The sequence below is a fragment of the Papaver somniferum genome, chromosome 5 (genome assembly GCF_003573695.1).
Source record: "Papaver somniferum cultivar HN1 chromosome 5, ASM357369v1, whole genome shotgun sequence".
Taxonomy (NCBI): domain Eukaryota; kingdom Viridiplantae; phylum Streptophyta; class Magnoliopsida; order Ranunculales; family Papaveraceae; genus Papaver; species Papaver somniferum.
This window is the reverse complement of record NC_039362.1, coordinates 177834770-177895954: the sequence shown is the minus strand read 5'-3', so window position 1 is coordinate 177895954 and position 61185 is coordinate 177834770. Positions and strand designations below refer to the sequence as shown.

Here is a 61185-nt window from a genome sequence, read left to right as displayed (position 1 = left end):
CACTGCTTAGTTACTTTCCTTTACTGTTTTGCTTAGTTCTTGCATTTTGAAGCTGTGTGCACTGAAGTCAGTGCACAATCTCACCCCTGCCCTTGGCTTACAGCCTTGGTTCCTTGCTGTTGTTATTTTATATCATCTGCCATCTAATCCTTGCTGTGCTGCCATCTTGTGTTAACTGTTTTAGTTCTTTGTATCTGCCTTCATCCATCACTGCTCACTGCCATAGTGCTTTGCACCCATTGATAGCTTAGGAAAATTCTTGTATGCTCCCGCTCCCTGTGGACTAACTCTTTCTTATCCCTATATTATAAAGCTTGACCTTGTATACTTGCAAGTTTTGTGTGTTTTCCAATTCCACACCAGTAACACCTATCTCAAGAAATACTACCCATGAAGCAACAAGATATGCAATGTACTCATGTACTCGACATCTGTTCCCGGAAGATATGAAACAAGATCTTTTGAAAAGCAAGCGAGCAGGCCAAAGGCGAAATCAAAAGCGACACAGCGAAGCTGCAAAGATTACTTGTAATACCTCAATAGGGGGTTGCGAGATACTATTAAAACCTCTAACTAGGGAGGCTGGGACTACAGTTATGGCATGTCAACTTAATTCGCACAAAACTGTGCGACCGGAGGACTGCACAGTGTGTCAGAGGCGACCCTTAATCCCTAACGCGCGTCATACCTGTTGATCCCAGAAAAGTTACTAATATTGGGGAGAAATGCTTATCCATCGGAGGCAACTGAGAACGAACAACTCAGCGAATAAGTTCTCCGATATGGGGTGTAAAATCATGTCAGTGGAGATAGAAGATGTCATGGAACTTGTGATACACTCGGTCCAAAGAAACCCCACCTAGGGTGTGATCTTGTGCCTAATAAGCCACATAGTCTAAAAGCATGAGGTTGTGACAACACTGGTCGTTGTATCACCGGATGGGTGGAGCCCAACTGATATGGTTAGGGGTGACCTCCTTGAATGGGCGATTCATGGGGAATATAAATGGACGGCACCCTCCATTAGGGAGTTGATTGTGTCAAAGACGGCAATTTATTGGGGCTTTCTACTCACGGGAGTACCTAGGCATGGTACATTGTCGCGGAATAACCTGAGGAGGTAAGAATACTAGCACCGATAAGGCGAGAACGATGGCCAATGACTCGCAAGATCACATGGAACTGAGATCTCGTTGCCCAACAGGTGGAAGACCCTACCCAAGGTGAACATAAGTCCTTTAAAGTTCTATGTGGGGAAGGCAGTAAGACCTTACCTAGGAGGCGATTAAGACCAATAAATATCACACGAAAACAAGCAATCTAAGGAGCGCGAGTGGACATTGAGGCACAAAAAGGATACACTGAGGCAGGAAAGAAGCACACTTCTCTCGAGCTAAGCTAAGTATACCCAACTCTCAGATTTAAATATTATAATAACCAAAGCATGACTTAAGAGCACGACCACAGTTCACGCACACAGGGTTCGCATTCTAAAAACTTATTTTATACATATGTCAATATAGAAAGTCGCAGAGTTTATATAATCTTCGCATTCGCATGCTCGCATGTCTATTCCTGATCATCTTAAAAGCATAGGCTGATGAACAAAAATTACATTCGCATACTAAATTTAAGAATCTTCCTCGGAGATAGAAAGTGAGGGCAGATAGGTGAGAGGTGTTGCACACCTCCTTGGAAGATACCTAAACCATATTTTCGCACAAGCATGAAAAACAGAACTTAAAAATTCAATCAAAATACTAATTTATTATTTAGATTATTCAGATACATTCTCGTTTATAAGGTTAGAATACAGAAAGCAACCACAACATATAAACAAAGACACATAAAAGCACGCGATTAAGATCTCCATCCGCGAAGTCACATCACCAGCCGCGCATCAAGCCTGCTGGAGCAACTGGGATTAGTATCACCGGAGTAATTAGGATCAGCACCACAAGGCGACTCCAAATTAAGACGCGAGCAACAAAATAAGTCCTCCCAATAGACCCGGCGGTTCAACCATTCCGAAGAGTGACCAGAGATGACACCAAGCTCAGGGCGAGAACCACAGTGAAGTAGATCCTTACAACGGGATCGGTGGATAGCCCTTTTCGAAGAGTGATCCTACTGACATGCTCGTTAAACAACTCTTTCCGAATAATGACCCGAGGATGAAATTGGGTAACTTACAGCTGAGAAGAAATACCGTCATGCTTAAAGAACAAAAACACATCTGCAAAAGCCCCCCAGTCATGATGAAAAAAAGATCTAGACCTGCAAAAGAAGAAAAGCACCAAAATGAGATAAAAAACTTCATAAGGAAAGAAAAAATTACAAAGCATGGAGGACTGAGGCAAAGATTTACCGTAAAAGTGATACAACAACAGGAGGAAGAAGCATTCCACAATTTACCATCAAAACACATGAAGTATTGAAAAGCACATAAAACCCTAAAGCTAAAGAGAAAGAGAAAATGAGAAAATGTTCCTCACAAATCCTAGTATCTATATAGGGAAAGCAATAAAGACGCACCGCCGGAAAAGAAGGAAGTTGACAACACATGTAATAAATATGCGGAAATCACGGAGATACATTGAATAAAGAAGATTTACCAAGAATTCTCGCATTATTCCACTTACAGAAGAATAACACGAGAATAGGCAAAATGTAGGGGCGAAATATCGCACAAAACTAACCCACAACCTCGCCCTCACTAAGACGATTATAAGCATAAGCGAGGGGAGAAATTAGGCGAAGGTATACAATGCGACAAAAGAAACAAACATGAAAACACCCACACGACGAGCACAACACAAAGAACACGAAGCTGCAACGCGAGAGATAGCGACATCTTCCCAAAGCCTTGCGAATAAGACTGAATGAACAGGAATCAGCTAACAGAGATTTGCACGTGAACCCAATTGTCTTCTACCATGATGACCGGGTATATAAGGATTCAAATAATGAAGAGAGAGGCAGGTTAAAAAGAATTCAGTCAAGAACAAGAGTAGTAAACCACCACTAGAGAAGAGAAAAACATTCGAGTTATCTTATCATCATCATCTTCTTTATATGTATAAATCTTTGTGATATCAATAAGAACATCATTTTTTCTCCATACAAAGCTTGTGTAAAGATCATATCTAGTACCAAGGGGTGTATAATATCATTAATGTTTGAGTTTATTTTCATGACTTAGACTTAGTGTTCTTATCGCTTATTTGGGTGCAGTTGTGGGATTTTCCGCAACTACAATATCCATGTTACTACAGGATTACTTTGTTTCTACACCTGTCTTTGTTGGTTCCTCTTCCTCTACAAACTTTTTGATGGTTTCCGAAATATTTAGCGGAGGAGAAGGATTCTCCAAGGATACCCATTTGACCTGGTAATCAAGAGGAAATGAAAATACATCACATAAATTCAGAAGACATAACAGCAGATGACAAAAAGATAAGTAATAAGTCAATACACGTTTTTTTCTTTACCGAGTCGTAATAGAATTCAAGAAAGGAAAGCAATAAGAAACTTCCCCCATAAGACACTGACATAATCTATTTAAACATATATATATATATATATATATATAATTTTGAAGAATTATTTAAATTGTTAAAGTCTGCGGACATCCAACTTAAAGCCGATGGCAATGAATGGCACGATCCTTTCATATTACATTTAAGTTAGCTAAGCGGATTGTAGCGATGTTAGATTATTGTCCTTTCACATGTCCCCTCACATGTAAGGCCAGTCACTCGACCTACCACGTGCTCCTACGTACGAGTAACCAGTCAATCAGTAACAGGTGATCGGTAAAAACAGGTGTACAAGTGAGTGACTAAATTTGGGGTAACATCTCGGCCAGTAATATTTAAGTTAGCTAAGAGGATTCTAGAGATATTCGACTATTGTCCTTTCAAACGCCCCCTCACGTGTAAGGCCACTTACTCGTCCTACAGCGTGGACCTACGTACGAGTAACCAGTCAATCGGTAACAAGTGATCGGTAAAAACAGGTGTACATGTGAGTGACTAAATTGGGGGTAACACCTCGGCCAGTAACTCGGCCTACACACATCATACGTAGGTCTGGGTCTGAGACTTAGCTTTGATACCATGTTAAAATCTACGGGCATCCAACTCAAAACCAATTGGCAATTAGTGGAGCGACCCTTCCATATAATATTTAAGTTAACCAAGCGGATTCTAGCGATGTGTGACTATTGTCCTTTCACATAAATATATATATGGCTGACTAGTTTTAGCTATTAGTTTTATCGATCTAATCAAATTTAATATCATCAACCAACATCAATCAAGCAAACAATTCTATCGTTGTAATCTCACCTCAAAACTGCATGCCGAATCAAGTAGAGCTTTATACAGTAGAAACTCCATTAATTAATACTCGATTATTTAATAAACTCTCTTAAATAATACTTTTAGACGGTCCCGAGTTGGGGACAACGTGCCAAATTAATAATTCGTTAAAATTATAAATTAATACATTTTCGATTATCTATGTAGACCCCATATGAAATATAAATTAATAATTCGCTATATATATTTATGAAGAGTTTTTGAAAAATGAATCAATTCCCTTTAGTTTTTTGTTAAAAGCAACACCAAATTGAATTTCATCTCTAACTTTTCTTATTATCGTAAGAATTCCTAGTGTTATTTATTATAGCCCAACGAGAAATTATTTAATGTGATTGCCTCTTTAACAACCTCGTCTTGTAAAGGGATCTATTTTAGAGCTTTCATCATCTTCTTTCCCTTCTTTTTCGGTTCCCATAACGCTCTCAATTATTTTTTCATCAGTCAACAATTGTGTAACTTCATTTTCTCCCAGATATTACATCTTGATATTCACTAAATTGTGATAACCCAATTTTTCGATCAAATTTTACAAGTCTTGAGTGATGTCACTGTCTAACTGTTCATCTGAACTGTCTAAACTTATGTTATATGTTGATTGAAGTTAAATTTATCTACTCCCTCCGTCCCCTTTATATAGGAGGAGAGTGCATTTCTCTTAGAAAAAGATTTTTTTTTGATTTTACAAATATTCAATCACTTTCTTGTTTTACCCTTTGTCCAATTTCCAATGCTAGAGATATAAACTTGATTGTGATAATACCCATGCTATTTAATTAAGGATATATGTGGAAAAAACCTTCTTGAATTTAGATCTCCACCTATCTAATGGGACAAAAAATTTTTAAAACGACGCCTATATAATAGAGACGGAGGGAGTATAAGTTAATATATAAATTAATAACCATTAATTTATCGGTTAATTAATATCTCGCTTAATTAATAAATTCTCATGGCCCCAACAACATTCATTTATAAAGTTTCTACTTGCTAAGAAAGTCGAAAATATACACAAAATTGGTTAAAAAGACCAAAATCAACCATTCCTGGGTGAAATGGACAGTTAGATTTTGATATTGTTTAAATGGACAAAAATGTAAAAATAGGCAGGATGTAACCAGTTTAATCGTGCACATTTTCAAATATTTTTGCTTATTTTTAATTTACACAGGATGTATCCAGTTTCATCCTTGCTATTTTTTAAATTTAAGCTAGGATGAACCGTGAAAAATATTTGGACCGTCCATTTGGCCATTTCACCCAAACTATTTTTTACTCGTCCATTTGAACCGTGATTTAAAAATATTTGGACAAATGACCCATTTTCCGGAAAATATAACAGAAGGTAAGTACTTAGGACTTTTTGATATCAACCGAAGCAACATCTTCAAAGTTAAATCTAATGTTCATTTAAGCAGTCGTCTTATCCTTGTCCATGCTGTCGGAGTTCCTGGCGTATCTCTAAAACCAGTGGTCAGCAATCAATTCCACATATATGTTGGTGTAGATGCATAAACGGAAAATGGGTCATTTGTCCAAATATTTTTAAAACACGGTTCAAATGGACGAGTAAAAATTAGTTTGGGTGAAATGGACACAAAAAAAATAGCAAGGATGATACTGGATTCATCCTGACTTAAACTTAAAAAATAACAAATATGAAACTGGATGCATCCTGTGTAAATTAAAAATAAGAAAAATATTTGAAAATGGGCAGGATGAAACTGTTTACATCCTGGCTATTTTTAAATTTTTGTCCATTTAAACAGTATCAGAATCTAACGATCCTTTTCACCCAGAAATTGTTGATTTTGGTCTTTTTAACCAATTTTGTGATGCATAAAAGCTAGGCTGTTCGAGATAAAGTTCGCGGGAAGGACACTCTCTCGGTCATTGTTTACCCGTATATTGATTGGCTGCGGTTCTTAATGAGATTTATGTACCTCGTACCTCAAGAATGCATATGGGTCTTGGCGATGGGGGTGATGGTGGTGGAGGAGGGGGTGATTGTGGAGGCGGGGGTGATTCTGGAGGTGGATGTGGAGGAAGTGGCGCATGTGATGGAGGTGGATGCGGGGGTGGGGGTGGCGTCGGAGGTGGATGCTAACTCTATTTGATACTATGTTGGACAATAAATTAAATTCCTAACATTTGATATAAACTTTATGCATTTATTTTTGACAAGAATATATTTTCTTTATTGTACGATGGTAATGTATTTTTTTCATTTTTTTTCACAACAAGAAACTTAACCTATTGCAGCACCCATGGTTATGGCATAAACCCCTACAAGTACCACGATAACTGATGTAGCGAGAAGTCTATTGCTGCACCCATTCTTTATTGCTGCAACAAGAGATGATATTTTTTTGCCACACTCTTTTCATATTGTTGCTAAATAATTGTGTGGCAAAATTTCATTTTGCAGCAGTAAATTATAGTTTTTAGCTGCAGCTAAAAAGTATTGTAACTAGAAATTTACTTTTACAGCACCTATGTTGAAGGTGTGACAATATATAGCGTAGCAATAGGTAGGTTTTTTTGTAGTGTTTTTTCATCATAAAGCACTTCAAATTGTACATGAACACAAAACACTTCAAATTGTACATGAACACAAAACACTTCAAATTGCATGTAAATATAAAGTTTGTTCCATTCGGAATGTGATACTTATTAATACACAAAATTGGTTAAAAAGACCAAAATCAACAATTCTTGGGTGAAAAGGACATTTAGATTTTGATACTGTTTAAATGGACAGAAATGTAAAAATAGTCAGGATGTAAACAGTTTTATCCTACCCATTTTCAAATACTTTTTCTTATTTTTAATTTACATCAGGATGCATCCAGTTTCATCCTTGCTATTTTTTAAGTTTAAGTCAGGATGAATCCAGTTTCATCCTTACTATTTTTTTGGTGTCCATTTCACCCAAACAAATTTTTACTCGCTTATTTGAACCATGTTTTAAATATATTTGGACAAATGACCCATTTTCCGTTATTAATAAAAATCAATCTGAAATTTTACCGAATCAATTGTCTGATAGAAAGAAGTTTTAAGCTACCCAATAATATCTGGTGGGATTTCTCAGCTACGACGTTAATTCTTCAAAGAGGTTTTCAGCTAAGCCAATAAAATCTGGTGGGATTTGTCAGCTATGACATTAACTCATTTTAACTCATGGGATAAAAATATTTCCAATGGCCAGTGCAAAGAGGTTTGAAATAAAATGATATTCGGTGTTGTTTGGAATTTTCGGAAAGAGAAGAACAATAGAGTTTTCGATGCTCGTCATAAAGGAGTTGATGAGCTAATAATTTTTATTAAGCAGATTATTATTGTTTGGTTTGCGTAAACGGCACTTTTAAGCATATCCACTCTAACTTTGTTTTGCACATTTGGAAGAATGTTCTTGATCATATGTCATTTGTTCTATCAAAAGTCCAAAGGGTGGTCCGTTTTTTCACGTATCGGATATATTCTCGTGGAATGAAATACACTAGGAACAAACCAAACAAAAACCGTCAACGGAAAAAGTCACTCCAGATTCAACAAACTGATGACAACAGATAAGTCAACAAGAAAAATTAAGACGCGTTTCCTTCTTTACCAAGTAGTACACTTTGAACGAAAGTCTATCAATATGATACTGGTCCATATTCAACAAACACAGATCATGTTTATATATGGATTGCAAGCTTAAGAATTGTATCTTTCAAGTCACATTGAATATTTTCCACCACCATCAATGGCAGCAAGCAATCAAGCAAAGAATTCTACCGTTGTAATCTCACCTCAATACTGCACACCATACCAAATAGATCTCTATATTGCTAAGAGAGTTAAGAAAATAACAGAAGGTAGACATTTAGGAGTCTTTGATATTAATGGCAATAACATCTTCAAAGTTATAACTAGTGGTCATTTTAGTAGTCGCCTTATCCTTGTTGATGCTGCCGGAGTTCCAGTTGTATCTCTAAAACCAATGGTCAGCAGTCGATTTCATATTTTAGTTTCCTTTATCCCAATTCTTTGGTTTTTACAGTTTTTCATGTTTTTCTTAATATTGATATGGTTTTCTTTTATTGTGTTTTAGAAATGGTCTCCACATCAGAGATGGAAAGTATACAATGGAGATAGCTCAGACTCGAAAGATTTGTTGTTTACCGTAAAGAAATCTCACTATCTACAATTCAAGATTGAATTGGATGTGTTTGTATCATCTAACAAAGACGAAGATATATGTGACTTTAAGGTTAAACAAAACCTTAGTGAGAAATCTTGTGTTATTTATCAAGGGAATTCAGATAACATCATTGCTGAGGTATCATATATAATTCGCTCATTCTATAAATACATCTTAGCTAAACCATATACCTTTAGTCTCTCGTAATAATGATTTGCTGGCTTATGTTGTTATAGATGCACAAAAACAAGGATGTCCGAGATAAAGTTCACGGGAAGGACGCATTCTTAGTCACTGTCAACCAGAATGTTGATTGTGCATTTGTTATCGCTATAAGTGCGGTTCTTAATGAGGTTAATAAGCCCAGTAGCATGAGCAGGGGCGCGGCCGGTGGCTGATGTGGATATTGGGAAGATATCGGAGGATGTTAGCTCAATTAAGGATATTTATTTATTTTTTGTCAATCATTTGGAATTTTGGTTTTCATGAATTCTAAATCCAGTCTTCCACATCAATGCACTGTTGTATTATAGCCACATTCACCTTTTATTTTCAGAAGTTGTATATTGTAAATACTCTTGTAAATTGATCCCAAATTGAGAAAATAATTATGCACAATGCTGTGAGCAGGATGTATTATTTTTCTTAATGCCTAAAAGTTATTTGTGTGTACTATCTATATATTTCAGATCGTTTGTACACTAAACCGTCTAGTTGTTCCGACCAGAGATTGTTCCGTTTTAAATACTGATCAAAAAAATGTTAAGTTTTAAAAAGTAACTTTGCATGGGAAGCGTAAATAATAGAAAAGCATGAAAGCCCATAGTGCAAGAGAAACAACATTACATACATTACACTGGTTCTCATCATAAAACTCTTGTTTTATCAAAATTCTTTATTCCATTCACCGATAAATTGGGGAGCCTAAAAATATTAGCCTTACCTCGAGATTTTTCATGCAAAATCCAGACGGGTAAACTAGGACGTACTTCACGAGTTACTTATCGTTAACCTATCGGTCTCGTTCTATTCCAAATTTTAAGCTTGGGTTCGCGTTAGGTTTCGTTTTCCTAAGGCGGGCAAGAAGGGAACGATGATGAAATCCGAACCCTTATCTTGTTTAGGCCAGGCCTTGCCCTTTACTAGGAAAATAAAGACAGTCTGGTTCGTCCTCAAACAATTATCACCTTAAGGCAGACAGTAACCCGCTTGCAGGAGATTCGCGGGTGTTTCGATTGGACTTACCTCCCGTACCAGACGGGGGATGAACCGTTGTTGTCGACTCGGGCCATGACTCCTATTCCGTGTGCGAACCCGAGGGGCCGAGACGATATAGTAATCGTCGTCCTTCCCTGCACACAGTTTATATAATATTTTTTTTATTTTTTTTAATAATACCCTTCCATAGGGTTAAAAAAATAAATAATGTCCAATTGTTTAAAGTCCAAAGTACAAAATAAATAATAAAAAAAAAAATTAAAGTTTTCCTCACACACTCTAAAAAAATTAAAAATTAGATATTAAATCCTAAAATTGTCCTTTTTTTCTTCTCTTTTCGCTTTTCGCTTTAAGATTTTTCCTCTCCAAGTCCTTAGTTTTCACTTTGAACCTGCAAAATAAATACAAAAAGAAACGTAAAAAGGAACAAACAATTCTAAAAAAAAAATAATAAACCTAAAAAAAAATAAATCAATCTATATACCAGTCCGCGTCGGCGGCGCCATTTTGTTATAATTTTGAAAGTGGTAGTAAAAGTTCGTTGCTCGGACTTGTAAAGATTTAAAAATAAAAACATATACACAATATTTGTCACAATGGGCGAGAGGTACTGGGACTAGGATTCCGCCAATTTCATTTCTTAAGGTTCAAATAATAATTCTTTTATCAATAATAGCTCAAAAAATATATTAAATATATCGACTCTAATTTATTGCCAAGATTGATTCTCAAAACATTGATTGTAAGTCCTAAGCATGATGTATCAAAACACCTAAGCCAAGCATACATCATCAAATTAAATAACAACCAATTAATTCAAATCATATTTCAATTTTAAATTAATGCAAAAGTCATAAAAAAGAATTAAATGAAATTACCCCAAGTATGAAGTTTGGCCTCCTCCGTCGTCCCAGTGTTGGGTTTTAGCTCATCATAGTAAAAATGCTCTCAAAACAATTATTTATTGCTTAAAAAGTGGTTTACAAATGATGAAAAAGTGTAAAACAATTGAACAGAAAAATCGCAACAGAAATAACTGTTGCAAAGGCGCCGTTCAGCTGTTACAAGAAGAACGATAAATTGTAACTGCTGTTGTACGACGAACTACGACCCTCGGGGGTGCGTCTTAGACACTGTTGAAGAACGACGGTCTTTGGCTGTCTGTTCTTCGTGTTCTTCATCTTCATCAATGGCAGCAGCAGCAGCAGAGAGAAATCATGGTTCTCGATTCTGCAGCGTTCCTTCTCTCCTCCCAACTCTCGACAGCCATTCTATGACATCCCAGAAGCATTTATATAGTCACAGCACCTCCAAATCTCCGCCATCAATTCGAATAATCTTCCACTAATGAGTTTTATTCTCGGAAAATATTTTCTACCAGAGTTACGTAATTATTTCCTTCTTTACCTTGTTCACGCGTCTGCGTGGTGTTGACATTCTACCATCATGTTTATTACGCGTCTCTGATGAAGTAACGCACCCTGTATACACACGAAATCATTCCAAAGATAGCTAAAAATCCCGAGAATATCTTCCATGTGACGTGCTTGCCTTGTTTTTCTTCTCTCGGATTAACTATCCAATTTGGATTGAAACCAACACCCGTATGACGACTGTTAAGCCCAAATAAACCTTTCCGAAGAATTACAGCGATTTAATCTCGCTAAAACACTTCCAAATCACGAACCAAAAATCTGCCAGAGAATAACTTTCTTTTCCCGCCAAAAATTGATTTTGAATTTTGTGAAGATGACCTCCCCCTATCCTGTATAGGTGTCCGAATAGCAGATGCCTTGGGTGACCTGGGGGTGCCCCTTAGTAATTAGGTTACCCCTTATCCTGAAGCGAGAGTCCGAATAACACTTGTCCTCCGGGTACCAAAATCAACTTTTCGAGCCGAATTTTCCAAAAATATTTATTTCCAAAAAAATACCTACAAATACATAAAATAACAAAATTAGTACAAAATCGAGTGCCAAATATATATAGTATTGAGATCAAATTAGACACAAAAATGTGTCTATCAAATACCCCCAAACTTATTATTTGCTAGTCCTCGAGCAATATTCTTGAAAAGTGACCGAGTTAATCTCGGGTGGGTTTATCAGAGGTGTACCCACAAAAACCAATACTCCAGACCCTAGCTATCTACGCAGAACCTTGGAAAACACTAAAGAACCTCCTTGGTTGGCATACAATTATTGACTCTAAGAGGAAGAACCCTGATGCGAAATTCCAATTGTTGTACACGAGTTTGCACTCAAGCATACTAAAATTCATATAAGTGACAGAGCTCTACTAAGATAGTTTCACAATGGACATCATACTCGGAGTCATACTAATCATATGAAAAGATTAAGAAGATGGAAAAAGTAAAATGTAGATGGTTGAAAAGTGAATGGTGTTTCCCATATCTGTCTGAAGGCCTCTGCCAAGATGAACCTAACCTAAATGACTGAGATACCGGTCTGACTAATATTAACACACTGGCATATACAAGGGAACCAGTGGTCAATAACTTAAATCTAGATCGACAAACTGGCAAATACAAAGGAACCAGCAGTTGACTACACATAACAATAACCATTTTTTTTTTTTAACTTAACGGCATGAATAGATCTTTTTGATCCAAGCGCATTCTTCTTGTCAGCAGATTACACGATAGTTCCCACGGGTCCTGCATTCCACGCTTGCTTAGGCGACGGAAACAGGGAGAACACACGCATATTGCTATCCAAGTGTTAATACTTATTCCGATTGGTCTAACTGGTCCTGTCTTTTTTTTTTTTTTTGATAACTCAGTCACTCTATTTCACCCTAGCAAAGGTAACAACTTGAATCGTGTGCCCCACCAAATCACTTGAAATAAAAGAAAACTAAAAATAGAAAGTGGAAAGGACTCGACGAGATATGGCGAAACTATCATGTTATTTCTAACACCTGAGATCTGTGCTTTTATGAATAGACTCTATAGATGTTTTCATCTAGTCAGATTGGTTCCTCAACTCCTAAAACAAAAATGTTTCCATCCACTTAGATTGGTTAGTGCTATCCTTAATAGGCGTAAATTTCTAGGCTCTGGAGTTTATTTATTGTAACTTAAAACTAACAAAAAGTTTCTTCCCCACCCCCAAACTTAAATCTAACATTGTCCTCAATGTTCTAAAGATAAAATTAAAAGCATGAACAAGGAGAAACTGTTACCATTTGAAGAAAAATAGTTAAGGAAAGATATTACCATGTTGCATGAGATTGGGTTACCTCCCAAGAAGTGCTAAGTTTAAAGTCTTCATCCAGACTTAGAAAAGGATTGGTCAACTCGAACCATAAAGTAACAGTCGAAATAACTGTGGGTCTTCAAAACCAAAAAGAGCTGACCATAGGAAACTGCAGTGAACCAAGAAAATGGACAAGAAAAGCATGCCCTTACCTAGTTTCCTGAAAACTATCACTAATTGCGGTTCAGGTTCAGGTTCTATGAAAGGGTCTAAATAGAATATTTTCTTTGGATGCGTTTCTTCATAGGTTGGATCCAAATTATTAGGTCCTAGAGTCTGGAAAAACTCAAATAAGAACTTGGAATCACAAAGTAATAACCTAAATAATTGCGGATCCTCTAAGTCAATCAGATATGACTTAAAAAATTGACCACAATGAGAATAGTGGTCATTCTTAAGCAAATGTGTCGATTCTAATTCCCTAAGGAATTTAGGTTTAGTCTCACAACTTAATATTCGACACATTTAGAATATAAACGTTCCCACAGTTGGAAGAAAACTATTTGGTGGGAAAACAAAGTCAATCTGGGGATCATAGCCTGGGCAAACCACATCATGGGTTTCTAACGACTGAGCTTCTTCCTGGATATCATTAGGTTCGGGAAAACGAGTATGAAGGTAATCTTGTAAAATTGTCGAGGCAGAGATATCAAGTCCTAAGTGAAGGGACTTTCTGAGAGTTAAAGGTAAGGCACTATGAAGGTGATAATCACCCCCAAACTTAGAGTTTTTAGTGTCTCTAGATAGACTAGTCACAACTTCCCTAATTTTTAGGTCATCAGATTCTTGAAAATGGGAAATTGATTCTTCTAAGTTGTAATCTTGCGATGCATCCTCACTCATCTCTACGAGTTCATCTAAGACTATAGTTTCTAAATCGTATGACTCTAAAACAGTATTCTCAGGATAAACCGGTTCCTCTAAACCATCATCACAATCATATAAATCAGAGAAAGGCTCATAAAACTAAGGTTTTAATCATAGTTACCTCCCCCGATTCACTGATAGGCACATCAAATAAAGGATTATCCAACATACTGCAGGCTAAAGGATCATGAACTACATCGTCTAAAACGGTGGTATCTCTAGTCAAATCCTCGTCCTTTTGAATAGGTGAATAATTTTTAAAATTATTAGGATCTGAACCGGAAATAATATAATCATTATAAGGCTCAACTGGGGTAACAAATTCCTGATCACTATTCCCACACATTTCCGATTCTTCATCAGCACTATCTTCATCATCATAATATAATTTTTGACATTTAATAATTCTCAATCTTTGTTTCCAACTACATGGTCTATGTTTATAATATTTCTCATAGATCGTTAGAGGTGATTCCTCAATAAAATTTGGAGTATCCATATATCGCTGCCCACGCATATATTCACCAAGAGTCATTTCCGAAGACGTCTCTTGATAACGAGAATTTCTAGACATATATTCTCGCGACGTCATCTCAGGTGGCGTCTCCTCAAAAGGATTCATCACCGAAGAAATATAAACTACATAGGGATTCTATACAATCACAAACAAGGCCGACTCGACTCCACCAAAGCAAACCTAAAGATTTCTAGCAAACAAAAAGCATGATGGCTCCACTTAGATTGTTTCTAGACCAACTTCTATCTTTCGAAAGGGAATTCGTTGCAATTTGAGCAAACCCCTCTGGAATCAATCCGAGTCAAAGTAAGTTGAATTGAGGCGAGGGAAGCTCAGTGGAGCTTTGATACCCAAGGCTTACCGCTATCACAAGGCTGCGCAGTCACGCATTAAACTCACAGAAACCATCATGAACTTTGGAGTGCGCGTAAAGAGCAACCAATATTTTTCGAACGAGTTTCCTATTAAGCTCGTTACACTATCGGTCTCGTTCTATTCCAAATTTTAAGCTTGGGTTCGCGTTAGGTTTCGTTTTCCTAAGGCGGGCAAGAAGGGAACGGTGATGAAATCCGAACCCTTATCTTGTTTAGGCCAGGCCTTGCCCTTTACTAGGAAAATAAAGACAGTCCGGTTCGTCCTCAAACAATTATCACCTTAAGGAATACAGTAACCCGCTTGCAGGAGATTCGCGGGTGTTTCGATTGGACTTACCTCCCGTACCAGACGGGGGATGAACCGTTGTTGTCGACTCGAGCCACGACTCCTATGCCGTGTGCGAGGGGCCGAGACGATATAGTAACCGTCATCCTTCCATGCACACAGTTTATATAATATTTTTTTTTTTTTTTTAATAATACCCTTCCGTAGGGTTAAAAAAATAAATAATGTCCAATTGTTTAAAGTCCAAAGTACAAAATAAATAATAATAAAAAAAAAAATTACAGTTTTCCTCACACACTCTAAAAAAATTACAAATTAAATATTAAATCCTAAAATTGTCCTTTTTTTCTTCTCTTTTCGCTTTTCGCTTTAAGATTTTTCCTCTCCAAGTCCTTAGTTTTCACTTTGAACCTGCAAAATAAAGACAAAAAGAAACGTAAAAAGGAACAAACAATTCTAAAAAAAAAATAATAAACCTAAAAAAAAATAAATCAATCTATATACCAGTCCGCGTCGGCGGCTCCATTTTGTTATAATTTTGAAAGTGGTAGTAAAAGTTCGTTGCTCGGACTTGTAAAGATTTAAAAATAAAAATATATACACAATATTTGTCACAATGGGCGAGAGGTACTGGGACTAGGATTCCGCCAATTTCATTTCTTAAGGTTCAAATAATAATTCTTTTATCAATAATAGCTCAAAAAATATATTAAATATATCGACTCTAATTTATTGCCAAGATTGATTCTCAAAACATTGATTGTAAGTCCTAAGAATGATGTATCAAAACACCTAAGCCAAGCATACATCATCAAATTAAATAACAACCAATTAATTCAAATCATATTTCAATTTTAAATTAATGCAAAAGTCATAAAAAAGAATTAAATGAAATTACCCCAAGTATGAAGTTTGGCCTCCTCCGTCGTCCCAGTGTTGGGTTTTAGCTCATCATAGTAAAAATGCTCTCAAAATAATTATTTATTGCTCAAAAAGTGGTTTACAAATGATGAAAAGGTGTAAAACAATTGAACAGAAAAATCGCAACAGAAATAACTATTCCAAAGGCGTTGTTCAGCTGTTACAAGAAGAACGATCAATTGTAACTGCTGTTGTACGACGAACTACGACCCTCGGGCGTGCGTCTTAGACACTGTTGAAGAACGACGGTCTTTGGATGTCTGTTCTTCGTGTTCTTCATCTTCATCAATGGAAGCAGCAGCAGCAGAGAGAAATCATGGTTCTCGATTCTACAGCGTTCCTTCTCTCCTCCCAACACTCGACAGCCGTTCTATGACATCCCAGAAGCATTTATATAGTCACGGCACCTCCAAATCTCCGCCATCAATTCGAATAATCTTCCACTAATGAGTTTTATTCTCGGAAAATATTTTCTACCAGAGTTACGTAATTATTTCCTTATTTACCTTGTTTACGCGTCTCTGATGAAGTACCGCACGCTGTATACACACGAAATCATTCCAAAGATAGGTAAAAATCCCGAGAATATCTTCCATGTGACGTGCTTTCCCTGTTTTTCTTCTCTCGGATTAACTATCCAATTTGGATTGAAACCAACACCCGTATGACGACTTTTAAGCCCAAATAAACCTTTCCGAAAAATTACAGCGATTGAATCTCGCTAAAACACTTCCAAATCACGAACCAAAAATCTGCCAGAGAATAACTTTCTTTTCCCGCCAAAAATTGATTTTGAATTTTGAGAAGATGACCTCCCCCTATCCTGTATAGGTGTCCGAATAGCAGATGCCTTGGGTGACCTGGGGGTGCCCCTTAGTAATTAGGTTACCCCTTATCCTGAAGCGAGAGTCCGAATAACACTTGTCCTCCGGGTACCAAAATCAACATTTCGAGCCGAATTTTCCAAAAATATTTATTTCCAAAAAAAATACCTACAAATACATAAAATAACAAAATTAGTACAAAATCGAGTGCCAACAATATATAGTATTGAGATCAAATTAGACACAAAAATGTGTCTATCACATACCAAATAGATCTCTATATTGCTAAGAGAGTTAAGAAAATAACAGAAGGTAGACATTTAGGAGTCTTTGATATTAATGGAAATAACATCTTCAAAGTTATAACTAGTGGTCATTTTAGTAGTCGCCTTATCCTTGTTGATGCTGCCGGAGTTCCAGTTGTATCTCTAAAACCAATGGTCAGCAGTCGATTTCATATTTTAGTTTCCTTTATCCCAATTCTTTGGTTTTTACAGTTTTTCATGTTTTTCTTAATATTGATATGGTTTTCTTTTATTGTGTTTTAGAAATGGTCTCCACATCAGAGATGGAAAGTATACAATGGAGATAGCTCAGACTCGAAAGATTTGTTGTTTACCGTAAAGAAATCTCACTATCTACAATTCAAGATTGAATTGGATGTGTTTTTATCATCTAACAAAGACGAAGATATATGTGACTTTAAGGTTAAACAAAACCTTAGTGAGAAATCTTGTGTTATTTATCAAGGGAATTCAGATAACATCATTGCTGAGGTATCATATATAATTCGCTCATTCTATAAATACATCTTAGCTAAACCATATACCTTTAGTCTCTCGTAATAATGATTTGCTGGCTTATGTTGTTATAGATGCACAAAAACAAGGATGTCCGAGATAAAGTTCACGGGAAGGACGCATTCTTAGTCACTGTCAACCAGAATGTTGATTGTGCATTTGTTATCGCTATAAGTGCGGTTCTTAATGAGGTTAATAAGCCCAGTAGCATGAGCAGGGGCGCGGCCGGTGGCTGATGTGGATATTGGGAAGATATCGGAGGATGTTAGCTCAATTAAGGATATTTATTTATTTTTTGTCAATCATTTGGAATTTTGGTTTTCATGAATTCTAAATCCAGTCTTCCACATCAATGCACTGTTGTATTATAGCCACATTCACCTTTTATTTTCAGAAGTTGTATATTGTAAATACTCTTGTAAATTGATCCCAAATTGAGAAAATAATTATGCACAATGCTGTGAGCAGGATGTATTATTTTTCTTAATGCCTAAAAGTTATTTGTGTGTACTATCTATATATTTCAGATCGTTTGTACACTAAACCGTCTAGTTGTTCCGACCAGAGATTGTTCCGTTTTAAATACTGATCAAAAAAATGTTAAGTTTTAAAAAGTAACTTTGCATGGGAAGCGTAAATAATAGAAAAGCATGAAAGCCCATAGTGCAAGAGAAACAACATTACATACATTACACTGGTTCTCATCATAAAACTCTTGTTTTATCAAAATTCTTTATTCCATTCACCGATAAATTGGGGAGCCTAAAAATATTAGCCTTACCTCGAGATTTTTCATGCAAAATCCAGACGGGTAAACTAGGACGTACTTCACGAGTTACTTATCATGATAATAGAGTGCCAAATTTCGCGAATTCTCACATGAATTTTCTTAGAAGTCCAGCAACATTTCTCTTATCAGCCATGCTTAATATAGTCTTTCTTTTATCAAAAAATACTCAACAAACCGCGTGTTTAAACAACCCAAAAATGGTTCCAAGAGGATAACTCAGTGGTATTCCATCAACTCCAGTAAGGAGGAAGTCAGCGGTTCGATCTCCACCGTGGTAGAAATTTGTATTTAATTAGTTGTATAGAGGGAATTGGCGGGGTTGGGTCGAGCAGTGGGGCTAGTCCAACTGGCTGGATTTGGGTAGGGGCCCAGGTCCAGCTTTAGCCTTTCAAAGAAAAAAAAAAACAAAAACAACCCTCTTCTTGTGAATAGAGAAAATAGAGAAGAACAGACACAAAGTAAAGAGAAGAAGAGGGGAGAAATTCTATTAATGTGTACAATTGACAAACATTATAGCCACTATTTATAGGGCTAGACACAAGGGCATCCCAGTAATAAACGAGATTTATCCTAGATATTCTTAACATAATTACACGTTTATAACACTCCCCCTGATGACATTGTGTCAAAGCTAATTGCCTCGTCAAAACCTTGACAGGAAATTCTAAAAGGACAAAACCTGATCGAAGGGAAAATAGTACAATTGAGAAAAATTATAAAAGATTTGGACGTGCATATATTGCCTCGTTAAAACCTTGACAAGGAAAACCCAGTGGGAAAAACCTTGGTGAAGGAAAAAGAGTACAACGTCATAGTCCAATAAAATACCTTCTAATTTGATACCCCCTGATAAGTACTTCAGTTAAATCTTGGCTTGCAAATCTTTGAGTCGAGATTTCCCAATTTCCTTAAACGAATTTCTTGAATGTTGGAGACAACAATGCTTTCGTGAAGAAAATTGCTAATTGATGAAGTCCTCTTTTATGTTAGTCTTCTAAAAGTAGAGTTCTCGAGTCTTCATGGTTATGCAAATACATTGAGGACTTGCTTCTTGGATTGCTAGCTTCTCGGAGATGATTTGCAAAAGTAGTTGATGTAGTTTCTTCAACAAAGTGCCAATACGCAGTTATAATACCAAAAGTGAACAATGTTTGTGATCATACCTTATATGGATCGTAATGATATCCAAATTCATAGGAGATGGTTTTGTTGATGTGGTCTACCAAAATGACCAAGTTAATGGTGGTAATCCACCAAATAACCAAAATTAATACAACTCCCACTTGGATGACCACCATGTTGAATAAAATTGTCGCACTAAAACCTTGCCAATAAAACCCAGTGGGAAAAAATTTGGACGAAGGAAAAAGAGCACAAATATCAATATTTTGAAAGAAAATGAAATGTCAACAAGATGTTTCCTCATTAAAACCTTGTCAGAAAAACCACATTGGGACAAAACCTGAAACGAAAGGAAAAGAGTACAACTGTTGACGCTAACCCAATTATATGAGTCTTACATAAGACAAGCATCAAAATAATAACTCTAGACTTTCTCAAAGATGAGTTTAATCTAGCATAATTCCAACTGCAGATTTAAGAAAGAAAATAAAATAGAATTAATGTTGTAAAAGCATGGATTTTTGTGTTTTTGGTCTTGTACCAAATTTCTAAAAACACATAGAGGATTGTGCAACCTGACATAATCGAGTCAGGTGGCTGCCATAATATAATTTGAATCCTACAAGGATAACAAATTTGAATACGTTCCCAACCACATTTCTTTTATAAATGCAATACGGATCCTTCAAGGACTGCCACACCAAAAGCATCATACATGGAGAGAAAAAAAATATATAATCAATCATAGGGTCTAAGAAAAGTAGAACCCTTAAATCGTTTTTACAACGAAGAAATTTCTCGTATAAAGACGCAATATGACTACACCAACCTATAATTAACAGGCTTGACACTTTTATAAGGTGTTAAGTCTTGGATCCAAAATTGCGTTAATCGAGAAATCAATCCAATCTAATTTGGATTGTATGCCAACCAATCACATATGTCGATATTCCTCTGCAGAGGGGTTCACAACCACCATCATTTATTTCAGTAGGTACTTTAAATGAATATTCGACAATATATTAACTAATTACGACCCCACACAATCCTCAAGTGTATGCATATCTTGAAGAAAAAAAAAATCACAGAATTGTTGGTACCAAGCCCCACGGGCATTATAATCTCCTCCTCTTCAAATGAGGAAATAATAACTTTGAGAATGTGAATCGTGTTTTTGGTACACTCAATTGGAGCACTACCAGTATCCTCTCATAGAACACTACTTATTTTACGAGATGTGACTGGATTTTCCTCTTAAAGAGGCAAACGCTTATATAAAACCAAATGAGACATTTCACGCCTAGTCTATAACAGCCTTTTTTTAATTTGATCATGATGGGAGAGATACTGATATACCATGCAAGTTAATTAACACCAACTTTTGTTTTTAGTGTATAATCGCCACTTGGTTATGGCGGAAATATTTTCATCTCATAAAAACTAAAATTAGTTTTGTAAAGTATTATCCGATTAATTCGAGAACATATACTTATAGTCATTTATGAATGTTAACAACACCAGGTTGGACAATAGATACTGACTCCAAGAGCTGTAAAAAAAAATTGTCCTTAAAAATTATAGTCTATTTAACATACAAATCTAACATCAACCATGAATTTTAATGGTTACAACCAAAAACATATAAATATGTAAAGAAATTTCAAATGATTTCATGATCTCTAATGCCAACGAGATAATGATTTAGAAATGGACACTTTCTTTTTCAAAAATAAAAAATAACTTCAAGATCAATTTAGTCACTACAATGACTAATAATTTAGGCTAACAAGCCGGGTGTGAACCCATTGATCTTTAGTGTCCGAACGTAATCCAACTATAAGTGGAACAAATTCGAATTTTGGAGATTATTCTGAGAAAAAAATAATTTAAAATTGCTCAATATCTTTAATGAATGTAGCAAATCCTCGTTCATCGGTATTTAACGATTGGCTTATACCATAAATAACGATCTTTCATCATTTAGGGATCCATATAGATGAAATAAATTCTGATTGAATTATATGTTTCTTTTTAAGAATATAAAGAAATCATTATATCGTTATTTTTTTTGTAGAGAAGAATCTACTTTTTGGTCGATGAAGATTTCTTTGAAAGGATAGAAATCAAAAACCAATATTGGCTAAAAGTTCTTAAATGCCAATCTTTACATCTCATTAATGAGAATTGATGGGGGAAAACCAACACCAATTGGTTTTTACAATTAACAAAATTGTATCGATAAATTAAAAAAAAATGTTGTCGTTTTTAATATCGCATAATCAGCTGATGGATGGTTTCTTACAAAAAAGAAAATGAAAATAGAAACTATTAATTACATGATCTTCGTCTAATGGAGGAAGATACCAATTGAATTGGCCGGAGGTTCAGTGAACCATGCATGTAATTAGTTATCGAAAAGGTAATGAAATCTGCGATGACTCCATTTTTTGGTGATTACAGTTTCATGAAAGGAATAGAAACCGTAAACCATCTTACGATGGATTTTGTTTTTCTTTTTATTTGTCTATATAAAAAGATAGAGAAGAAATGATATTAAACGTATCCCATAATTATACAGTAATGAAAAAACGATAAATAAACTAAAATTCAAAAACGAAGTATAGGTTTGTTGTTATAGTTTACCACGATTCCAGCTCAACTATATATAAGCCCATTAAAATATGGGCTATGGCACAGCCAGTTAACTACTCTTGCAAGTGTTTAGAGAAAGTGATCACGAATCACTAAAAGCACCGAAATGAGGTGTGTCTGCAGCCGTAAAGTGATTGTTATCATCATCACTTGTATGAGATTGTACTATACCTTGCACACCTAGAACAAAACCAATGGAAATTTAGTTAGAATCTCAGTAATAAATTAATGAAGGTAAAATTCAATTTATAAGGATTAGAAAGGGATCGTAATTAATCTTCTTTGCTCATATTGGCGGAGCAACGTGCATGATAACGTCTTGTGAATAGAGTAAATAGAGAAGAAGAGACACAAAGTAAAGAAGAAGAGGGGAGAAATTCTATTAATGTGTACAATTGACAAACATTAGAGTCATTATTTATAGGGCTAGACACAAGGGCATCCCAGTAATAAACGAGATTTACCCTAGATATATTCTTAACATAATTACACATTTATAACACCTCTCACAAAACTTCCAATTGAGGGGTACAAAACCTAGTTTAATTGGGGGCCATAACTTCTAATTGGGGGTCATGGAATTTTCTTTGCCCCCCAAAATTTTCAGGGGTGTAAATATCGCAATATGAATATACTATTTTACCCTTCACTAATTGAAAATCAGTTTCACTAATTAACTACCCTAATTAAGGCCCCTAATCTATATACCCTAATTAAATCAAAGAGAAAATCAGTTTCTCTTTTCATCTTCATCTTCCTCTCCTCCCTTTCCCTTCACTAATTGTAATCGAGATTGGTAACTGAAAAATAGAAGTTACAGAGTGAGAGTTGATGAGTGCCAAATAATGTATATATTTATCCCTTTTTGTTGGCATTTAACTCATCTTTTGTGCAGTAATTCTACATTTTATCCCATATTCTGTATTTTCATTGTTTTCAAGAATAAATATTTTTCTTACTTAATTTTGCATTTTTAGGTAATAAATAAAGTCTGGATGACTTGCGGAGCAAAAAGAGCAGAAAAGTAGTGAAAAGCCGGGAGAAATCACGCAAGGAAGCCGCGAAGAATGGTGCGCACAACCTCATTTTCTACACACAAAAACGCCTCCGTTCTCAGCCATCAGATTCTCAGAAGCATCCGATGGTCGCTCCTTCATAGAGCATCAAAATCTGAAGTCTTTGCCAAGCACCACAGCGCTGAAATTCCAAGCCTTCAGATTAGATGGTAGTTGAATCCAACGGTTGCTCCCTTGCTGTTCATCAAAGTTTGATATCTCCGCCTTACACTACAGCACCTAACCCCATCTGGAGCCGTCAGCTTCGTTGTATCACCTAATCCAACGGTCTCTCAGAGCTTGTTTACATCGTGCCGTTCGATTCAATTAGTAACTGATTATCCAACGGATCTCCTCGCTGCGCATCAACTTCAGATGATCCCGCATAGCGACCGAACACCTACACCCCAAACAAACAGACCCTTCTCCCATTCTATCGATTTCTCCTCCTTCTTCCCCTTCTTCCCAAAATTTTCAGAGCTGCTCCTCCTTCTCCCGACCAAATCAGAGCGTCACCACCAGTTCCATCACTGCCACCACCATCTCTTCACCGACACCACCACCATCTCTCTAGGCTAGATGTTTTGCCCATTTCACATCCCGTGAAGCCCTAGGGTGTGGAGTTTGTCAAAACAGCTAGCTAGGGCATCAGTAGGGAACAATAGGAGCTGAGGAAGAGCATCAGAGACGCATAAGAGAGATGGGTTCGACAGAGGAGACAATTTCAGGGTAAGGGTTAACTTTTCACAGACCCTAATTATGTACTGTTTTCAATTTTGGGAAAATGGGTGATAACCCTAATTTGATGTATTGGGTATAAAAGGGAATTGTGGGTGTTGTTGTAAAGTCATGCTGGACTAGCCAGTGTCCAGAACTTAGTTCTGTTAATGTTCAATTTCAGTTCAATTTTAGTTCAATTTTCAATTTCAGTTCAATTTCATTTCTGTTAATGTGTGTGAAGTCAATTTTAGTTTTATGCTGTGATGTTTAGTTTCTTCAATTCTCCTAGTGCATAGTCATGTTAATTCACTGTAAATGTTTAGTGTTAAGTTTGTGCACTGTTAAGTGATGGACTGTTAGATTAAAACCTGGGTGCAATGTGTTGATTGAGTAGTGGGGAGAAACTAGTGCTCACTAGTGACAATGAGCAAGCTAGTTCTCTTCCCACTCTGGAAGAATGCCTAGAGCCATTGACTTGACTTTGTTTCTTTTTCTTATTCATTTTCCTTAGCTATCTCCACATCCCTGCCCTTGGCCTTAGGCCTTGGTTTGTATTGTCATCTTTCTTTGCTGTCTAGTATTTGCTTTGTTTAGTTCTTGGTTGTTCTTTTGTTTTCTGTTTTGCTTCCATCTTTGGCCATTGGCCACTGTTTTTCTTCCTTTTCCTTGCTACTACTTGCTGTTGTCTGCTGCTGCTCCACTGCTGCTGCCTTTTCCCTGTTGCTGCAGCTGCTGTTGCTGCAGCTGGTTAAGGCCTAAGTCCTACTGCTGCTGCTGCTTCCTCTTCAAAGCCTAGCTCAAGCTAAAGGCTCAAGGCCCAGATCATCATTAAGGTCTAAGGCCCAATTCACTGTAAAGGCCTAGCTCCCAAAAGCCTCTGAGGCCCAGTTTAAGGCCAAGGCCTAGTTCACAGTTCATTCCCAAAGGCCTAGCTAAACCAAGCCCAGTTTCTAAGACCAAAAGCCCATCAGTCCACTGAACTTAACCAAAGCCCAGGTCATAAGCTTCAAAGCCCAAGGTTTAGTTCACAACAAAAGGCCCAGAAATAGGTTCAGAACAAGAAAAGCCTAGCTTAACCTGAGGCTCATCCAACTGAGCCCAAGGCTCAGTTCACTCCATTGAACCCAAGTTCAATTCCAAGCCCAACAGTTCCAAAGGGTATTCAAAGCCCATTGATATTCAAGACCCTTTGGTATTCAAAGCCCATTAGCAAATTTAGAACCCAAAATAGCTAGAAACTACAAAACACACCCAGTCTCTGTGGATCGACCCGTACTTGCACGAGCTACAACTGACGACCGTGCACTTGCGGTATTACTGTAGGCCCGCGTTTCATTACGCTCAATTTTATACACATCTCCGGGCCCACCAAGTTTTTGGCGCCGTTGCCGGGGATTTGTGCTGTGTTTTTCTTGTAGTTTTATTAGCTATTTTTGCATTTCACTGCATAGCATTTGCATCTGCATCTGCTTCACTTCATTTGCTGTTGGACCTGCTGTTCTGAACCTGTTTTTCCTCTGCTGGGACGCCACCAAGGAAAAGAACCAAAGCCCAACTGGGTTTTTGCAACAATATCAGAGCAGCTGGGCTGTGCTTAAAAGGTAACCCATTTAAGAGAACCCGAATTGTGGGCTTCCAATTTTTAATTGTGGGCTTGTAATATTAAAGCCAATTTTTGGGCTTCTCTTATTTTCTGTTGGGTTTGTAATAATTTATTTGTGGGCTTGTTTGTTTAATTTGTGGGCTTGTATTTAATTTTTGTGAGCTTGTTTAATTTGGACTTGTATTTTGTATTCTGGGTTTTTAAACCCAGCTGAGCTTGTAACTGATCACGCTAGGTTAACTCGTTAGTGGGCCGAGTACCCAAATTCTAGGCCGAGATTTTGGACTCAGTTTCACCAAACGTTTTCAAACCAGCTGAGCCACAGCAAACACAAAACCAACAGTGGGCGTGCTCCCATTTCAAAAACCAAATTTTATTTTCTTCATTTTATTGTTCTTAAAAAAAAAAAAAAAAAAAAAAAAAAAAAAGAAAAAGAAAAAAAAAAACCAAAATTTTCCATAAAAAAACTAAATGTTTTTCATTCCCATCAAAACCAAAATTTTCCCAAAAATCCAAACCCATTAAAAAACCAAATTTTTGAAAACCCATTAAAACCAAATAGTGGGCTTTGTGTCTTTTCAAAATGGGCCAACCTCGTGCTCTCCATGAATACATGTATCCGTCAATAAAAATTCCATTATCATGTATTGTATTACCTCAAACCAATACCCTTTTAAAATAAATGCAAGCATGATACAAATACTTCTTATATTTCGAGGGTTCGATTCTGAGAACCCCTATACTCATGTAAGAGAGTTTGAACAAATTTTTCGGACTATGCAACCTGATCATATGTCCGAAGACTCTCTGAAATTGCGTTTGTTTACATTTTCTTTAAAGGAAAGGGCCAAAACATGGTTTTACGGTTTGAGACCACAATCAATCAACACTTGGGACCAACTCACAGATCTATTTTTCAAAAAATTCTTTCCACATCATAGGACCATCGCTATTCGTCAAAGTATCAATTGTTTTGTCCAATTGGATGAGGAAAATGTTTTTCACTATTTTGAACGTTTTAATGAATTGTTGAGTGAATGTCCGCACCATGGATTTGAGAAGTGGAGACTTGTCGTCATCCTCTATGAGGGACTAGACTTTAAATCTCGAACCATGGTTGAGTCTATGTGTAATGGTGAGTTTATTGATAAATCTGTGGATGATGCATGGATTTTTTTAGCCGAGATTGCAGAGAAAACCCATCAATGGGAATCCGTTATGGAAACAGGAACAACACCACATGATATGAGTCACCCCCATGAATTAGAGTTTTATTCTTGTAATAGCTCCGACCTTAGGATTGAAAATTATCCTAGATTGCAAAATCCCTATCATGATGATGATGATGATTATGATGTTATGTTAGAAGAACATGTCTATACTGAAAATGTTATGGAACCTTTGGGTTCAAATACATTAGGCTTCTCTGCTCCGACCTTAATGCATGATATTTCTTCTAGTATTCCATGTGATGTTTCCCCTGATGTGCCGATACACGAGAATAAATCTGTTGATGATTCTGATTGTGATCTTGCCAATTTGATTGATGATTGTGAGCATGATGTGACATGTGTAGATGAGTTAGGAGATTTTGATTTTATTGATAATGATATGCCTATTCTTCTACCTAAGTCACAATCTGATGGCCTTCCACCCAACCTAGATTTGGTTTGTACCCATATTGTCAAACCGACTTTTCTGAGAGTCCCTAATCTAGGAATGGAACTGTGTGCTTCCCAAGTCCTCTTGGACTATTTTGCATCTAAGTATAATATCTTTGAGGAACCACAGTTGGAAATTGCATGTTTGCCCGTCCCTAGCACAGTTCATTTCGAGCTAGACCTTGTGCATGATGAACCCCCAAAACTGCGAGATTTTGTTTCCAAAATTTTATCCGTTGAAAAATCCAGGTTTGGGGGTAGCTCATTTTGTTTCACAGTTTCACTTGCGTTTCTATCATATTATTATTGTGTGAAGCTGTTGAAATGTCTACACTTCGTCTTTTGGGTTGATCCTCAATTCTTTAGATTGTTAGTGTATGGTGAATTTTTTGTATATAATCCAGTAGATAAAATTTCTTAAAAACCGTTTTGTTCCTTTTGTATATATTTTGCTAATCCAATATGATCTCGGCTGAAATATGTTGGATTGTTTGCCTTGAATAACGGAGTTTTAATTCTGCTTTCGCCGAAATCGGGTATTCTCTCTCCTTTTACTCTACTCAGCATGTCCCTTTCCATATGTTGCATTTTAATTCTTTCCATATTTTGAAACATTGAGGACAATGTTTAGTTTAGGTTTGGGGGTATGGAATGGATACCATGATAATATGCCATAATTAAAAACAAAACTCCATCTTTTTGAAAAAATTGAAAAATTCCAAAAAAATTAAAAAATTGAAAAATCCCAAAAAAATTAAAAAATTAAAAAATCATAAAAATGGAGCTCATTTACCTTGAAATGTTGACTCTTGTGCAAATATGTATTTTTAATAGGAGTCTTAGTCTAGATATTTAGGCACCCTGATTCTAGCACAATTCACATAGTGATAAGAAATTTGCACGCGCACGATCTACCAATACATGTATGGCCTCGATCTTCAAGGTGTTTGATAGGAAGTTACGATTGCCAATCACTTTAGAATACTGAACGAAACTTGACTAGCCTGTTCTTTGGTTGGTTGGGATAGAAGGTGGAGGTTACATTAAGAAAGACAACCATCGAATTTTAACTGGGTGCATCAAAAAGGGCTACCTCTTGCAAAGTGTCATGTAATCTTTTGTTTCCTTTTGTATATGTATCAAAAGTGTTTCCTTGTTCTAAAAAAAAAAAAAAAAAAAATGAAAAAAATCAATCAAGTATTTATCAATTCCATCATCTCTTGTTCCAAAAATAAAAGAGAGTAGTCAATGTAAATAAGAGTCATGTAAAGAGTCATCTTTTGTTGTTTTATTGTAATAAGCAAGGAGGGTGTATGCCATTGATGTACAACGCGAGTAATTGTGAAATACCTCCAACTCATTCACAATTCTCGTAAAGTCCGGACAGCTAGCTAGATTTCGACCTCAGTTCTTAGCCTGAGAAACTATCTCTTGGTGATTAGTAGTCATAACTTCAGATCTTTCTTTACACATGTGTAGATACACTTTACACTCTTATCACATGTCTTTTTTTGTTATCAGTGCTAGGATTGTGCCTTCGATAGCTAGATTGACATCTCCATTTTGCTGTGAGCTTAAACTGTTTTGCACATGTCACATTTGATGGAATCTGAGCTTATATTTTGACCTAGAACTTTGTAGGTACGTTCTAAGCAAACCTTCACGAGACTTCAACTCGTCCACTAGGGACACTTAGTGGTTTAAAAGGCTTAGTGCATACGCTAAATGCATTCGAGAGACCAGCGACAGTGGTATAGTTAGGATTTCCTTAGTTTTGTTTTACTTGAGGACAAGTAAAATTCAGGTTTGGGGGTATTTGATGAGTGCCAAATAATGTATATATTTATCCCTTTTTGTTGGCATTTAACTCATCTTTTGTGCAGTAATTCTACATTTTATCCCATATTCTGTATTTTCATTGTTTTCAAGAATAAATATTTTTCTTACTTAATTTTGCATTTTTAGGTAATAAATAAAGTCTGGATGACTTGCGGAGCAAAAAGAGCAGAAAAGTAGTGAAAAGCCGGGAGAAATCACGCAAGGAAGCCGCGAAGAATGGTGCGCACAACCTCATTTTCTACACACAAAAACGCCTCCGTTCTCAGCCATCAGATCAGTTCTCAGAAGCATCCGATGGTCGCTCCTTCACAGAGCATCAAAATCTGAAGTCTTTGCCAAGCACCACAGCGCTGAAATTCCAAGCCTTCAGATTAGATGGTAGTTGAATCCAACGGTTCCTCCCTTGCTGTTCATCAAAGTTTGATATCTCCGCCTTACACTACAGCACCTAACCCCATCTGGAGCCGTCAGCTTCGTTGTATCACCTAATCCAACGGTCTCTCAGAGCTTGTTTACATCGTGCCGTTCGATTCAATTAGTAACTGATTATCCAACGGATCTCCTCGCTGCGCATCAACTTCAGATGATCCCGCCTCACACCCTAGCGACCGAACACCTACACCCCAAACAAACAGACCCTTCTCCCATTCTATCGATTTCTCCTCCTTCTTCCCCTTCTTCCCAAAATTTTCAGAGCTGCTCCTCCTTCTCCCGACCAAATCAGAGCGTCACCACCAGTTCCATCACTGCCACCACCATCTCTTCACCGACACCACCACCATCTCTCTAGGCTAGATGTTTTGCCCATTTCACATCCCGTGAAGCCCTAGGGTGTGGAGTTTGTCAAAACAGCTAGCTAGGGCATCAGTAGGGAACAATAGGAGCTGAGGAAGAGCATCAGAGACGCATAAGAGAGATGGGTTCGACAGAGGAGACAATTTCAGGGTAAGGGTTAACTTTTCACAGACCCTAATTATGTACTGTTTTCAATTTTGGGAAAATGGGTGATAACCCTAATTTGATGTATTGGGTATAAAAGGGAATTGTGGGTGTTGTTGTAAAGTCATGCTGGACTAGCCAGTGTCCAGAACTTAGTTCTGTTAATGTTCAATTTCAGTTCAATTTTAGTTCAATTTTCAATTTCAGTTCAATTTCATTTCTGTTAATGTGTGTGAAGTCAATTTTAGTTTTATGCTGTGATGTTTAGTTTCTTCAATTCTCCTAGTGCATAGTCATGTTAGTGTCATGTTAATTCACTGTAAATGTTTAGTGTTAAGTTTGTGCACTGTTAAGTGATGGACTGTTAGATTAAAACCTGGGTGCATTGTGTTGATTGAGTAGTGGGGAGAAACTAGTGCTCACTAGTGACAATGAGCAAGCTAGTTCTCTTCCCACTCTGGAAGAATGCCTAGAGCCATTGACTTGGCTTTGTTTCTTTTTCTTATTCATTTTCCTTAGCTATCTCCACATCCCTGCCCTTGGCCTTAGGCCTTGGTTTGTATTGTAATCTTTCTTTGCTGTCTAGTATTTGCTTTGTTTAGTTCTTGGCTGTTCTTTTGTTTTCTGTTTTGCTTCCATCTTTGGCCATTGGCCACTGTTTTTCTTCCTTTTCCTTGCTACTACTTGCTGTTGTCTGCTGCTGCTCCACTGCTGCTGCCTTTTCCTTGTTGCTGCAGCTGCTGTTGCTGCAGCTGGTTAAGGCCTAAGTCCTACTGCTGCTGCTGCTTCCTCTTCAAGCCTAGCTCAAGCTAAAGGCTCAAGGCCCAGATCATCATTAAGGTCTAAGGCCCAATTCACTGTAAAGTCCTAGCTCCCAAAAGCCTCTGAGGCCCAGTTTAAGGCCAAGGCCTAGTTCACAGTTCATTCCCAAAGGCCTAGCTAAACCAAGCCCAGTTTCTAAGACCAAAAGCCCATCAGTCCACTGAACTTAACCAAAGCCCAGGTCATAAGCTTCAAAGCCCAAGGTTTAGTTCACAACAAAAGGCCCAGAAATAGGTTCAGAACAAGAAAAGCCTAGCTTAACCTGAGGCTCATCCAACTGAGCCCAAGGCTCAGTTCACTCCATTGAACCCAAGTTCAATTCCAAGCCCAACAGTTACAAAGGGTATTCAAAGCCCATTGATATTCAAGACCCATTGGTATTCAAAGCCCATTAGCAAATTTAGAACCCAAAATAGCTAGAAACTACAAAACACACCCAGTCTCTGTGGATCGACCCGTACTTGCACGAGCTACAACTGACGACCGTGCACTTGCGGTATTACTGTAGGCCCGCGTTTCATTACGCTCAATTTTATACACATCTCCGGGCCCACCAAGAGTCGTTAGTATCGAAGAAATAATACCCTAACGACTCTTACATTGCATGTTTTTTCTATGAAAAATCGTAAACCTGTTAGTGTAAATATTAGGTTGAAGATGACGATTGTAGTTTGACGACCCGAAATTAGTGCGTAACGACTCTGGGTTGAACTTGAACTGCCTTCTGTTGGAGAAAACGATAGAGTCGTCAGTAGTATATAATCCCTAGACTAGAGTCGGCAACATTAAAAGAAAAAATACTAACGAATCTGCGTGACCTAGCTGAAAGAGTCGTCAATGTTCATCAAACAACGCTAACGATTTTTCATAACATGTAAAAGTTGCAGGTGAAAGTTGTCAAAATAATCTCAAAAAGGCTGACGACTACAGAGAGTCGTTAGTTTATCCTACACCCGACTATAACGACCCTAACACTGGATGTTTCAATGGTGGCCTTCCTCTATGAACATCTCCTCATCAAACATCCAACCCATATCATTAGTTGAGACAATCTTACCATCAACACAATCATTGTTGTTATTTGAAGCTTCACCAATCTCATTCCCTCCACTTGAATCACTCATTTGTAAAAACCCTAAGTTTTCTTCTCAAAACTCCTCATCTTCTTCTCAACACATAAAACACATAAAACACATTTTCCACAATTTTTTTCATAAAATCATATTTTAATCTAAATACACTTACCACACTAATCAAACTAATTAATTCCTAATACTAATCATATAAGGATAATTTTGCCATTTAGAAAATATTTTTTTAAGGGATGATCTAAATTAGGAATGGGTGACCTTTTTTTGTCCCGTAATGCATGACACCCAATTAGAAGTTATGGCCCCAATTAAGCTAGGGTTCAAAAGTGCACCGCTCTTAACTTCAAGAATAACGGGCCCTTCTTATGTGAGAAGGTTGTTTCTATTTTGTTTACCGGGGCGGTATACATAGAACTATCGTTATTTTATAAGAAGTTTAAAGGATGAAAGTTTGCTTATAAAACGGTTTTTATCATCCCACCAAAAAAAGGTCATCAACTGGTGTATGACTATTCAACGACAGATGACAACCGATCAGACGCCAAGAAAATTCAATGACACGCTTTCTTCTTCACCTAGTGGTATTACACTTTGAATAATAGACTAGGCTATCAATATGAGATACTGGTCCACATTCAACAACAGAGGGAGCATATATGCTTTTGCAAAGTGCAAACAATATGCTGCAACAATGCAAAGTGATGACTATTTATGGAAGCTACAATCAAAGACGCTACCTAAGAAGTGAAACCCAATAATATATTCTCTTAGAGCGTCCACAATGGACGACTAAACCCAAATATAGTGTCCAGTTGATAGGCGTAGTGGGACGGATCATCGATCAAAATTTGATCAAAGACTAAAATCCAGATCAAATTTGGTCTGCGACCAAGACCAAACCCAAATATAGTCGGGAGTTTATATTGTCCACGCCCCATAACCAGGCGGACGTATAGTCCACGTCCCACCCCAGGCGGACGTATAGTCCACGCCCCACACCAGGCGAACGTATAATGCACGCCCGTCTTTTTTTTTTTTAATCTTTTGTGTGGGGCGGGCTTAATACCTCCGCCCCACTCTTTACAAACTTCAAATGCATGGGGCGGGCATAATACCTCCGCACCACTTTTTTTTCTTTTTTTTTTATTTTTTTTTTCTACACCGGGCGAACGTATACTCCCCGCCCCACATCAGGCGTTGGTATATTCTATGCCCCACACCAGGCGTTGGTATAATGTCCGTCTGACCAAATTTAGTTTTTCCACCGTAGGGTCACACGCCAGATTAAACCCAAAATTTGGTTTTTTTTTTCCTCTTTGGTCTTTGGTTATACTCGCACCACTGCATTTGCTCTTAGTTAATCAAAAATATAGATAGGAAGACAACTCAACCAAGAAAAGCAATAAAAGATATGGAGGAATTCAACTAAGAAAAGCAATAAGAGATGTGGTCTCCATATTCATGATCTTTCTCTCTTTGTATATAAGGATGATCTAAGCTTTATATTTACAAAATCAACTTGAGTATTATTCAATGGAAATCAACTATCAAGCAAATAATTCTATTGTTGTGATCTCACCTCAATATTGCGCACCATATCAAGTGGAGCTTTATACTGCCAAGAGAGTTAAAAAAGTAACAGAAAGTAGGCACTTAGGAGTTTTTGATATCAATGGCAATATCATCTTTAAAAAAACTAATGGTCATTTCAGCAGTCGCCTTATCCTCTTCGATGCTGCCGGAGTTCCTGTCGCATCTCTAAAACCAGTGGTCAGCAAAGTCAATTTCGTATTTGAGTTTCCAATTTCGTATTTCATTGGTTTGTTCTGATCATTTTTGCGCGTGTTTTTCTAATTGGTATTGTATATCTGATTCTTTTCAGAAGTTCTCTTTTCATCAGAGGTGGAAAGTTTATAGAGGGGATAGCTCAGAGCCAAGAGACCTATTGTTTACTGTAAAGAAATCTCAGTATCTATAATTCAAGATTCAATTGGATGTGTTCTTAGCATCTAACACAGCTGAAGATATATGTGATTTTAAGATTAAACAAACTTATAATGAGAAATCTTGCGTCATTTATCGAGGGGACTCAGAAAACATTATTGCTGAGGTAATAATTATGAACTACTAAGTACACTATCGATCAATCTTAACTACTAAGTACTCATATATTAATAATTTGAAGGTTTATATTGTTCTAGATGCACAAAAACAAGGCTGTCCGAGATAAAGTTCGTGGGAAGGACACATTCTCAGTCACCGTCTCCCCGAATGTTGATTATGCATTCGTTATTGCCATGGGTGCGGTTCTCAATGAGGTTAATACACCTAGTAGTAGCAGTACTGGCGGCGGTGGTGGAGGCGGAGGGGGTGGGGGTGGATGTGGTGGTTGCTGATGTCGAGGTGGGTTGGGCGTATCTACATATCTTTGGAGAATGATACCTGCTAGAATTTTAAATATTATGTGGGATAATTGAATTAAAATCAATAGTGGCACATGTATACATGTATATATTTGATTAATATAAAAAAAAAAAAAAAAAAAAAGCTTGGATTTCATGTAAGAGTTTCATTCTTTTTTAATGTCTCGAATGGACGATCACGTAAGAGTTTCAAACTAAGTTGTAAGTAGGTTCTGCAATATTCAACAGCTGATGACAACAAGTTAAGTCCAATAAGAAAAATCAAGCCATGTTTCCTTCTTTATTAACAATAACAAATTTAGAATAACCAACTGTGACCGTACTGTATATGACAAACTCATACAACTTCATGGAAGCTACAATGGAAGATGCTACCTAAGAAGTCAAACCAATAATACTGTTCAAGAAAGGAAAGTAATAAGAGACTTCCTCAGATGAGCTTTCCCCCAGATATACGAAGACTAACACTGACATCATCTTTGTTTTATCCTTCCACGTCTCTATGATCTATTTATTGTGTGGATCATCGATTTCTCTAAGAACAATATCCACCACCGCCTCCAATGGCAAACAATATAGGTAGGCTGGTGCTTATCTAGTACTTCTTCTGGTCTTCTAAATTAGGCTCAATTTGAAGATGTTGTACGAGAAGAATTTATTATACAGTTTCACCAGTTTATCAATCATTTTCAAAATGATAATAGGATTTTTGGTCGATCAACTGGCTTCAAGTATAAGATTGAGGCTAGCTCTCGGCCAACTATTGATATTAGTAGGGGATTCTGTTTCTTTTTTAAGATTTGATATTAGTATCTTTCTCTACGAACAGAATATATAAGGCCGTTGAATGAAGGAAAAAAAAAAAAACCATAGCATAATTAAATGATATCCTCAACCATGAATAGTAGATTTTTTTTTTTTTGATGAAATGAATAATAGTAACTAACCTTAGTGTAGTTGTGAGAAATCTTAATAAAATGTATAGAACAATCTAAATAATCTCCATGATAATCATAAGATCATTCATTAAAATGTTTAAATTGGATACAAAGTAATGATGAAACCCTAACTTGCTCTCCAAATAATATTTCTCTCTCCTAAATATCTTGTTTAAATTCTGTAAAAGATCATTTTTTGACAAAACAAGTCCAACAATGGAAATCAAAACAAACAAAAACAATTTAAACTTCCACATAAATGAGAATTTTTGACAAAAGAAATGTTGAGTACTTATTTGCATTACAGCACAATATGGGACAAAGAACATGGAGCAATAGTTTCGCATGATTAGTTCACGATACTTCTAATTTGCATTCAAGGACGGATACTTCTTATGCTTCACATGATCCAAGAGTTGATACTTCATATATACTTCTCAAAGCTTCGGAACTTCACAAAAGAATAGAGGCAAGTACGTACTTTTCAAGTTTAGTATTTTTTCGTGTAGTTCCTTCAACAACAAAGATCAAAGGCTACACCAACACCACACGACTCTCTCCAACAATTACAACAAGGAGGATTTTTCCTTAAGGATCGCTCTTCAAGCTACCCGAAGAAAAAAGAGGCAAATGTAGTGGCAAAATATCGCACACCCAATAAGAACGCACGACAAGTACTTAGCCATGCGGTAGAATCACTACAATGGCGAAACCATAATTCTACTACGTCACTAGTGAGGTGTGCAATGGTATCACAGAAGCAACTTAGCAATATAGGATCGCATACATATTATCTTAGCCAAGTTTCCTTCATTTATAAGCAAAGGGTATACTTGTAATTATAATTTCACAACCTTAGTATATAAAGAAAAGAGAGCAGGAGAGAGAAGGGAGGATACACATAATTGTAAAAGAGAGGAACACCATCTTCATCCTCCATCACCTAAAACTAGATCTAGAGCTCTACCAAAAACCCATTGATGGAGATTTTAAATGTAATACTGATGTAACCTCAACAATCATAGTGAAGAACCATGGATGTTAGATCACATTAATCGAACCATGTAAAAAATCCTCGTGTCCATTTTACATTTCAAGCACTTTAATTTTCATTTTCATATTCAATATGTTTAGATCTATAGAATTATTAAGGGGTGTTAGTTGTGGGATTTCCTGCAACTACACTTAGAGTTCTAGTACGATGATAACTTTATGCCAAAGATCTGAGTTTGGGACATTAACATCAAAAGTTTTAATATATCCAATCAAAATAAATACTAGTATCATAATAATTAAGTTAACATTCATCTCCGCATCAGCCACCACAGCCACCGCAGCCGCCTCCATCACTGCTTGTGAAATCAATATCACCACTGCTACTAGGCGCATTAATCTGGTCGAGAACCACAAATAGAGCGGTAACAAATGCATAATTAACATTTGGGTAGACAGTAGCTGAAAATTGATCCTTCCCATGTACTTGGACAGTCTTGTTTTTGTGCATCTACAATAGCACAACCAGCTTGTTATTATTATAAAATTTAGTAGTATTAGCTATAAGCCTTATAAATAAAATGATTACGTAAATCATTACCTCAACAATGAGGTGATTATTTGAATTCCCTCGATAAATAACATACTCCGCGAATTACAACACCAAAGGTGTCACTATCCAGGCACAAAAACTCCAACAAAACAAATTGTTCACAAAAACCCCAATAAACATAAATTGTCTATATTACCCTTCTAATTTAAATCACCCGATAAAAACGAAAATCAACCCCACCTTTAATTTTTATTATACAATCACCACCAACGACAACGCACCACCAGCAACTAGCAATATCACCGACCACCACTTGCTGCCGACCATCACCACCGGTCGTCGTCGACCACCACCACCAGCACCACCATCGCGTCACCACCACCACCGCCACAAACCACCACCGCCGTCGCCTCCCACCACCGCGCCACCTCCGCCAACCGCCACCGCCGCCTACCTCCTCCGCCTACCACCACCGCACAACCACTATCGCCAACCACCACCGCGCCACCACCATCACCACCGCCACCGTCGCCGCTCACCACCGCCACCGTCGCCGCTCACCACCGCCACCGTCACCGCTCGCCACCGTTGTTGCCGCCAACTACCACAACCGCCCCCAACCACTGTCCCCTCCCAACACCACCACCGCCGTCACCACCGCGCTACCATCGCCGATGCCAACCACCACCACAGACCACCGCAACACCACCATTGTCGCTGATCACCACCACCAACCAGCCGCCACCGCCACAAAAAATGAATTTCATTGATCAATATTCAACAAAATAAGAAAAAAATAATGAAACCAAACATAAAAAATGATGAAACCAAAATTGGTTTCACCAAAACTAGATGAAACTGAAGTTGGTTTCATCATGGTTTCATCATTTTTCCACATATTTTCATTTCACCAACACAGACTTCAATGATGAAACCAAACACGCCGACTTCCAAGTCAGGCCGAATAAACTAGGAAAAATTCAGGTGAAACCAAAATTTGGTTTCATCATAAAAGAAACATAAATAAGATGAAACCTACCACCACCGTCAATTTTTTTGGAGCAATCAAAATCTGGAGTTTCAGATTCTCCTGCAACAATGGTACCGGCGAGAACCTTCCTTGTCTTCTTCGTGACATCATCACTGTGAAAATTCTCACTTTTCCAATGAGCCTTGGAAATGTGAACTCGTTTACAGATCCACTGAGGTGAGGATGCAGCAGGAAAATATCTCCACCTTGGGGTCATCTTATTCAGTAATTTTTTCCAAAGACATGAGACGGATCTTCATAACCTGACTGCATCTCAAGCACACCAGGAAAAGAAATATCTCTGGAATATGTCCTTCTTCTAGTTCACCAACAAAAATTGGTTTCGTCGACATAAAATCTAAAAAAAAAAAATTTAGATGAAACCAAAACTGGTTTTAACAAAAAAAAAATTATTATATCACCAACAAATTGGTTTCGTCGAAAAAAATTAGTAAAAATTGGATGAAACCAATTTTGGTTTCATCATAAATAAGATGAAACCATAATTGGTTTCGTGCAAATGTTTATTCAACTGCAAGAAAAACTACCGGAGGTATATACATGTCCATTGATCAAAAGACGTCATTGAAATGTCATGATTGACATGGCATGCCTACATGTCCATTGAAAAAAAATAATCAAAGACGATAAAGACACGCAAATCAAAAAGAACACCCATGACAGTTATGGGAATGATACGACAGTGGCGCTACCCAAATACTAAGATATGCTTAAGAAAGCAGTACGACAGATGGTGACAACCCGAGTACTACTGTTCGAATCAGGAAAATATGTTAGGGTAACTAATATTGCTTTATCCTTCATGAGTTCGACTATAGCAGGCATCACCTTCATTAAAAAAAATGAAATGTCAGGGTTCATTGCGCCAGGGTTCAGTCAATAAACTTTCATAGCAAAGAAAAAATAAGACAGATGTAGGATCAGAATCTCGCAACAATTATGTCTCAGCGAAATTATCAATGGTACAACACAATAGCGTCGCAGAACAGTTTCAGAAATGATAGAATAAATGACGTCATTTAAAGTCACGAGAAAGATGTGAAAGTCTTGCAAAAATTAGAGAGCTTGCGAAATTAACATTTGTAAGGTTGCGAGAATGTCGCAAACCATATCCGAAAATAAAGGACAGATTAGCTGTCATCCACTATGTATTTCCTTATAAATAGTCATTCGAGTTGTAAAGGAGAGAGAGATCTTTTTTGAGTAAAAAATAAGTAAATAGGAGAGAGAAAGTTCAGAGCAGAGATCATTCTTGACTTCTTTATCTTTCTTGTAAGAACATTCAAAAGTGAATCAATAAAATTAAGAAGATAAACCTAAAAAATGAGTTGATCAACAATGAAATCATATGAGGGGTGCAGTGTAGGATTTTTTGCAACTACATAATGGCGCTAGAAACAAGGAAGAGTTGAAGATTATTCTAGAAAAAGCTAAAGATTGATGTTGAGATTTGTGAAAATTAAAGTGATTGATTAAGAATTTTTCATAATATTGTTAGCATTGAAGAAATGGCTAGAAGAAGAAATACATCCGAACAACCGACTACTATTAGAAGAAGTAAAAGAATTGCTGGAAGAGAAAGAAGTGAAATGGGAGAATCTACTAGAATGAGAGATAAAAGAGAAAATCTAATTCAATCGCCAATTCAACAAACAATAGTTCAAGAGAGGAATACATATTATGACAGAGTGAGCGTACACACTTGGCGATCAAATTCAACAGAAGAAATAGAAGAAGAGCAACAAAATAGAAATTATAGACAGGAAGAGAGAAATCAAGAAGCAGATGAAGGAATAATTCATGGAAGTGAGGAAATTAGAGTGTTAGAAACATTGAGACGAAAAATAAATGAAGAAAGAAGATTTGAGGCAGAAGAACGTGCGAATTTAACAAGGCAAAATCACGAATTAAGGATGGAGAATATCAGATTGCAGAATAGAAGATCGACAAGTATTACAAAATCATATTCCAGATCAACTAGAAGAGAAATGAGGCAAAATTCACCCACAATCAATGCTGGAAACAATATTTAAGAAGAAATATCAAATCCTAATGAAGAATATCGCGAAAATAGAGAAAGAACTGATGATCGTTACATTCCACAAAATGAAACTTTTGATGATGGGCAAATCGGAGGAAATCAAGAGAACGGGCAAAATCAGAGACAAAATAACCAAGAAGGCGAAGGAAATCAAGAGGAAGAAAGAATAATTTTACATGTGAGAGAAATTCAAAGAAATCAACAGACAATTGAAGAAGAAATTGAAAGACATAATGCTGAACAAGCACGTTTAATCTGCGAACGTGAAAGATTAAGAGCGGAAATGGAAGAACAATAGCTTCAAGAGACAATTCTCCAGAACAATCATGACAATCGAGAAAGAAGGCGTATACAAAACCGGAATAACGATAATCTCAATAAAGAGTATGATAGAGTAAAGAGAATGGCTGAAAGACAGCGAATTGAATTGATAAGAACTGAACAAAATTATGGAGGGGAAAATGAACGACATCATCATTTGTGAATTCAAGATAGGGATGAGGAAGAGAATCGCAGAAGAAGACGAGATGAGGATAGTGAAGAAGAGATACAAAATTTCGCAAGAGAAGATAGACGTGAACGCAAAAGAAGAGAAGCAAAATTAAAGAGACCATTGGGTCAAGATTCAGGTGTAAATAAACAAATATTGAAAGAATTAGAAGAAATGAGAGGAATGCTAAATAACAGAGGAGAAGTAGGTAGAAGACAATTGGATGAAGCAATAGAAGAAGCTGCGAAAACTCCATTTACAAGGGAAGTACAATTAGGAGGAATACCAGCGAAATGCAATTTTCCTGCATTAACCAGCATTTTCGATGGAACAACTTGTGCAATTCAACACATTAAAGCTTATGTGAAGTGCATGTTACAATGGGAAAATCATGATGCGGTATTGTGCAAATATTTTGCATCCAGCTTAACAGGAGAAGCGTTAAAATGGTTTGAAGGTTTACCAAAAAATACAATAACCTCCTTCAATCATTTGCAGACCACATTCTTGGGAGCATATATAAGTAATAATTCTTCACGACCTGGTATAAGAGATGTGTTTGGATTAAAACAAAGGATTGGAGAAAGTTTGAAACACTTGACTAAAAGATTGAGAACTATGTGTAGCGAAATGGCTGGCCGTGTAGATGAGAGATATCTCATATTATCATTCATCAATGCTATGTTTGCAACAAACTTGTTGTATGTCCAAATTTTCAGAGTCAAGAATACGATTACAATGACTGAATTGCGAGAACTTGAAGAAGAATACATTTCTTTAGAGGAAAGACAAAATGAAATGGAATCATATCCAGTTGCGAACACCATCTCATAAACAGCGAATGCAAGCTTATTACCCAAGCTAAAAAACACAGTGGCGAATACTTCACAAGTACAACAAGAAAAGGTAACAGGTAACAATCAACAGAAGTTGGTAGCTATGGGAAGTCGAGATCAAGAAGAGTATGAAAGAGAAATAAATTTCTACAATGGTGGAGTAAATAAAAAGATTCAAAGGCTCGATCAACCACAAGAAACTTCTGGAGGTCAAAGACCAAACTTTAATAGAGGACAAGGAGGTCACAAGGTAATATGGGAAGAAATCAAGATGCCACCTCTAAATGCAAGTGTGGATAAGATATGGGAAGCTATAATTTTGATGGAGAATATACCAACACCATGGAACATGGGAACAGAACCACCCCCAAACCACAGAAGTCATGAATTTTGTTCTTATCATCATTTTCATGGACATACCACAAATGATTGCAGAAATGTAAAGAGAATTATTTTGAGAATGATAGATCAAGGAAAACTAAACGACTTTCTGATAGGGCATCCGCAATCTCAACCATTACCACCACCGCCAGAACATCACAAAGTGAATACGATGAAAAAGAAAGAAACATTCTTCATAGAAGTTGGTGCAAAAGCAAAAAATCTATTCTGTCACTCTATCGTACATTCATATAAGACAATTGAAGATTTTCATGATAATTTTTTGAGTAGAGTGTTCGCAAGATATAATAATGGAAGTGAAATTATGAATATTGCGAAAATCTCGCGATTAGAGGAATGGCAGAAACAGATCACTTCTTTTACCACAGAAGAAATTCCCGAAGGAGAAGAGGTGCATGACAATCCATTAGTAATAAAATTAGAAATTAATCCAAAACCGGAAGAAGATGAGGATGATGAAGTTGAAGATTCATGGGCAATCAATAGAATTCTAGTCGATACTGGAAGCTCTGTGAACATCTTATTTTATCATACTCATAAAACCATGGGTGGAAGAGATGATGATCTTATACCATCAACATATAAGATTTATGGTTGGTACTGCTAACAAGCCTAAAGGGGAGGTTACTATGCAAATTCCATTGAAGGGAATATCTTCTGAAATCTCATTCTGTGTCGTTGACGTAGAATCACCCTACAATGCATTAATTGGTCGACCTTGGCTACATGGGATTCTAGGTGTAGCTTCAACTTTCCACCAATGCATCAAATTCCCTCACCCCAATGGTGTAGGAATCATAAAGGGAGATTGGGTTGAAGGAAAGAGATGTTACAAAACTGAGATAAAATATTGCGAAGGAAGAGCAAACAAGAAGGAAAACTGGCGACACAAAATCAAAGACGTACAAAGAAGTGAAAGGTTGATGGTGGATACAATAGAAAAGAAAGGAGAAGAGATGTTGCGAAATTAATGCTAGCTCAGAATAAAAAGGATTAACATACCACTACCAAGGAAGCAGTAGCAGAAAATAATAAAGAAGCAGAGGATGGCAAAGGTAATAAAAACAAGAAATGTATGAATGATTAAGTTGTTGCGATAATCTCGCAATAAGTAAAATTCTCAAAAATACATTTGATTGAACAACAAAATTGAGATTGTGAAGTTCAGATACAATATAATGACTTGCGAGACTCTCGCAGAGATAATGAATTTTACAGAAAATAATTAGAGAAGAATGACAAAAGAGAAAGAGGCAAACCTTTATGGCGTACACCCTAGTTCGCGAATACAATTTCGCAAGAGGCAAATGTAAGACCTAAAGTACGACATATAAGGGGGTTCCTATTGCATGATTCAGGGAAAGGCTACACCGCCACCGGAACCTGAGTCATGGAGATTTGAGGTAAATGAAGCCCATCCGGGAGAGGCACCTTGGATTCTCAACTTAAGCATATGACTTAGGTTGGGAGACTAAGGTAATAAGGACTCTCCCAAGGAGTGTAGAATCTGATCAAGGCGCCGAGGTACACGGTTGAGTCAAGAGTGTCGGGGGCGTTTGAATCATCCTTGCCATTCTTGACAAGTCTTGGCTCACACTGCACTCGGCCTGAAGAAAACCCCACTTAGGGTGCAGTCTCGTAACCATAAACCCTATAGGTAAAAGGGATAAGAGGCTGCGAAAAAAATTGGTTGTTGTTAAGACTGGATGGGAGGAGCTAACCTTGTACGGTAGAAGTACGCCTCCTTGAAGGGGCAACCAGGGAGGGAGATAAGGGCGGCACCCTCCAATAGGGAGCTGATAAGTGTATTATGATGCAAATGTCATAAGGCTTTTTATTCGCAAGGATATTAAGGATTGTCATATTTGTGCAACAATCCTGAAGAGGCAATAATACAAAAGAAAAAGACAAGAAGAGATCAATGGGTTTTCACATGAAAGTGCGAAGACGTCCTGCGATTTCATCGCAAGACGGCAATGTCATGGGGCTTTATCTTCGCAAGAATATTTAGGCCTGCGATATTGTCGCAACATTCCTGAAGAGGCCATAATATTTAGGCCTGTCATTCTTAAAATTCTCAACGGTGATTTTGATTTGATTCTTCAATCTAGAATACTTGTCGTTGCGAGAAGAAAGATTCTTTGCGAGTTCCTCCTTTTCAGCTTCAAGTTCTTCAATCTTTTCACGATATCTATTTTCAGAATCTGCGAACAAAAGACAACCAATTATTAACTTGATGAAAATTCATAAGAAGCAAAAGATTAGTAAAGAAGAGCAATTAGCAACCTTCTCTGTCAGAAATCATGTCTCTAATCAAGCTGTATGTTCAACTTGGAGACTAACATTTACGCCTAAATCTTTTCTAGCATCATCTAAAGTTTTTGCAACCCAGACAAATTCATCTTCACTACTTATGAGAAGACGAGAACGAATTTGATTTTCCCTTTCGCGGAGTTCAATATTCTTGCGGTTAGCTTCATCTCTCTCAAGTTGAACTTCAAGGAGAGCCTCTTGGAATTTCGCCAAAGCCTTGGCACCTTGATCAGAGATACGATCCTTATCATCTATGAGACCGCTAATCTTGGTTCTTAACTCATTGGTTTTCTCTTTTGAATCAATAAGGAGACGCTTAAATCTGTTGACTAAGCCTAAACTGGATCTATGATCAATTTCTAAGAGGCAAAATTTCGATCTAAGTTCATTTATAGAAAGAGATGAAATTATATTATTTGAGAAGCTATTTAAAGAATTGTTAAGACGTTCAAGAAGGGTATCATTATCCAAGGCATTAGGAAATAAACGAAGAAGGGTAGCTTCATCAGAAAGACCATAAATGTCTGCAAAAATTATCATTTAAATAAGATAAAACAACAAGATGAATGAATAAAGAGAAAGGAGAAATTAACATACCGTAAAGATGATTATTAGCTTATTGAAGACTAGAAATTTTGTTCTTATAAGAGGAAGAATCACTTTTTAATTGTCTATTCTTCTCGCGAAGACCTTTAACTTCAACTTCCAATTCTTCATTCTTTTTGCGAAATTGAAGATTCTTCTTTTCAAGATTTTCGCGTCTTCTCTTTAGATCTGAGGCAACCGCAAAAGAAGCTTTTCAAGCCTGCGAAAAGAAATAAAAAATATTAATATAGAAAGAGATTTTGAGTTATAACAATGAAGAAGTAAAAGAAATAAAAGTATACCAGACTATTGAGAGAATGCAAGAAGTCGGGAGTCACTTATCTAGAAACTCCACGAAGAGAGCTATCACCATCTAGTAAAGGGACATCACAAAGGGTAGCGAGAGCTTTACAGGTATTTGTGAATTGGTTATCTCCCATTCCTTGTAGAGAATCAGAAAAGAGGCCAGAAATCTTAGCCATAGAAGATTCAGGTGGAGAATCTTCAGTTGCAGCAAGATCATCGTTATCCTCATCATCCTTGTCACTTTCAGAATTTTCGTTAGGGAGAACATTTGAAGGAGAATAAGAACGAACTTTTCTTTTCTTTGGAGGAGGACCAGTTGATTTTTCCCTGCGTAGAGCACCTTTACCTTAATCACCAATCTTCGCAGCATCAGCAGATTCTTATACTTCAGCAATAATCTTCACACACAGATAGAAATAAGAAATGGAAGCATGAAAGTAACAGTACTATTTAAATTCATGAGCGAAGAGATAACAGAGTACTAGATTTCTCGGTCCTATTATAACTATCCTTTAGTTTTTGGATCCGCAGAATGTCGCAAGAGTTAGCGAACAGAAAAGTAAATATCAATAAAGAAGTATAAAATGAGTTAAAGAGGAAAAACATACCTCTTTCTCCTTCTCGGGCCAAGAGAAAGAGGTATGTTTTACTCGTAGAAATAAACACCATTAAGACGAAGAGACGTGAGCGGTTGAAAAGTAGCGGTTACATAAGACGTGTCAAGAAATAAATGGAAGAGAGAGTACGTGTGATAAATGTGGAATATGAAAAGATAAGCAGCTGCGGCATTTCTCACATCATTCTCTACTTTTCAGAGAAGATATGAGAAGAGGAAAGATATAGGATCAGAATCTCGCAACAATTATGTCTCAGCGAAATTATCAATGGTATAACACAATAGCGTCGCAGAACAGTTTCAGAAATGATAGAATAAATGACGTCATTTAAAGTCACGAGAAAGATGTGACAGTCTTGCGAAAATTAGAGAGCTTACGAAATTAACATTTGTAAGGTTGCGAGAATGTCGCAAACCATATCCGAAAATAAAGGACAGATTAGCTGTCATCCACTATGTATTTCCTTATAAATAGTCATTCGAGTTGTAAAGGAGAGAGAGATATTTTTTGAGTAAGAAATAAATAAATAGGAGAGAGAAATTTCAGAGCAGAGATCATTCTTGACTTTTTTATCTTTCTTGTAAGAACATTCAAAAGTGAATCAATAAAATTAAGAAGATAAACCTAAAAAATGAGTTGATCAACAATGAAATCATATGAGGGATGTAGTGTAGGATTTCCTGCAACTACAACAGGAACACGAGTGAATACAACAACATATAATATACGTCTAAGATATAAAACAACAAGCAATTCTATGCTATAGTAATCAACCATACCAGGAGTATGGAGATGAATGAGAGGTCCAATGTCAGGCTTATTCTGACCGATGGAGTACATGCTACGCGCATATGTGGTGATGAATTTGAGAAGCCACAACCACCACGCAAGTAAACAATCATCCTGCAAGTTCGTTACACATTAATACTAATCAGACAAATTAAATCCTTCCAAAATGAAAATCCCACTTCATGCTACATAGAGAGAAATAACAATTACACTGACCAGTTCAAGTATAGATCTTTGCCAAATTGTTTTTAATAATTTATGGTACGTGTAATAACCATTAAAATACTTCCTTACCCTGTTCAGCCTTTCAACAATTCGTCCTCCTCATTGGTCACTTCCTGCAGCAAACAAACATGCTCATAAATGATCCGTAGGTTAATACTATAGTGCTCGCAGTATAACCAACTAGATTGGTTTCATTTACATAAACTCAAAACAAGAAATGAAAATAGATGAAACCAAAACTGGTTTCAGCAAATAAAAATAATCATATAACCAAAAAGATTGGTTTCGTCGACAAAAACTAACAAAAATTAGATGAAACCAAAATGAAACACTAACATAATCATATTGGGGAAACTGTTTTAACAACATCAATAACAGAAGCATACATTTTACTTCCTTTACAGTTTTTCACACCGTAAACAGAAGCCAACCCTTCTTGTTTCATTTACTTGCTTTACTATTTGCAAAACAACATCCTTCTTGTTGTATTTATTTCCTTTACACTTTACACATAAATGATCCCTAAGTTAATATTATCGGTATTTGGTCGCAGTATAACCAACAAGATTGGTTTAATCGACATAAACTTGAAAAAAGGAAATGAATATTTGAAGAAACCATAACTGGTATAAGTGAAAAAAAAAATCATATTACCAAAAAATGCAGGAAGATATATAGTAAATGGGAAAATATACATTTTTTCCTCCGACACCTTTATTAAAGAAAAAAATAAATAAAAATATCAATCTCTATTACGTAATCACAATGACCTCGAATGCTAATGGTACATAATAGGTACACATATTTACTTCAACAATGCTAATAGATGATCACCACAACCTTATCTACCACATAAGAAAGTACCATGCAACTTGAGGTAGTAATTAGCAGGTAACTGCAATTTACATACTCTGATGATAAAAATAACAAACGAGTTCGAGTCCGGGGTTAGTATTTACATATTAGATTATCGCTCAAACATCCACCAACGGTAAAAGAAATCTTATGGATGTTGCAAGGAGTTTTGTTTCACAAATTGTACTCTTCCATCCATAAATGTCTAAACCCAGGTTTTCCGTTGAATCAAGCAATGGTAAAAGCGGTCAAAGTGTAAAGGGTTCACTATTACCCTTAATATTTGGACAATAAACCTAAAATCTACCAATTTCTTGCGAATCCCTCACCACATGTAACTGAACTTGCTCAGTTCAGGTCCCATACTTAACTCATTCTACCTTCCCACTATTTTTACAATGCTAAAGACGGTCTATTCTCAATTTCCCCCAAATTATTTCAACACAAACCTTCAACTCATCAATTTAAACTCATAGATTATGCAATCAACCGTAAAAAAAATCAACAAAAACTCACAATTCAACACTAAATTTTTCTTAAAATTGAACAAAATTTCGATAAACAAAGATCTAATAAAACCCAAAATTACCTGAACAGTTTCCTCATCACCAAACTTATTCAATGAATCCTCACCAATCTCCACCTCACTTTCATCATCATCTTCACGATCATCATCATCATCACCTTCACCACTATTAATCAAATCTAAATCTCTCTGACATTGTTCAAGTACAACTTGTAAAGTTTTCCTCTTAACACGCAGTTGTCTTTGTTCATCTTTCTTATCATCAAGGACAATAACACCTTCTTGTAAATTTGAAGGTTCCATATCTGAAAAAAAAACTAAATCTTCATAATTCAATTTAAAAAAAAAACCCTAATTCTGAATTTTGTTTTTATAATCAACGGAATGATTGAAGTTCTTCTGTGTATATCCGCGAATTTTGGTGTTGCTCTCAGGGTGGTGCTTCTAGTGATGATAGTGGGGAAGGAAGAGATAGAGGTGTTGTTGATGTCATATCTGAACATCGTAGTGGGTTTGGTGGCGGCGGAGATGATATTGGTGGCGATCTGAAAGAGGCAGAGGTGATCGTGGAAGATCTGGAAGTCAAAGTGGCTTAGTGGTGGTGCTGCGGTGGGAGGAGTTGCTGGTGGTGGTAGGGGAGAAGAAAAAAAGAAATGAAACTATTAAACAAGAGGAGAAGAAGGATCTAAGAATACATACAGTAAAGTATAGGATTGAGATTATAAAAATGAATAAAAACTAAATTTAAATATTTTAAATTGAAATGGAGTTTTTGTGTCAATTTTACATGATATGGTTTTTATGTGCACCAATAATATGGCTAGTGTTTTTATAACTCAACTAGTATCGCCTTGGTTTTTTATAGAGTCCGCGAATTACATCACCAAAGGTGTCACTATTTATGCACAAAAAATCCAACAAAAAAAATTGTTCACAAAAACCTCATTAAACATAAACTGTCTATATTACCCTTCTAGTTTAAATCACCCCAATAAAAACGAAAATCAACCCCACCTTTAAATTCTATTATATAATCACCACCAACGACATCGCACCACCAACAACTAGCAATATCACCGACCACCACTTCACTAGTGGAAAATGAGGTTTTAACTACCCACATCCGCGACTCTCATTGACCGTAGTTTGACCCATGACTCATCAAGACTGTCTCGGATTCAAAAAAAACACGGAAAAGTTCGCAATCGATTAAAACAGTCTCTGAATATTTATTATTTTAGCCTTATTCCGTGACCCATGCTGCTACGGATGATTAGTGATGTATCTGTTGTTAGATGAGCGGCTAGAGATGCTTGAGATTTGAGCCATTGATCTAGATAAGATGGATGGATGGATCCTGAAGAAGAGACTTCGTTATTACCGAGGATAAATATCTTCTTCTTCTTTACTAGACTATATGCGCCTCTTCTCTTTCTTCTTCATCTTCATAGACTACTCTTATCCATCTCCTCTATCTTCATCTCCCTGCCAAGAGATTAACTTGCTGCTACTTGTAATACTCCTACGTACCACTCTCTTCTCCATATTCTAACTACTTAAATTTCCACATCCCCTTTATCTTCATCTAGAACTATGAAAACCCTATCTTGGTTTTTTTATCATCACAATCAGAAAACCCTAACTTTCTCCCTCGAAAATCAGCAGGTATAAACCTTAATTTTTCCCAATTCTCACCTGTCACTACTAATATTTCTGAATTTTAACTTTAATTTTAAAGATCTACACTTCCTTTCTGATCAGTTTGTGGTTTGACTTTTAAGAATTTTTAGGGGTTAAACAATTCTAGATGTTTCGTATAAGGAGAGAAGAAAAAAAAACTTTTACTTTTCAAATATAGGATTTTAATAAATTTTTTTATTTTCGAGGATTTTGATTTTTTGGTGATTTCTTTCTCTGCGTGGTATTGAAGTTGATGATTTCTATTTCTAATCCTTGAAATTATTAATTTATTTAAGACAGTAAGTTTTGTGTAATATTATTAGGAATAAATCCTAAGCCACATTCTACTTGTCTGATTTTTTCACAGAAGTACCATCACTGCTGCTCAATCTCAGGTTCCCCATATATTCTTAGTTGAGGATGTAGATAGTTTCCATTCTTTTTATTGATTTCTTACATTTCTTCGATCTGTGTTGCAGGTGGATTCTTAGTTTGCAGGACAATTTGGAGATGCTTGGTAAATTACTTCAAATCTTCATCTATCAGATTGTCGAATTTAATCATGCTCAGAGTATACCTTTGTTGACCAATCATGAGTTTTTATTTTCTTTTTGTGGCTAGACTGTTGCAAAATATAGTATTTAGATTAGTGAGTAATTGTTGAAATTCGTAGTTCCATCTGCACACTGGTAACATGAGGTTAAAATTAAGAATCTCACTTCATTATGCCTGAGATGTCATGTTTGGAAGGAAGGAATTGTTTCCATTAATTGTGCCAATTACTTCGATTGTGCCAATAATAATTTGCAAATTCGGATTCTATGGAATTTAGAACTAGCTTAGTATCCATTTTACACGTACACGTTGAATGTTTAGCTTCTCATTTTAGGAACCGCCCGTTGAAATAATACAGCACTTTGTAGAAGCCCAGGGGTTTATCAAGTACTTGTGCAAAAGCATAGTGGATGAAAGCTTTTTCTTTGTATATGGAATTATGTTGAAATGATGTATGCAGTAGCAGTTTTGGGTTTAAAAGTATTATTGTGGCCTAAGGAAAGTCTAAGGTCTGATTGTAATGGAAACAAGATAGGGATACATGTCAGACTTTGGCAACTAAAGTCGAATCATAAATGGTGTATATGGGGTTGGTCCTGCTACATGTTCCAAAGCGTATGTCGCTGAAAATGGTGGTTTAAATTTTCCTCTTATCAATTTTGTATAAGATCAACTCATATCTACCTTAGTGTACGTAGACCTGCTCTACCCTAGTGACTGGATTCCTATATGGACATGATGATGCATGAGCAACAAACATAAAATATTCAAAGAATTCACTGATATTAGCTGGGTACGTATACCTTTTTTTGAGTTGTTTAATACAAAAATTGGTTAAGGAGATCAGGCACTCTGGTTTGTATTTCTGTGTGTGGGCACCAGAATCATTTGATGCATGTTAAGGAATATTCTATTTTTTTGATTGAAAGTTCATACATCAGTACGTAATGCTGTCATTTTATTTAATTTCTCTATCGAAAGAAGAAAAAAGAATTGTACATAACAGGAAGCTCTTATAATCATGTATGAAATATAGATGCATGTTGTCAATGGGTTTTTATTTTTAGGTGAATCTAAGATTGTGTGGACAGATATGACTATAATGTTAGATATACACTAGTCATATCACCAGATCTCTTTGACAAGTTTGGTTTTGTCATATTAGTTCAACTCAGTTGTTCTTGCTGGCTTTCTGGCGTTTCTAACATGGTGCGTTCAAGGTGTTTATAAATTTGTTACACCGGGAAAAGTTGTTTATCATGTGGGTATTTTTACATGTCTCACTTTGTTTGTTGATGTTTTTACATGTCTCACTTCAGACCACTTTTTCTGGTGTGGGTGCAGCTTGATCCAGCAGTTTGATGTTGCCTATGGTAACATATATGCATTTCATTTTGTCCAAAAGGGTCCCTAGGGGAAAGTTGATAACATTAAAGTAAGTAAATTATCATTTCGTTAGAATAAAATGTTGTTGGGTTTTGGTCTGAAGGGCACTGGCCCTCATCCTTTTTTTTATTTCTTTGTTCTTCTCTCTTTAGCTATTATGAGTTTTTATTTCCTTTATGCGGCTAGTTTGTTGAATAATATATTTAGATTGGTGAGAATATTATATTGTTGAGATTCTTAGTTCCATCTGAATATTGGTAATATGAGGTTAAAATTAAGAATCTCACTTCACTAAAAATATAGAAGTGTATATAGTTAAGTGTGTGTGTCTGCACCTTTTAAATTTTGGGCAATGATAATGTGATTTTTTTAGTACGGCTGAAGCTGTGTATGCACAATCTCCATGCACATAAATCTCTTCACATTCTCTATTATTTGTCAAGACTTTCTTATAACTCTCTGTATATGCACATTCTATATCATATATAAGAATACAAGTCTTAATGTTTGTCGTGTGAAAGATGCCCTGTGTACATGTAGGATGTGGTAATGTTCTTCAACTGTAGACAATACTTTAGGTAATATGCATCTTTATGTGGTATCAACTCTTGTTTAGAGTAATACTGAAATTGGACAGGTCTACAAGAATGTAATGCAGAATTGAGAATCGTTAGGTGTAATTTAGTGAAACTAGTAATTTCATAAGAGCATGAGTTTATAGTGCGACTCGATAACTATGTCATTTACATTGGATGAAATTTGTTTGTTTTTATATCTGCATTGAGGAGGATAAGAGATAGTTTACGGAAGATATGCAGCTCAAGACGGTTGATGTGGTCAAAAGGATGAAAGAGATTACTCTTGTTAAGAAGACTCCTGAGAATGTATTGGAAGATCAAGGTGTTACTTTCGCAGAGATATAAGGTATACTAGATTCACCATGAAATTTTATCGCTTTGGGTTTTGTTCTGTTATCATAGTTTCAGTTTAAGTAACCTGCTTATTGGTTGTTTATTTTGCATATCTGTTGGACGAATTGCAAGAGCATGTTGAATCCATTGACATGGAAAATGGTAAGTTGATGCCTTTGTATGACTTAGTGATATTTGATTTCGTGTTGTTATGTAAATTAATGCTTTGGTATGTGCCTGACAGATTTGCATACAATTGGTAGTTTAGTCCCCCTTCTTGAACACCTGAAGAAATCGAGTGCACGCATCCGAGCAAAGGATGCCAAGGTTATAACTACCATAGTTCAAAGAAATTCAAAAATTCAGCAACTTGTAATGGAATCTCGAACCCCTGCTGGCTAATCTCACCTCAGATCCAGATGTTACTGCTCGAACCGCACTTGGTGCAATATCATGCAAGTAATATATGTCGTCTATTATGTATGCATGTCATCTGTTTGGATATGCAGCTTTATTATCTATACTGAGGCTGGTTGATGTTCAATGGCGTCACTTTAAATACTTATGACCTCTTATGTATTTGCTATGGATGTATTTCAGCTTTGATTCGATACAACAAGCCTGGAGTTGCTGCATTCAGACTGGCAAATGGTTATGGAGCTTTGAGGGATGCACTGGATTCAGACGCTGTTAGATTTCAAAGGTAATATGCTCCTCACTTGATTAATTTCATTTGTTTTTGTTGCTTCCACACTGGAAAATACCGTATTAACATTTAGATAGCTTTTAAGCATGTCTTCCTTTGTTGATATTTATGATTGTGAAGGTTAAGCTGCTAATTGACCACCAATGATTATGTGAGTTCAATTTCTGATGTTGTTATGTGTTCTTGAATTTTGATGTTGATTTTGTTGTTGTGTATTCAGGCCTAATTAAGAAGGTGGTGACAGACTCACAAGATTTGGTGGTCCAAGAGGTGGAGCACCACGAGAGTTTGGAGGAGTTAAGGTAGGTTCTCCAGTAGAGTATCAGCCAAAATTTAAGGTTTAAACCTAGTCCCTTGGTTATCAATGAACAATTTATGATTTATGATTATCAGTTGAATGCAAGGGATTTTTCTTTTGCAGGGTTCACAGAGACGAAGCCGGTTTCTGCCAAGAACTTATTAAAAGATGCAGGGGTTTTGCTACTTTGGATCCCCAGAACTCATTGATAAAATGGATATTTTAGGTGAGTCATTAGAAGATGGCTTAGTTATTTACCTTCAGATTGAGGACAACACTGCACTTTTAATTTTGTGAATGTTTATTTTCCTTTTTCATGGAATTCTATTAACCCAAGTGAAAGAAAGAACCTATAAGGATCCAGACTTGAGTATGAACCATTGATGTCATGATTCGATCTATTTCTCGAGGGCCGAAGAAACTTTTGTTCCTGCATAGATTTGTCACCGAGCTAGATATAGGTCGAACATATTGAACTTACCTTCAAGTTTCTTGTTCTGAACTCAGAATTTCATCCATTTTTGTGTAAATTTAAACCCAGTAGATAAAAGGAATGAATGTTGAATTCAGATTGAGTTTAAATTTGAAGTTTCATTTCAATTTGAGTTTGGGTGTCATTTGACTTTAATTTGAATTCCTTTTGAATGAATGAATATGGAATTCTCAAGTTTGAGTTTATATTTGAATTTCAGATTGGGTTTTATTTGAGTTTCATTTGACTTGACTTTGCCATGACTTTGGCTTGACTTCCGTTTGAATTGACTTTGGCTTGACTTCCATTTGACTTGACTTGACCTTGATGCAGTCAGATTATTTCAGATTTATCCATTCAGGCATTTCATCACATCTGAATTTTTTTTTATATTATAATTTAAATTTGAGACTCACGGCTTAGGGTCTGTACCTCATTACCCTTAAAATCAGTCGTTGTTTTGAGACACACGGCTTAGGGTCGTACAAAACAGCTACGCTTTATCGGAGACCCCAATAGAGACGGTTAATAATGGTCGTATAACTCGTATATATGACTTGTCCTGACGGTCTCGGAACTTCTGTTTTCCACTAGTGCTTGCCGTCGACCATCACCACCGGTCGTCGTCGACCACCACTAGCAGCACCACCACCGCGCCACCACCACCATCGCCACCAACCACCACTGAGCCACCACCACCGCTCCCAACCACAACCGCCGCCGCCGCCCACCACCGTCGCCGCCCACCACCGCCAACCACCACCGCGCCACCGCCACCGTCGTCGCTCACCACCGCCGTTGCCTCCAACTACCACAACCACCACCGTCGCCGCCCAACACCACCGTCGCCCATCACCGCCATCACCACCACCACCACCGCGCTACCATCGCCGATGCCAACCACCACCACAGATCGTCGCCGACCACCACCATCGTCGCCGAGCAACACCACCATTGTCGCTGCCACCACCACCAACCAGCCGCCACCGCTACAAAAAATGAATTTCATTGATCAATATTCAACAAAATAAGAAAAAAAATGATGAAACCAAAATTGGTTTCACCAAAACTAGATGAAACCGAAATTGGTTTCATCATTTTTCCACATATTTTCATTTCACCAACACAAACTTCAATGATGAAACTAAACACGCCGACTTCCAAGTCAGGCCGAATAAACTAGGAAAAAATCAGGTGAAACCAAAATTTGGTTTCATCATAAAAAAACACAAATAAGATGAAACCTACCACCACCGTCAAATTTTTTGGAGCAATCAGAATCTGAAGTTTCATATTCTCCTACAACAATGGTACCGGAGAGAACCTTCCTTCTCTTCTTCGTGACATCATCATTGTCAAAATTCTCATTTTCCAATGAGCATTGGAAATATGAACTCGTTTACACCGCCGACTATATATTATTTCTTACTTTCCTTCTTGTACATATTTATTATTTCTTTCACTCGTGGCTGTCGAATATGTAAACTTTTATCTTTCTCACCCATAGTATGGTTGAATATAGCAATCGTATACCATCAACATATTCAGGAGAGGGATATATTAGTTGTAACTACTGGAAACCCAGCAGTACACCCAAAAGGAAAGCAACCAAGACCTAAGACATGTTTAATAATATGAACCCCAAAATCTTTATTAATGAATCGTATAAAGAAATCAAAGTACAAGTTCTTAAACACAAGGAAACCCTAATCTCCTCTAAGCGAAGTTCTCCCACTCAACTAAAAATCTCTCTCCTACATCTTTCCCAAGGACATCTACTTATAGGCCAACTAACCCTAATGGAGTAAAACTCATTTTACTTCGCCATATTCTCGCGGAGGTGCCCTTTACTTCGCCCAGATCATTTTCTATAAAGTTTTTCCCTTTCTTTCGCTACCCCTCACATGGACTTGTCGGGACACCTGTCTCTTTTCTTGCTCCATAATTTATATACTTCGTGACCTGTCTTTTCAACCAAGTAATCCTACTTCGCTTTTCCTGACTTCGTCCTTGGTGACTTTCTGGGTACTCCAATATGGTCCTTCGAATCCTTGCCTTTGCTCATATCTTATCCTTTCCTTCGTGTGATTGGTCCTCGGCGATATAACTCTGACATCTGATTTGACAAGTCTCTGACTGGGATCTTAGAGTGAGATTTTCTACCTCTTTACGTCAGACACGTGGCGAACCTATTTCGCGTACCTACATTTTGCCTTTTCTTATTCCATGCGAGTTATACGAGAATGGAATAAGAACCGTTCCAGAATCCCTAGCTGACACGTTCTCCATTTTCCCGTCTCCACGCTTTTGGGTAACCGCTTGTTACCGGTTGTCTATACTTCGAACGTGACGTCGACCTGCTAAACCAGTCATCCCTTTACATTATTTATATATAATTTGACTTAAGTTTGGGGCTTCTTTTTCTCTTCCTGCCTTTTGTGTCTCTCTGGTTTTTGTGCTTTCTTTCTTTCGTTCACCATTGTTGTATCTTTCCTTCACCCTCGACTTCTTCTTCATTATCATGGCTTCTAAGAAAATTTCCACAACTTCCTCACTTAAATCCCTTGAGGATTTTCAATCCGACTTTCAGAATATGTGTTTATCCTTATTCCCAGTGACTGATTTCTCTGTTTCACCTGATGTTTGCGCGACTCCCGACATGGAGTTGAACTCTAAATGGATTCTCTCCGAATCTTGGTCTTCGAGAAGGTGATCATCTCCCTTGGTCATTTATGGGTCGGGTTATCCTTCCCTCTCTATAATCCTTCCAAACCCACTTTCTTCGAGATTCGGAATAAGCTCTAGTGCGGGGTTTTTCAACTTTCGGGTAACACAACTCGCATCTCTAGCGAGTTCGTTATCCGCTCGGGGGGGATACTTCGCAAATCCCATCTTCGACAAACGAGTTCAATCCTCGTGATTATAGCGCTGATTCTTTCGCTGCTAGTTACTCGGCGAGGTTTAACCAGTGCCAAGAAGTTTCAAGAATGGGGTATTTAACTTTCCCATAAAATTATTTCGCCAAAAACCATTTCTTCCAGCGTGGGTCCTCTTAAGATAGAGCAAGATGAAGATTGGGCGACATTTCCCTTAGTGGTGGGAGGACCTTTGGTCTGGGGTTTCGACGAGAATGGAAACCCTAGGAAAGGTCCTCTTCCTCAACACCGTCATCTTTCCGACTGCGACCCTTGGAAGCTTCACTGGTCCAAGCCTGACGAGGTATTATCCTTTTCGTTTTAATCTTTGTTTCTCTTTTTGATTTCATAGGCTCACATATCTTTGTTCTTCCTTTCTTTAATACGAGTTGTCTGTTGTTGGTCTATTCAAAGATCAAAAAGAAACGAGTATTACTATCGGGTCTCCCGCTCCTAAACAGGTATCCCATCTTGCTTATTATTTTCTTCTCGTAACATTTTAAAAATTCGATCTTCTATTCTTCCAGATGTAATACTTCCCTTGTTAATCAGCCCGATGTTGAGTCAACTAAGGGGCGGAAAAGGCGTGAACATCCTACTCCTCCTCCTCCTTCTTATTAGGTACTTTTACTTCATTATTATTATCAGCTTGCATGCCTCGTTCTTTTGGTTTCTCTTATCGCTAAATTTACTGTCTCGCAGACTGTTGATCTTTCTTCTAGTGGGCCCAAAAGGCAGCGTAAAGTCTTAGACCTGGACGCTTTGGCTGCGGTTTGCAAGACTGCTATACTTACGAGTTCCTCCACTCCTAACAAGCCTCAACCTCTTAAATCTCGTGCATCCTCCTCTTCCAAAGTAGCTGACCCTCCTGTTCATCTCGAGGGTAAACACCCCGAAAAGCTCGCCAAGGATCCTCCTATTGGCGTGAAGAAGAAGCAAATAGTTTCATCGACAATGTCCAACCCTATCTTTAGCCCTGACATGAAGTTTCTCCAAAACGTCTATGTCAAGGCTCGCGAAGACCCTTCTACAAAGTCTCGTGCCTTAGAATCTTTGGTGTCCCTTAGTGCGGATGACTTTCTCTCTCTGGAATCGTCCGTGATGCTAAATGCTTCTACGAATTTGACTCTCCAGCAGCACTCGGCACTGATGAATCAGGTGGATCCCTTTTCCTTTTCGTTGTGTCTTTCCTCTATCCCAAGATTTATCTCCTAAGTTTCATCTCTCCACTTCGCAGGAAGTCAATCGGCACATGGCCAACCTTGTGGAGACTAGACTTGTTCGTGAGAAAGCTAAGAAGGACGAGGCTCTGATCAAGTCTTTGGCGAAAGAGCTCAAAGAGGAAAAGGAGCACTCCAGCAAGCAAATTCTGAAAATGGAAAAGCTTTTGAGTAAGTTACTTACCTCACAGATTCTTTCTTTGCCTTTGTCTCTCCTCTTGTTATTTTTTTATGTCATATTTCGTCAAGCTCGATGCATGCAACACCAAGCGAATGCCTCCGAATCAGCTTCCTCGCTAGAAGATATGCGTGCTGAGAATCTGAACCTTATGACCCAGAATGATTGTTATGTGTCTGAAAGCATAATTTTGAATGAGAAGGTCGAGACTCTTTTCTCTCAAGTAGATCGTTTGTCAATTGACTGTTCGCGTAATGAGGAACTGAATCAACATCTCCATGATGATAATGAGCGCCTCAAGTTGGAGCTTAAGCGAGTCAAAAATTCCCTCTTTACTTCAAGGAGTCTCCACCTTTCCTCGACAGCTTCTTACAAGAGGTTGGAAGAAGATTACGAACGTGTCATCAACAGTAAAAGCAAGGTTGTAGCTATTCTTCGCAGATCTCGAGATAAAGTGACTGATTTGAACGAGGAGGTTGAACGTTTGAAGACAAAAGTGGAGCTTCTTCAAGCTCAGTTAGACAACTTCCCTCGCCCGAAGCCCGTTAATCCTTCCTCTCAAGCCAAGCCCCCGGGTTCTCGTAAAAACAAGGGTGCCCTCACCATCCAATCTGATAAAGATACTTCAAAGTATGGTCATGGTAAAGGCTGGGATAGTGCATATCACGAGTTATGTGTTCGGGTCCAAGATTCAGATCTAAAAATCTCCGAGTTGGATCATTTGTATACCGATATTCAAGAGACTTTGAATACCACCCTTTTTCATTTGGAAAGTAGCCTTAGGTGTAATGAAATACATCATTATCTATGTCGATTTACAAATTTTTGATAAGATTGTAGTTGCAGGAAATCCTACACTACACCCCTCATATGATTTCATTGTTGATCAACTCATTTTTAGGTTTACACTCTTAATTTTATTGATTAGTTTTTGAATGTTCTTACAAGAAAGATAAATAAGTCAAGAATGATATCTTCTCTGAACTTTCTCTCTCCTATTTACTTAATTCTTACTCAAAAAAGATCTCTCTCTTCTTTACAACTCGAATGACTATTTATAAGGAAATACATAGTGGATGACAGCTAATCTGTCCTTTATTTTAGGATATGGTTTGCGACATTCTCGCAACCTTACAAATGTTAATTTCGCAAGCTCTCTAATTTTCGCAGGACTATCACATCTTTCTCATGATCGTAGCTGACGTCGTTTGTTATATTCTTCCTGAAATTGTTCTGCGACGCTATTGTGCTGTACCATTGATAATTTCACTGAGACACTATTGTTGCGAGATTCTGATCCTACATCTTGCCTCTTCTCATATCTTCTCTACAAAGTAGAGAATGATGTGAGAAATGCCGCATCTGTTCTCTTCTTTATATTCTGCATTTATCACATGTATTCTTTCTTCCGTTTATTTCTCGACACGTCTTTTGTAACCGTTTCCTTTTAATCGCTTATATATTTACGTATTAATCGTGTTTATTTTCTCGAGGAGAAATTCCCTCTATATATATTCCTTCTGACTCTCTTTTTACTTCTTTTTATTTTCTCTGCAACTTCATCGTTCTCTGAAACTCCATTATTGCAACTTTTCTTCTTTCTTCTTCAATCTTTAAGTTCTTCTTCATCTTCATACTAGATCTTCATAGTTCGTAATTTTTTCGAGACAATCTCCCTGCTATTATTTTTCATGGATTCATCAAGGTTAGTCTTCTCTTTTCTTCTTTATGAGTTTTGCTGAATTGATATATTTGAAATTGATCTTGTTTATTGCCTTATTGATGTTGTTTATGTGATTCCCATACTCTTGTTATTTCAGCAAAAGCGGCTCCAACACTAAATTTACAGTTCAGAACCCTAACATTCCCAAATCACAGCATAAGGTTGTCGCACATAAAAGAAAGTCTGCGAATGAGAAGGTAGTAAGAAACACTATCTTTTTCTAATAACAATATTGTTGCCTCTGTTTCTTATCTGGATTGTAATTCGCAGGGTGATAAAGATCTTCATAAACCTTCAAGAAATCTCGCCACCTTAAAACTGTTCCAACTTCTGTTCCCTTCCACCTACTCATTTCTTCCAAATCTCCTACGACTCTTCGCAAGATAAACCTTTATCTCCAATTCGCGAAAATGCTGCCTCTGATTTCATTTCTTCAGCTGACCTTTCTATGATTGAAATCCCCTTGGATCCTTCTGCGAATGAAACCTCTTCTCTTCCCATTGAGATGTTTCTCAACCTTCTATCTCTACCAGTTCTCTACCCAAGTCTCTTCCTCTGTCGAAAGAAACCGTGGAAGGGATAGATATTGCTTTCAAAGTTTTATCTGAATTCTGGATGATGGCAAGAAGTCTTCTACTGATCCCATCAAGTCTAATGTTTGCGAAATTCTGAGCAAGCATTTGGGTTCTGACAGAGCTGCTTCGCAGACAGCTTTAAAAAGAATGTAATGCTCTTCGTCTTGAAAATCAGAAGCTTCAGAATGTTTTGCTGGATCGTGACAATCTTCGCAAGAAGAATGATGAATTAAGAGGTATGATTTCTTATCTATGTCTTTAATTTGCCTTTTCGATGGTTTTATCCTTCCCATGTTTAATTATCCTTTAAATCCCTCTTTCGCATGTTAAGCATTAAATCAGAAACGAATAATGGAGAGATATCAATTTGAATCTGCTGTTGAAGAAGCCCGTGTTGATAAAGAAATCTTGATGGATCAATTAACCAATTAGATAACCTCTCTTCATATTCTCTTGAATAATAAATCTTACCAATGAAAATACCCAATTAGTTCAAAGACAAGATCTATTAAGTAATGAAGTCTCGTCTTTCTTATTCTTTAACTAAAGCTAATTTAGGGATGAAACTTTATCAGATGAGAATAAACCTTATCTCAGAAAAGAACTTATTTAAAAAGATGGCGATATCTTCGCAACAACTTAGTATTCTCCAAAAAGTATGTGCTGACCAAGA

At 37.0% G+C, this 61185-nt stretch overlaps 2 protein-coding genes and 1 long non-coding RNA gene across 3 annotated transcripts; all 3 read left to right on the top strand.

Annotated features, from left to right (window-relative positions):
* Positions 1-8064: 8064 nt before the first annotated feature.
* Positions 8065-9243, top strand: LOC113278224 (protein LURP-one-related 15-like). Its single transcript, XM_026527124.1, has 3 exons — positions 8065-8373; positions 8482-8709; positions 8808-9243. Exons 1-3 carry the CDS (start codon positions 8134-8136, stop codon positions 8967-8969), a joined length of 630 nt encoding a protein of 209 aa, XP_026382909.1. The 5' UTR covers positions 8065-8133; the 3' UTR covers positions 8970-9243.
* Positions 9244-17206: 7963 nt separating this feature from the next.
* On the top strand, positions 17207-18166 carry LOC113278223 (protein LURP-one-related 15-like). The gene is made up of 3 exons (XM_026527122.1): positions 17207-17296; positions 17405-17632; positions 17731-18166. The coding sequence occupies exons 1-3, from the start codon at positions 17294-17296 to the stop codon at positions 17890-17892; spliced, it is 393 nt and encodes a 130-aa protein (XP_026382907.1). The 5' UTR covers positions 17207-17293; the 3' UTR covers positions 17893-18166.
* A 15208-nt stretch (positions 18167-33374) lies between these two features.
* Positions 33375-34293, top strand: LOC113278222. The gene is made up of 3 exons (XR_003325370.1): positions 33375-33720; positions 33833-34060; positions 34152-34293. It is a non-coding gene; the product is annotated as an uncharacterized LOC113278222 (long non-coding RNA).
* Positions 34294-61185: the final 26892 nt, after the last annotated feature.

Bases quoted from the DNA above. Each gene is read 5' to 3' on its own strand.
- LOC113278223 (XM_026527122.1), top strand. The intron at 17,633-17,730 runs GTATCATATATA...ATGTTGTTATAG, and splicing joins CAGATAACATCATTGCTGAG to ATGCACAAAAACAAGGATGT.
- LOC113278224 (XM_026527124.1), top strand. From the start codon at position 8,134: ATGGCAGCAAGCAATCAAGCAAAGAATTCTACCGTTGTAATCTCACCT. The intron at 8,374-8,481 runs GTCAGCAGTCGA...ATTGTGTTTTAG, and splicing joins TTGTATCTCTAAAACCAATG to AAATGGTCTCCACATCAGAG. The intron at 8,710-8,807 runs GTATCATATATA...ATGTTGTTATAG, and splicing joins CAGATAACATCATTGCTGAG to ATGCACAAAAACAAGGATGT.